General features: G+C 36.8%; 1 protein-coding gene across 2 annotated transcripts; it reads right to left on the reverse strand.

Annotated features, from left to right (window-relative positions):
* Window positions 1–21,194: 21,194 nt before the first annotated feature.
* On the reverse strand, window positions 21,195–45,993 carry LOC18430946 (adenine phosphoribosyltransferase 3). 2 transcript variants are annotated; one of them, XM_011623833.3, is made up of 7 exons: window positions 45,632–45,993; window positions 44,825–44,935; window positions 35,347–35,439; window positions 33,741–33,818; window positions 29,333–29,482; window positions 25,620–25,678; window positions 21,195–21,494 (listed from the first exon to the last, which is right to left on the reverse strand). In XM_011623833.3, exons 1-7 carry the CDS (start codon window positions 45,753–45,755, stop codon window positions 21,441–21,443), a joined length of 669 nt encoding a protein of 222 aa, XP_011622135.1. In that variant the 5' UTR covers window positions 45,756–45,993; the 3' UTR covers window positions 21,195–21,440. The 2 variants fall into 2 exon arrangements, with proteins under 2 accessions (XP_011622135.1, XP_011622136.1); XM_011623834.3 differs by lacking the exon at window positions 33,741–33,818.
* Between the last annotated feature and the right edge of the window lie 26,096 nt (window positions 45,994–72,089).

Genomic DNA, 72,089 nt, shown 5'->3' on the forward strand with positions numbered 1-72,089 from the left:
ATCGGGATGAATACTTAACTACGACTAACTATCCTCAAAACCCCATCCAAGATTGCCTTAGCCCTAGACAAGCTCGCAACAAAGAACAAGTCATCTCAAAAAGGTCTACGATGACCGTTGAAAATGGTGATCAACTAACGGACGCCACTGCTCTGATAACTAAGGACCTAGGGATAGAAGAACTAAGCCCAGTGATCTCCCATACCAGTGGCACAATCTTGTCAACCCCTCAAGTACCTCGAGAAGACCTCAAGATAATACAAGGACCATCTTCACCGTACATCACAGATGACCCACCTAAGTGGGATGAAGGCCTAATGAAGAGACCAATCCTAAGGATGGACGAACCCGAAACTTTCAATGTCTCAAATGACAATCTAATCCCTCAGGCGGTTCCCCCACAATAGGTTGATGAACCACACATGACCCTTCTAAGATAACTCAAAGAGTCAGCCCCACAATGCTTCATAAGACCCACCTCGACGAGATGAAGGTGTGTTGAAGAAACCAATCCTAGAAGTAGACAAACTTGGGGCTTCAAACACCTCGAGCAATGGTCTAGCCTCTCAAGTAATTCCCTCGCAGAGGGCTAAAGAACCCTCGCAGCACCTCATGCAAGACCCACCTAAGTGTGACATGGAATTTGAACCCCTAGAAACCCGCAGCGCTAGGGGCAGGAGGTGTAGGAAAAACCCCTATGACTGAGGTAATCCACCCATCATAATGGAAGATTGTATGCATATAATGGTGAAAAGTCTCATGATGGGGGCAATTGATGAGTTGGAAACCTTGTCCGACAACCCCTAGTACACTGATTTTCACTAAGGAACTATCAACCTAGCTTTCCTTGTCTAAAAGTTCCACCATGACCCAAAGTTCCACCAGGACCCAAAATATGAGAAGCAACCCATAAGTGAAACTATCCCATCATTACCTCCAAAGGTCCTATCCGAGAAAGACCCATGTAAGGGAATTGGGTGATTATTCACCTTCTCTCGAGCCAAGTGGCGCTTTCACACCCGCTTAGGCTCAACACCAGGGGCATCCAAAGCCCCATGCCACATGCTAAGCTTTATGCACCCATTCTTCCGAACACACGCACACATGTTTTGGGACCACATCATTTGGCACTCATCATACAAACACATCGGAATCAAAGGTCCATCTATCGATCCTATGTCATTGTCTCGTTGGTTCTATACTAATAGGCACCACAAAGTCGTGGAGCCAAAATGGGCACATGGGGCATCCCTAGGCACCTAATCCTCTCCTTTTGGTAGCGGGAGCAGCCTTCCTTGTTTTGTCAAAACCTCACATAATGAAATACACATACGAGGAATTAATTTTAAAATTAATAAAAGTCTTAACAAATCTAATGAAAATTCAGATTTCTTTAAGAAAGATAACTTTGAAAATGCAAAAGACTCAAAAAATCCTGGAAATCCTATAACTAAAAATTTAATTCAGAACAACAATTCAAACATTTTCCTCTCGGATCAAGCAGACCAAGACCGGGACTTCTCCATCACTCAATGAACAAGAAAAGATGATCACCTTCCTTTGAGAATACTGGGATGTCTTCACATGGTCATTCAGTGACATGCCCAGATTGGACCCTGCTCTAGTTGAGTACCACCTCAGCATACGCAATGAGGTGGTCCTGGTCAAACAAAAGGCTAGGCAATTAAAGACCCAACAGGAACAAGGAACAGTTATACCTGTCGATTATCCTAACTGGTTCGCCAATATTATAGTTCTCCCCAAGAAGGACAACTAAATCAGAATGTGTGTTGATTTTAGGGATCTAAATAAGGCACGTCCAAAAGATGACTTCCTGTTGCCTAATATAGATGCTCTAGTCGAAAATAACGCTGAGCACGAGTTACTATCCTTCATGGACGGCTTCTCAATCTATAACCAAATCCGTATGCCTGAGGACCAAATAAAAACGTCTTTCATTACGCTATGGAGAACATACTATTGCCATGTAACGCCCTTCGAACTCAAAAATACTGAAGCAACCTATCAAAGGGCCACGACTTCCATTTTCATGGCATAATGCACATCAACATGGAAGATTATGTGAATGACATTCTAGTCAAAGTTTGAAACTATGGATGACCACCAAGCCGACTACCGGGTCAACTCCGAAGACATCAACTTAAGATCGACCCTTAAAAATGTACTTTCGGAGTCGTTTCAGGAAAACTAGTAGGCTTCATCATTAGTCAGTGGGGCATCGAGGTAGACCCGCTCAAAATTCGAGCCATTACCAAGATGCCACCTTCAAGAAACATGAGAGAAATATGAAGCCTACTAGGAAGGTACAAGCTATAAGGCGATTTACGTGTCAATTAGCAGATAAATGTAAAACCCTTAAACCGATTAATGAATAAAGATATGTCGTTTGAATGGGATGAAAAGTGTCAAAAATCCTTCGAGCTCAACAAACAATACTTGTCCAATCCATTGGTGTTAAGCCCTCATGTTCCCAGCAAACCCATGTTCTTGTATCTTTCTATAAAAGGCAAGACCATGGGGGCTATGTTGGGGCAGTATGATGATCAAGGAAAGGAACGAACCATTTACAACATAAGTTGAACCTTGGTCGACCATGACACTAGATATATGGATGTTGAAAAACACTCCCTCGCTCTCGTTTGGGCAAGGCACTATGTTTTGTCACATTTTATCAAGCTCATCTCCCACTAGAGTACATCATCGGGAAGCTGGTCCTTAGCCAACTGGCTTATGCTCCTAAGTGAGTTCAAGATTGATTATGTGATCCAAAAGTCTATCAAGGGGCAAGCAAACGTAGACCACTTAATAGAATATGCGCTTCCTGACAACATGCCGGTCAAAATCGACTTACCAGATAAGGACCTCTTAAATATAGAGGATCCAACTTGGGAGCTCCACTTTGACGGTACTAATAATGAATATGGGGATAATGTAGGGGTTATCCTATGTTCCCCATAAATGGTCCTGATGCCCACGGCTATAAGGCTCAACTTTCCATGTACAAACAACACTGATAACAAGACTCAAAAATGTCATCGAACTCCGAATCGAAATATTAGGAGTCTTCGGTGACTTCGTCCTAGCGATAAACTAGATCCAAGGAGCATGGAAAGTACATGAAGAAAGGTTAGTGCCCTACCATGAAAAAGTAGGGCGCCTAATCAAAAATTCAAAGAAATCACCTTCCAGCACTTGGCCCGATCAAACAATCGATTTTGCGAATACTCTGGCAGCCCTGGCCTCAATGGTCAACATCACACCAGGAATAGATGTTAAGCCCGTCTACATCACACAGAAACATAGTCCCTCTTTCCCAGTAAGAAGAGAAATAGAAGAAGATGATGAGAAAGACGGAGAAGTGGGAGTGGAATAAACACACAAGGCCAAGTAGAAGGTAGACCCTAGGTTAATGACGTGTTAGTTCTCCTAAAAAATAATTAATATCCAGAAGGAGAAACCACAAAGGTTAAGAGGCCCTGAAAAGGTTCTCAGTGAACTTCATTATCTTGGGCAAACAACTTTACAAGAAATCCTTTGAAGGAGTCCTCCTAAGGTGCGTCAATCACCTTGAAATCGACCACATACACTAAGAAGCACACAATGAGGGAGGACATCTTGGGGCAGTTGCCCTCACCTAAAAGATTAAATGCCAAGGGTAATATTGGACCACAATAGTAGAAGACTATTGGAAACCCGCAAGGAGATGTCCGAAATGTCAAATCTATGGGGATCTTATTCATACAATGGCCATGCCTTTAGACTCGACGCGACTAATCTAGCCCTTCGCAAGGTGGGGGCTCGATGCCATAAGGATGATATCCCCTAAAGCATCAAATAACCATAGATACATCCTAACCGCCACTGAATATTTTAACAAGTGGGTCGAGGCTGCCGCCTTTACAAAATTAAAGGGTGGCATGTGGCAATGTTAATCAAGAACAATATAATATTCAGGTTCAGAGTCCCAGAAACAATTGTTTCTGATAATGGGATGAACTACAAAAAAATTGTGCCCATGACCGGATATGCAAATAAATTGGCATAACTCAGAAATCATCAACCCCCTTATTATCCACAAGGAAATGGCTAAGCTGAAACCACTAACAAGTCCCTTCTTAGGACCATTGACACAAACATAGAGAACGGGAAAGATTGGCATGAGAGGCTGCAAGAGGCCCTATGGGCTGACCGAGCCAATGAGAAAATTCCTACCGGTACGACCTCGTATACAGCACCAAGTTGGTAACGCCCGTGGAAATCGACATACCTTCGCTTAGGATACTCACTCACCATAAGAATTGTATGAAGCTCACCTGGCCTCCTTAATCGCTCTTGATGAAGAGGGGTTGGAGTTAAACGACCCCATCAACATCCATACCTTGAGAGATATTACTCGTAAGGGCGAAAAAAAAAAAAAAGTAGAGAGAGAAAAGAAAAAAAAAAAAAGAGGTGGACATGTTGAAAACCCAAGGAAAGGGCCCATAGGTAAGAATAACAAAATAATTGGACATGGTGAAAACCTAGAAGGGCTCCATAGGTAAAAAATGAAACAATGGACATAGTGAAAATACTATGGGCAAAAAAGTCATAATAAAAATCAAAAGAATAATGACAACCCGAAAAGGGCATTATTACCTCATGCCTCAGATGAAAACCTCTAAAAAGGTGACGCTCAATACATGCAATTAAGGGATCACATCATCCAAGGCCTGTGACAAATCTAAGGGCCAAAGCCTCCCCGATCTACAAGAAGGTCTAAGGGAAGTTTGAAGAGCTATGGGCAACACCTTTCGGCCTCTGAAACGTGAGTAGAAGAGAAGCCAAAGGAAATATGCCAATAAGTGAAGAGAGAGGTAGGGCCCCAAGGTAAGAGGTACTCGAGAATTCTGAGTCCCCTTGATTTACCTGAAATCGGCTTGACTTTACTAAAAACTTTCAACCTAATGAAAAATCTTCTTTTCTAAAAATTAATCATTTAAAAATCAACTCTTAAGAGTTTCAAAAATATTTTCAAAAATTTGGATTCCAAACTAAGTTTGGGATAATATTGAACCTCATAACCACACTTATTTTCTATCCCCACCAAGGGGGTCACAGGTGACTAAATTGTAACGCCCAACCTCCTGTTTTAGAAGAAAAATTTTGAAGACTCATCAATCATCTACTTTAAAATCATTTTCATGGCTATTTTTGAAAAATGGGATCTGATGTCTGTTTACCGCATGACTTTAAATTGAGTGGTAACGTCCACTAATCGAAAGACATTAAACGGCTTGGTAACGTCTACCAACCGAAAGACGTTAAACTGTTTGGTAACGTCCACCAACTGCAAGACGTTAAATTGCTTGGAACGTCCACCAACTGCAAGGCGTTAAACCTCTTGTTAACGTCCACCAACCGCAAGACGTTAAACTGCTTGGTAACGTCCACCCATCACAAGATGTTAAACTTCTTGGTAACGTCCACCAATCGCAAGATGTTAAACTTCTTGGTAACGTCCACCAACCGCAAGGCGTTAAACTGCTTGGTAACATTCACCAAACTGCAAGACGTTAAATTGCTTGGTAACTTTTACCAACAGCAAGATGTTAAATAGCTTGGAAAGGTCCATTGAACCGCACGACGTTAAACTACTATGTCCCATCCCTCGCTGCATGACATTAAACTGTTCGGTTGGCTCCTCGGTCGCTTGAGCTTAAACTTCGTGGCCACTCTTATTTCTAAAAATATTTTCTTCAAAACACTGCCCCACAATGGCGCATAGCCTCACGATGGTGCAAATTTCACCCTTCTTTTAAAAATCCTAATACTAGGGCAACTCGGTTCAAGGAATTTCACAAACTTTTCCTTTGTTTGGCATTTCAAAAACTTTAATTTCTTTAGTTCCAATCGTAACTTGGCTAGAGTATCTAATTCAAAAACCTCTTTGCTCTGTGATTTCAAAACATTCAAAAACCTCTTTGCTCTGTGATTTCAAAACATTCTCCTACAAAAAAAAAAAAAAACGTTTACGAAAACAAAGGAGTCGGAACGGTTCCCATAATGATGATTAGAGAACACATATGGTGATCCAGTCCAAAAATGCAAACACTACGGCAAGTGAATGATACACTACTCAGTTTTCCAATCAAAGCCAAAAAACAAAAAGAAAAACAACCAACTTGCAAAACCATCACAGCCTTTAAAGCCTAGGAACACACCTGAGGCACGAGGTTAGCTATGGCTTACTCAATCGAGATTTCTCCGCCTTTCTCATATAAAGCATTCCGCTCATATATATAAACTCGAACTTTCTCAGGATACTGGCACACCGATCGTCGACTTACACATGGAGGGCAACCTACTTGTGATGCCTCGGACGATGGGCTAATCTAACCTCCAGGTCCTTTGCAAGACTACCAGGCACTCTTAACTCCGAACCACTTTCACTCTATCTCAGGTGTCTACTTCTTTTCCACCTTGTGTCCCATCACTCGCTTGTGACACAGACGTCAAAGAGGGGCATCTGTAGACACCCCGATATCGGCTTAGTAAACCATGGCGGACCATAATACACCGAGCAAGCCACCTCGATACTTGAGCCACTCACATTCACCTTGTAAAAAGGCCCTCATGATTCCCAAATTGTGCAGCAAAGCTCGAACTATTGAAAAATGCCCCTAAAGAACGAAGTAGGGAGACCTGTCTGGAAGCAAGAAGTTTTGACCTAAAAGAAGGAAGTTCCATCCAGGAAGTCTCCACCCAAGGTGGCGCCAAAAATTCTAGCGACTACTCTGAATGGCGCCAGAGCCAATCATAGTGTCGCCACAAGAAAAACGACCCACGAAGAAATTCTAGTGACTACTCCGAATGGCGCCAAAGGTGCTCCCAATGGTGGCACAGAGGCAAACACAACATTAGAATGGGCTAGCAACCAGGAAGGAGGTTGAAGGGTCCGACACCATTCCTCGAACTAGCGTCAGACCGTATCGCCTCAAAACGACGACGGTCTGACGGAAGTGACATAAAGTTACACAATTATCGTTGTCGGTATGGACTGACATTTGACTTACCATACTGACGTATACTATAATGTCAGTACATATGGATGGTCGAGGCACTGTCACATTAGCCACCGACGTTACGATGCGCTGAAATAGTTGCCTAACACCATCTCCATTCAGAATGGCGTCGAAGGCACTCCAACTAGCTCCCAAATTTGGATGGCCCAGATTACCCCAAAAATGATCAAATTGTGATTCAAGGACTATTTTGCCTATAAATAAGGCATTCCAATCTCATTTCATGAGGACTTTTGGATTAAAAAAGATATGAAAGCTTTGCCAAAGTGAACCGCTACCAACCCGAACCCTATCTACCCTTGATACTATGACCTCTACAAACTAAAAGCTACACTTTATACTGAAGGCAACCCAGATAATCAGACCTCCCAGGTCTTATTTCTCCTATTTCACTTACTACGTCCAAACCCAAAGGATTGGAATCAACAGTGCAAACTCTTATTATGAATCGGCGCCAACCCTAGGTGTTGGGCCTAAAGCCCGGCCTAAGATTCCATATCTATTTTTCTTTCAATTTCATGCATGTTAATCATTGTTTTTTCTCTTGTAGTTTCTATTAATGAGCATTTACCATCATCATTACTCTCTCTCTCTCTCTCTCTCTCTCTCCATTAAAGCTCTCTTTATTTCCCCCATTAAAGCTCTATCTTCATAATTTCCATTAAAGTCTACATTCTCTTCTCCCCCTCTATATTTCAATCATTAGCATTTATAAGCTTTCATCTCCTTCTCTAACTGCTTTTATTGTTATTTACAAGCTAGATTTAAAGCTTCCTTAGAATAGTTTTAGTCGCTTTATTGTGTTTATTTGCTTTCTCTTCTTTTTCCATTTCAAAGTGATTTTCATTAAATCTCCTTCTATCTTTATTAAACCCTTTCCAAAATCTCTCTTGAACTCCAAGGTTTAGGTATACATAAAAACCGACATTGTCGACGGTCGAAGCGGAATACAACCTTGTGGCCAAACTCTCACCCGAAAGAGAATTTGACAGTGCCCTATCTCTATCATCTTCTTTTGACACGCTGGCACCCAAAATTAAGGCGTGAAACCGAGTTCCCCACTCGCATTTTCAAGCATAAGCAGAACCCATTAGTCACAAAAATCGGATGCAACCACAACTCTATAGTACAAAGGGATAATCTCTCATACATGTTGTCACACCCCGAGAATTTACAATACTGATATTCCTGAGATGTGACAGTCAAAACATATGTACATCTCTTGATAGGACAAATTTACACTGACGAATTCTTACAAAGTAACAAAAAAAAAGCTTAGACACAACTACAATATCTTCCAAAGTTGCCCTTGACGAGTACTCAAAATGAAGCCGCAATTATCCTGAAAAATGTTTACCATAGTTTGATGAGTTTGGCTACTCAGTAAGTGATCATCATAATCTTAAAAATAATCATGGTTGAAAGATATCAATATTTTCCAAAATGAGATCTATTAACAGAAATGCATCAACAGTTTCACTTTCACTAAATGCATAATTAAGTATAATTCGAATAATTGAAATGCATATAACACTTTAAAGGTAGTGCATAATTCAAAGGATTTCACAAAATACCCTACTGGCGTCCCAAGTAGATCACCTATATACCCCATCAGCGTCCTGATGGGTCCACTTAATCCATATCGACGTCTCAGATAGGTCCACTTAATCCCTGCAGGTCCACTTATACCTCACCGGCGTACCGGATGAGTCCACTTCATCCCTACCGGCGTCCCAGATAGGTCCACTTATACCTCACCGGCGAACCGGATGAGTCCACTTGCATACTTAAATTATTTCTAAATCTCTTTAAACATTCGAAAGCAGCAATATCATGTACTCAACATATCACTGAAATCATTAATATGAGGTTCACTTAAACCATTAATAACAGTCACTTTCTATAACATTTCAAAAATAACCAATCAAATATTTTGGGCTCAAATTTAGAAAGGTAGTAGTTTGTAAAGGCATTCTAGCATAATGGCCAATTTAATATGTATAGAAAATCTCTTATAAAAATTCAAGAATACAGAATTATCACAATTTATGGGATATCAATCCACAAATAAACATTTCACAACAATACTATAATCAATTGCAAAAATGTCAATTTTTTTAAATAATAAGGCAGTCATTTGCACATGAATTTTACAATGTCTAAATATTTAAAAACAGTAGAAAGAAATCTCACAATTTTACTAAAAGCAGAAATATCACATTTATTTCTAATAATTTTACAGTATCTAAAATTTTCTAACATAGATAAAATATCACAAGTTTTATTAAAAATGTTATGTTTCAAAATAATGAGGCCGAGTGCGCATAAAATTTATCGCGCCTGAAATTCATGATAATAAGCAGAAATAATTATTTCATTTAATTTTAAAAAGAATGGATTATTTTTTAAGATAATAATGTCACTTACACACAAAACTTATAAAATAAAAATTCTGGACGGAAATATCACTATTTATTAAAAACAGACTATTTTTCAAAAAGACGATGTCACTTACCTAAAATATTTGAGAGGGAGCTTCCGATAAAAATTCGGCTAGGGAGAGGAGCTCACTGTGTTTCGACCAGAAAGGGAAAGATTTCAAAAGTTTTCTAAGGTGGGAGTCCTCGCCTCTCGTATTTAAACTCTTACGACACCTTATTATAATATTTTATTAAGTGACACCTCATAAACGAGGTGTAACCGTTACAATACCCCTTATATGCTTAAAGCCCACGTCCACTTGACGTGGCAAGGCAAGAGCAAACAAAAGAAACTTAACCAAAAGATTTTGAAAATAGTGATGGTCCCTAAGGACCATCATGCTCATATAGACCATCACTTATTAAGAGTTTCTTTCCTTCTTTTTTATTTTTATTTTTTATTTTTTATTTTTTACTTTTTTTTTTTTTTTAATTTTAGAATTATTACACATGTGCACGCGGCACCTTCAATGGTGTCTTGCTTTCTAGATACGGTTATCATATGCACATATTGTGTGATGGTTCAATGATGAGGCTGTAGCCCTCGTCTCTAGAGGCTAACCATCACACACAAGGGTCGCATAGTCCTTTGGCTCACTCCCCTGGGCAACTCCGACCTCATCAAGGGATAACTCATAAAACCTCCTCGATTTTATTTTCATGCCCAGGTAATAGGTGTTTTCCAACTTGACTGGCTTAGCTCGTAAAGCCTAGTCGGAGTATTGGCAAATTGGATTTTCCTATCATGGTCCACATATGACCACACTCCCATTGAGTTTATGTTTCATTATATTAAATATTTACTTGCTCATAAGATCTTTAATGGCCATAGAAAACCCAACATTCTCCCACTTGGCCTTGGAAGGCCTTATCATCTCTCGTCCTCATTTTCTCTCAGCTTCATCTCTCTCACATGCATTTGCAGCAAGCCCCTTTGTATGCAGGTCGACAATCATTACTTCAGTAGGTATATAGTTGATCTCAATCTCTCCACAATGTACCTCAATGCACAAGTGATAATAGAAAGGCTTTATGTGCTTGGAATTTTTATGGAATCATGGCTCCTTGGATACACAACTGCTGGTTGTGTTGTCACAGAAGATTCTCACGCACTTACATTGTACGGGCTCAAATTCCTGCCGATTAAGAAACATCTTGATTTATACACGTTCCCTGGCTGTCATGCAGCATGTCACATACTCTGACTCCATAGTGGATAACGCTGTCATATCTTGTTTCTTCGACTTCCAAGAAACAGCTCCTCCAAGCATAAACACATATGCAGAAGTAGAATTCGCATCATCTAGGTCTCCTTGATAACTGGCATCGAAATATCATTGGTTACCGATTTCCAATCATCCCCCATATGTAAGTGTGTAGTTCTCAGTCCCTTTAAAATATCTTAGAGCTCTCTTAATTGCCTTTCAATGCTCAACCATAAGCTTGCATGGGAATCGGCTAATCATACTAATGAAAAAGGGCAAGTCTGATCTTGTTCTTATCATGGCATACATGAAGGACCCTACTGCACTTCTATATGGTACTCTTTCTATAGCTTTCTTTTCTTCTTCTTCATTTTCACCAGGGCATATGCTATTACTTAGCTTTGTCTTTTTATCTATTGGGGTTGACATGGGCTTATATTTATCCATTTCAAATTTTTCCAATATTCTCTCAAAGTAAGTTTCTTGATAAAGTTGAATGGTTCTCTCTTTTCTATTTCTTATTATTTTTATACTCAACATGTATGAGGTTTCCCCTAGATCTTTCATATCAAAATGTTGCACAATGAATTTTCTTTGTTTCCAATTCAAGGGCAGTTGTACTACTAACAATTAGCATACCTTCCACATATAAAGATATGAACACTATCGCTCCACTGTCTTTTTTATAGATGCAATAGTCTTCCTCATTTGAGGAGAACCATGCTAAAGATGATGTAACTTGAAATTTGGTGTACCATTGATGCGATGCTTGTTTTAGGCCATAAAAGGATTTGTTAAATTTGCATACTAAGTTTGTCTTTCTCTTTTCTTCAAACCCTTCAGGTTGTTTCATATAGATTTCATCTTCTAAATCCCCATTTAGAAAAGTTGTTTTTACATCTATTTGTTGAACCTCAAAATCGAAGTGGGCTACTATGGCTATTAGCATTCTAATAGATGGAAACTTTGTAACATTATAAAAGGTTTCCTCACAATCCCCTTCTTTTTCGGTGAATCCCTTGGCTATTAGCCTAGCTTTGTATTATTCTAATTTTCCTTCTGAATTAAGATTTTTCTTGAAGATCCATTTATTTCCTATTGCCTTATGATTTCGAGGTAGAAATACTAGTTCCCATACATGGTTTTGGTTTATGAAAAAGTATTAATCTTTCATGGCTTCTACCCAATGGTCCTTTTCATAACAGGTTATGGCTTCTTAGTAAGTTGAAGGCTCATGATCTGACTCATTTCTATTTGACTCATCCCTAATGTTCCCCCAGGTAGACAAAGTTTTCAAGGTACATTGATGGTCTTGAGACTCAGTCAGTTCTTCTAGGTTAGAGTTCAAGTTTAGGTTCTCGATTCTCAACCATGTCACTAACCTCCTAAAAAATGTCGGCTTGTTTGTGACCAACTTTTGCTTCAAGGAGCTTGTCCTCAATGAAATGGACATCGCAACTCTCAATAGCCACCCCATTATGAAGGTTGTAGAATCTAGACCCCTTACTATGGTCACAGTAGCCTATAAAAATGGTGTTAATGGTTTTGATATCTAGCTTTGTCCTATTTTGGTATGGGATAAAGATATGGGCCGAGGAACCCCATGATCGAGGGACGAAGTACGACCAGTGTATATTTCATGAGGAGTAAGAGAAGCAACTTTGGTGGGAGTTATATTCAAGATATAACCTGTCGTCAATACAACTTCTCCCCAAAACTCTAGGGAGAGCTTTACGTACCTCATCATACTTCTCATCATTTCTACCAAGGTCTTATTCCATCTCTCAACATCTCCATTTTGCTTCGGTGTATAAGGCATGGTGTATTAATGTATAATGTCATACTCTACACACAAGTTTCTAAAGAGTTTAGAGGAATAGTCCCCACCCCTATCAGTACTTAGGACTTTGATTTTCAGATTTGTTTGGTTTTCTACCTCAGCTTTGTATTCCGTGAATTTAACTAAGGCTTTGGATTTTGCATTCATCAAATATATGTGGTCATATCTCGAGTGGTCCATATCGCGAGTGGTTAAATACTTTTTGCGACTTTTAGTAGCCACATTCATAAGACCACAAATGTAATTGTAAATAATTTCTAATATGCTAGAAGCTCTTTGTGCCCCAATGGACTTTTTCCTTGTTATTTTTCCTTACACATATGATTCACATACTTTTGATAGGGCTCCTTTATAATTTTGAAGCCCATCTTTCGTTAATCTTTCCATTCTATTAAAACTTATGTTCCCTAGTCGCATATGCCATAGAAAAACATCCACATTATTCGAAGACTAAGACATAAGCAATATTTTCCTTTATTTCAATTGAGTAAAGGTCATTCATAAGTTGGCCGGTTATGATAATATCATTGCGGTTTTTTACGACAACTTTATCATCGGAGAAGATGGTCATAAGACCGGTTTTAGTAATTTTGATAATCGAAACCAAACACTTCCTCATGTCAGGAGCATAGAGTGCTTGCTTCAGGGTCACAACCTTTCCACTATTCATTTCATACACATAATGTCCAACCCCCAATACCTCAATCTTTTGATTTCCTCCCACAAATATATATTGTTCACCCGGCCCCACGTGAGCAAAACTGCGAAAGCCATTCTTGGTGTTTTTCATGTGAGCCGTAGCTCCAGAGTCTAAACAGCAAGATGCTTCCTTGGGGTGGGCTACAAATATTTTAAAGATAACATGCAATTTCCTAGTTGGCCCCAGGATTTTTGTTGAACCAACAATTTTTTGCTACGTAGTCAACTTTCTTGCGTACATAGCAAGTCCTTGTCTTCTTTTTCTTATTATCTCTCTCTTTATTCTTTCCTTCTCCTTTCTTCTTATTCTCATTATTGCCCTTCCCCTTATAAGGCTTAAAAGAGGGTTGAGAATGTACCATATGTATCGCGTCTTTTGGAGCGGGTACTTTGCGCACGCTCCTCCTTTCTTCTTCACTTTTGAGGAGTGTTATGAGCTCCTCCAATTTTGGAACCGTTTGTCGGGCCAAGAGCATTGTAACAAAAGTCTCCCATGAATTAGGGAGAGAGTTCACCATATGAACCACTTGCATTGGTTCCAAAGGTCGCATGCCGGTAGCCTCCATGTCTCGGATAAGTGCACGGAAGAGATGCACATGATCCGATATCTTTGCTCCTTTGTCCATCTTTAGTCCATTGTAGTTCTTCATGGCCATTACTTGCCTCATATGAGTTGGATCTGTGTATTCTTTTTTGAGCCTCTTGTGCATGCTTCTCGCAGTTTTCATTGACTCATACTCAAATGCATATGAGTCAATCATTAAGCATAGTAGGATATTCTTAGCACGCATATCTCTATGTTTCCATGAAGCATATGTATCGTTCATTTCTTGTCTTGAATTGCTTCTTGGATGTCGAGGGGGATCCTCTGATAGTACTCCATCGAATCTTTCGGCTTTTGTGATCTCAGAGATGAAGGTACGAGCAAACATATTTCTTTCTCCATAAGTTCAATACAATACTCAAAGAAAGAAATAAAAAATAAAAACTCCTATGGGCAGCAAGAAACCCTTGCTCTAATACCAATGAAAGTAGGACAAAGGTGATATAGCGTGATATATATAACTTTAAAAATTTTATTTCTTATACTGACTGGAACACTTACAACGGTCTAATTACAATAATTCAACTCAAAGAAAAAGACTAAATAAATAAATCAGTTCTCACTTGTTGCCTCTAAGTACAACTTCCTTTATTGAATAACAAAAGAAATATAAAGTTATGGAAAAAAGAAATTACAAGAAATATATGGACTACAAAAATATATATATATATAAAAGCTGGAAGATTGCATCAATCAGACTTAAAACACCCCACACTGAGACTTCTTCCTCCAATGACACATGGGATCAATTGAACTTTCTTAGATCTTCCAAATATCGGAAAGCACTTGCTAAATGCCTTCACAAAATATGAAAGCAAGAATATTATCAAGGGCTCAATACCTTAGATCTATCTCAAGGCCTCGATGCCTTAAATCTATATGTGGAGCGTGCCCACCTCGATGTTCTCTAACGGAGGCATACCCCCTATCTGCCCACCTCGATGTTCTCTTACGGAGGCGTACCCCCTATCTCTCTTTTTAGAAAGAGATCAGAAATTAAGATAGAGAGAGAGAATCTCCCTAAATGTGGCATGCCATCTTTTAGATAGTAGAGAGAGAAAAAACCACAGAAGAAACATCATAAACAAATCATAGGGAGATGAAAGGCATTATGAAAAGCAGTCAATGTTCAAAACAGATCAACTGAAGAAACTACCTAAGAAAGCAACCCAAAAGAACAAAAAAACAATTAATGACAGCTCAAACCAAACATTCACCAACCAAAACAATTAAAATGTCCTATTTCATCAAACCAAAAGAAGCTTTCAACCTTGCACAATATCCCAAATCAACTAACAAAGCAACCAATTGAGAGTGTATAAAAACCAAGTGTAAGTACTTACACTTTAAAATTGGTGACAAACTTGACAATATAACTCAATTTTTTGTAAAATTACAACTCTTATAGCATTACATACCTCAATTACAACCACGTAAAAGATATTACCGCCATCAAGCACTTTCCATACACTCGTTACAATGAGGATACAATTCAATTTGAGTCCCTCGTAAAAAACAACACTACACAATACTCTGGACCTCGAGATGAATAGAAATGAAGGCTAAAATAAAAAAGATCTGAAAGTCTAAATAATAGTGCATTTTGTAACAATTTATCTGGACCGTCTATTTTCAAGATTATGAAGTGTTTTTTTATCTGCTTGCTCTATATTATTTTTAATTTTATTAATAGGAATTAGACTAGATTTTCAATCAAAAATAAGGTTTCCGACACTGGAACAATATTTTTAAGCAAATTTTAGAGGTGTGCCTTACATCTACAGCATAAGAATGCAACCTTATACAAACTTAAAATGATTAGTTTTTTACTTCCATTTCATTTAGGTACATCAAAAATTATTTAAAAAAAATTAATCAAAGTGGCCCTAATTGTTCAAGTGGAAATTAGGGTTTCGAATGACAAAATTAATGAGGTATGTGTTGGTAAGCGTCATGTTGCTCAAGCTGCGTAATTCAAGAATAATTATAATAATTACCCTCTTTATTCATACTAAAGAACTTAGAGGGTTTCCAAAAGATAAAGTGAGTTTCATGTTGCTAACCCTGAGGGTTAAAATGTTATTTTGTTAAGGGTGTGGTTTGTATAAGGCTGAGGCCCAAAACAAATTAAGGCGCACCTTCAAATAGTGTCGAAAGATGTTGTTTCAGTATTAGAAATCGTTGTGATGGTGTGGAAATTTATTTTCATCTCTAATAATAAAATTTAAAACATCAAAGAAAGTGTAGATCAAGCAGATCTATAAACACTTGAAATTTTTGAAAATTGACGGTCTAGAAAATGCATTACAAAATGCACTATTTCCAATACTTGAAATTTATTTTTTCTCATGTCCATATATCTTGAGGTTGAGATGTCGATTTGACAATTTTTGGACATCGAACAAGCCTCTTCTTGTGAATTTTTGAGGTTCACCTTAATCTGATTGTTTAGGGCCTCACCCTTATATAAACTTTTACCTTTTGTTAATGCACCTTCAAAAAAAGACGATAACACTATTTTTTCTTCCAAATTAAGAAAACAAACAAATATCCTAAACCTAAACAAATGGGGATAGAACGATCAGACCAATTATTTCATGCATAAAAACATAAATTCCTGGATTGCTTCATTTTACCATGGAAATCATGTTCTGCATTCAAAACTTGAACAATCACAGGTATTACCAATATCTGGCTTAGGCCATTAAGCAGTAGTGGGGCAAAATTTCCTAAATACTCCTTAGTCAAGGTTTTCAATCCCGACCTAAGGCAACTTGATTGGTCTAGAACAGAACAAAGGTGCTTGAGTTGAATGAAACCCAAAATCATAACTCCTGTTAATTGTGATGATTTAACCACCTTGATGATAATTTTTGTGAAAGTAACTTAAATATTACTTATTCAAATGACATTTTGCATTCCTTTTTTTGGGGTAATACTTGTGGACTTCACTAGCCGGATTTGAAAGAGAAGCCCTCTAAATTTCTCGATGCAGTAAGTTATTTCTTTTTCTCTCAATCTCAATTCATTGGGCGTATTTTGCTCTATTTCTTTTTCTCTCAATCTCAATTCATTGGGCGTATTTTGCTCTATTACGTTAATAATTTTAAAAACGAGAACCGGCGATTTGCTACAGTAAAACGGTGTTTAGCTAAAGTAAAAACACCGATTCACCGATCCAGACCGTTTTTTGACCAGTTCACTATTTTTGCACCTTTTTTCCGCCAGATCACTTTTTTTTTTTTTTTTTTTTTTTTTTTCTGTAGTGTAAAACGGAGATCCAGACCGCTGATACACTGATTCGGACCGATTTTTGCAGAGCCCGTTCCTAGTCACCGATCCATTTTTTAAATCACTAATTAGGTTATATGTGTTGCCCCACCAACATGGCACAGTTTATCCGAGCCCAATGGTCCCCTTTTCATAGCCTCTGTATATGAACCCAAGTTTGGCGTGAAGTTTAGAGCCCAATGGCCCCACCTCTGTTTAACCGAGCCCAATGGTCCCCTTTTCATAGCCTCTGTATATGAATCCAATTTTTTTTTTTGGTACTACAGTGGGGATGTCGAGCCACTACCTATTTTTGAAATCGTTAGTGATTTTTTATAAGTGAGAATAAAAACCTAGACTTTAAGTAAGGCACGAGTGGTACCCAACCTCATTCTCATCCCCTTTTTATGTCGAAGCAATTCAAGAAGAGAAGTCGTTTGGTATTTTTTATAAAAAGGAGCTTGAGCAATAGGTAATCTCTCTCTGATTAATAAAAAGGAGCCCGAACCGGTGGTTGGTTCAAATTGTACTTGTATGTGCAGGATGAAGGGAGGTATCCTCAGGCGATATCCAGTGGATCTAAAGGGACCAATGAACTTGTGGGCTCTTCTTTAAACCTCCCATTTTTTCTTCCTCCTTCATGTTCTATCTCTTTCTTTCTTTCTTTTTTTCTTCTCTCTTCCTTTTCCTTTCACCTTGTCTGTTTCTCTTCATTTCTGTTCATTATCTTAATGACAGCTTATTGTTTCACAAAAAAAAGGACCTCCAACAATATGTAATCTCTCTCTCTTCTCTTAATGACAGCTTATTGTTTCACAAAAAAACGGACCTCCAACAATATGTAATCTCTCTCTCTTCTCTCATTAATAAAAGGAAAAATGTTATAATAAGGCCTAGATGTAATGAAAAAAAAAATTAAGGTTGTCTCAATTCTCTCTAAAAATTGAAGCTTTGGATATGAAAAACCTTCAACTCGACCATCTCGATCTTGGCCATGATAGATATGAAAGATTTCAAGCTCTAAAAGATATGTATATTGTAACATGTTATCTAGACTGTATATTTTTAAGTATTCATAGATCCGCAAGATCTTTATTATTTTTGGGCTACAAGCTACAAATTTTATAATCAGTGTAGAAATATATTTTAGAGCCATCATAAGGTATTCCATAAACAGTGTTTTAACGGATGAACTTTCGAAGTGAGGCTTTACTTTTTTTCAATAAAAGTAGGTCTTATAGAAAACATTAACAAAAAGGAGCTCGTGCAATATACAATAGATGCAGTTTCTTTAAGGCCTGGGCCTTGTAAAAGAAAAGAAATGTGGAACACTATACTGCATAACATGGTTTCAAGTAGAGCAAGCTTCTCACAAATTTAAAAGCACTGAATCATGGCCATGAAAGGTACAGTTGTACGCCACAGCTGGAAGCGTCCCGTTTATAGAAAATCTTGGGAAAACTATACTTTTATAAATGTACATGTATACAAATACCAGCCATTGTTTTGAATATAAAAGTCATTTTCTTTTTCTTTTTTTTATTTTAATTTCAAAACTTAAAATCAGTTGGAAGCATAGTTAGCAAGTGAAGAAACAATAATACATCGGCAAATCAAAATATCGGTGATGAATCGGTTTTGCTCTAAAAAGTTGGAGGCAAAAAAATTCAAATCAAAAATACAAATCGATAAAGACTAGTTAAATTAGAGAATCATGAATATTTCAGATTGGGCTAAGAAAACAGAGTGTAAAAATTGGATATATAAAAATAATATAGTATAAGATTATGAGTTGCAATTATCACATGTATACATTAAAACCATTGAACTATAATTTTTATATCCTTACCTAGTATCTTTAGAGTCATAGTCGACAAATTGCTTTCTAAACTTTCACTAAATACAATAACAATGCTTACTCTATTATCGCGAGTCGCGTCACAAAAAATATGATAGATTTATTGGGTATACAATAAAACAACATGAATACTAAACACAAAAACTACATTAACAAACGACAAGAGTGGGACTTACGGTATGAAATTATCGTTGGAAGAAAAAATTAAAAAAGACCTTCCATATAGGATTGCAGTTAACTAAAACCTAAAAAAGTAAATTAATGGTCCATCTAAATTGTTGTGTTGAATAAAATAATAAAAAGATGAAATTAATCAATTTTTTGCATGTAGAAAAAACAGCAACAAAATGCTTAAGTAAATATAAATATAGCAACCTAAATCTTTAGTTGACACTGAATCTCTCTCTTATTCTTTATAATGATGCTCTCTATTTGAAAAAAAAAAAAAGATTGTTTTTTTTCCAACCAATTGAAATCGACTACACGAATTCCAATTAGCCATTCTGCTATATTAAGAGTCATACCCTCAATGTGGCCATAAGTCCCTATCTTTTCTTACTACTTCCAACTATGTTCTTTTGAGCCTACCCCTTGCCATTTTTTAGCTGGAACTAGCTCACACCTCCTAACAGATATTGCATTGGGTTTGCGCTACACATGGCCAATCCGCCTAAACTCTCTACTCTCTCATCTTATTACCTATTAGTGTCACACTTAGATTTTCCCGAATATATCCATTTCAAATTCTATCCCTTCTTATCTTGTCAATCGTCCATCTCAACATCCTCCTCTTTGTTACACTCATTCTATCGGGATATTATCCCCTCCCACCGCCAAACATTCCACCTTATAGAGTAAAACCAGTCTCACAACTATATCCTACAAAACTTGTCCTTCAGCTTCATTAGTATGTAACATCACATAAAATCTCGGTTGCAAACCTCCACTTTGCCCCACCCAACTCTAATTCTATCCTTGTAACGCTAACTATTATTTTAAGATATATAGTTGTTTTGATAGATTATTTTTCGAAGAACATATTACACATTTTTAAAGGGAACATATTGAGGAAATTTTTATATAATTTCTTCTTAAATCAATATTCTTAATTTACTTCCACTTTTCGCATGCTTAGCTTTAAACCAAAATTCAAAGATATTAAATAATGAAGAGAGAAAGTTAGAGGGAAGACTTTTTTTGAAAAAATAATGAAGACAGAAACTTGGAAGAATTTTTTTGAAAAAATACAAAATGCAAATTTATATCGATTCTATTAAAAAACGTGAATTTTTGAAAATCATTTGAAAAACTTTGAGTTCTTAATGGATTTCAAAAAATCTGGAGATTTTTCAAAAAACTCATGTTTTAAACGGAGACTTGCTATGATTGGGAGAGGCTTAAGAAAATCATGAAACAACCACTGTTCCGAATGGATCACCAATTATATTCAAACAATAAGCATTCATATCCAATTTCTAGGATCTTGTTTTGGCACGGCCTCACTTCCTCACATGTTCAAATAATATGTTCAATAACCACCATTTTGCAACCCCCTCTAGGAATGCAATATATTTGGGGATTTCGGCCTCAAAAACCTTCCTAAACCCCTGCAATCTCATCAATCTGATTGGAAATGTTGGAAATCTGATCAATCTAGAGTCCGTAAGAAATTAACATTCCTGATCAGATGCTGAAATAGCACCGGATCAAGCATTGTTTTTGCTACAATTCCGATTTGCTCTATCTTGATCTTGCAGGTGAAGATGATAGATTATTTGTGAAGTCGAGTCCTCAACCCATCCTTTTGATGGATTTTGTAAGCGATGCATTAGCTCCAAGAATACCTTCAAATTTCCCGCTCGACCTTTCTGATAGCAGGTTATCAGCTTACAAAACTGACGTAGTATACGTAGGCCAAACGCCCAAATTAGCTGTAAGTCGATAGGGATTTCTCATACAGGCCATATGATTAAATATTTTCGATCCTTGATCCATAGGGGGGATGGGTTGTGGCCACCATTAATCAAATCGAAACTCACTCCCGAGATATGTATATCCAAAATGACAGAGAAGACGTGAGAGCCACGCCCAGTCGTATTGGTGCAGAGGCTTCCACCCTTCTCTTTGCTATGAAAGTTTAAAAAGTTCAAAGGTTATGCCTAAAACACAGAAGATAAACCATTTTCTCGTTCACAATGTTCCCCCAAATAAGGGCCAAACAAAAGTTTCAACAGTTCGAACAAAAACACACATACACAGAGATAGAGAAAGGGAGAGGCTCTGCATGTGCAAGTCCCGCAAAATAGAATCATCAATAACTCCTAATCATCAATAACTCCTAATGTACACATCCTCAATCCTCCATTCCTGCGATATGGCCTGTCTCTGCTCCACCACCACCATTAGCGAGACTCTACAAGTATGTAGAGTGGCTTCCCCTTCAACCTCTCTCTTCCCTGCATTATCAGAAATTGCCCAAAGCCCCAATCATATTATCCAACAATTAGTGCTGAATAAACCAAATGTATCCCAACTATCTCTAATCACCATAAGTTGAATCACGGAATCAATATTTGCTTACAGCCAAAATACACCACTGTGCAGCATTTCTCACCAACATTGTGCATCATCATGAGTTGAAAGAATATGTTAGGTTTTTGTCAGCAACCCTACTGCTCCCACTCACACTTGAGTGCACACAGACACACACTTAAGGATTTTAACATATAATCATGCATTTTACAGTCGTTATTTGAGGATATTAGGGTTTAGAGTTAAAAGAGTCCAACTTTCACAGTCTCCTGAAATGCATTCTCTGCAGCGATCATATTCCAAAAGACTTCCATCCGTGTCTAGAAAATGGTGGACATATGCAATTTCTTTGAGACTATATGCAGTCCGATTCTGGTTGTCATTAAATTGAAAACAAAGTGCCCGCAGCCACTTAACCGAATGTAGCTTCAACAACATATGGTACATTGTGGACTACGCAGCACTGATATGTGAACAAGCGCATGGGATCCTCGCAACATCCATCAAATCTTCCGAGGACCCTAATGAACCTCAGGTCTCAGACAAGCTCCATATGACATGTGAATAGTTGGTACATAATTGCACGGCACATATGCGGAAGTACTACTTAGAAGCGACTTAGAAAATTGCAGTGCATGTCCTTTCCAAAAAAAAAAAAAAAACGTTTTCCTTTTAAAACAAAAACAAACCAGAAGTTTAAAAATTAACCTATATTTTTTGGGTGAGAGCAGGGAGAGGGCCCCTACCCTTGGTAGGAATTGAGCCAAGGACGTAGAGTTGCAAATCATCAAGCGCTAACCAAACCTTGGCTCTTTTCCTAAATTTAACTCATATTTAGACATTAAAACATACACAACATTCTTTCAAATAACTACACAAGTTTATAGTCATATAATACGAGGTCCTCATAAACAATGTTTCTCATCACTAATAACATGGATACAGATTGCTACTATTGGAAGGAGTTTTGTTAAGTTGGTGCAAGCTGCTGATATGCATCCCTAGTATTGTTTAATAGCAGTAACGAGTACAAACATACTGGTACAAAAAACACACATCCTTAGGGAATTTCGGGGCAAAACATGATCTTAAAAGCCCAAGTCATCCCCAAAACATGGAGATTTTGAAAATTGTGCAGGGTTTTGTTCCAAGAACAAAACATCCAAGGCCACATTTTCCGAATCTTACATCCAATTTTTCCAATACATTGAAGAAGAGAATTTTTTTTTTTTTTTTTTTGGGGGGAAGGGGGATGTGGGATTTATCCAGTGCCTGAACATTGTCTGTATTTGGTATATTTGGGGACAACCCCCAGCCACCAGATTCATAAATCAAATTAGTACCAGAATAATGTTCTACAAGAAACATACCAAAATATAAGTGATCTTAGAGCTTGTAACAGGTTGGGCTTGAGCTGAGCTAGTCTTTGGTTGGGGGCACAGACCACTGGTGGCCCAGCACTGGCCCTGGCCCACCCGGGCCTTGACTAGGTGGGCCCAGCCCGGCTCTAGCCCAGTTCGGGCTGGGCCTCATGAAATTTACCAACAAAAGAAACATAGAAAAGAGAAACAAACAAAAATTTTGGACCAGGCCAGCCATGGCCTCTGGCCCTGCCCTTGGGCGGAGGTGACCCAGCCCTCGGGCCAACTCGTGTCCCAAACTAGGGTTTCCATGGCCCAAGTGACCGGGCCCATTGCTAGCCATCCATATTTATATTGCAGTTACCTGATTTTATTCAATCTAGACTACTTCAAAGAATAATCCCTCACATATAGAGAAAGCCAAAGTTCGGTTGAAAAGAGGTATCTCTATTTATTTATAATTTTGTTTCAAAATAGTAAAATGGGAAGGACATGTCTTAGAATTTGTTCCTGAAATGCCCTCTATCTAAATTCATTAATTCCACGTAAAATTCACATATCGTATAGTTACATAGACCTTTCAAGGGCATTTGGTAATATTCACTTTCAGTTTTTCAATTACTTTCTACAATATTTTGTAAGTGTTCAAGTTGTAATTTTTAAATCATCCAAAGGTTTTTCATGAAGAATAATCTTAAGAGCATTGAATGAGGTAATTAAAACGTGGGGCTCTTGTTCCTTTTTATTTTCTTTTTCTTTTTTTTTAGGAATTGAGCCAGTTCTTCCTTATTTCTCAACAAATAACATTAGAGCACTTTCCAAAGCACACGCTTACCAAAGTGGGAGGCAACAAGAGAGAGTCAGGCAGTGGCAAAGAGTGAGGGCAGCAGCGAGAGAGACAGGGCATAGAGAGATTGTGATTAGTGAGAGAGGGTGTCCTTAAAGATAAGGGCAGCAGCGAGAGAGACAGGGCATGGAGGGAGGGAGAAAGAGAGATTCAGAGACAGAGAAACAAAAGAGAGAGAGCGAGAGAGAGTAATCAAAGAGATTTTAAGAGTGAGAGAGATTGGGAGATTTTGAGAGAGAGGGCAGCACAACTGCACAAAATGAAATTATGGGAGCAAGATTGAGAGAGGTAGGAGAGCAGAGGGGGGGAGAACGAGAGATTGAGAGAGAGACGGAGAATGGAGAGAATGCCCTGCCAAACAAACTTGCGCATTTTTTTACATCACCACCGTTCATTTTTCTACTCTTGAATGGACAGACCATATAACTTAAAGAGCAAAGCTAGTTCTCCGGTATTTCGAACATCAGAAATCTTTTTGTTTAAACGTAAAAACCCCACCTATCAGGTGTTCGGTTTCCGGACAGGGGGGTAACTTGGAAAAAAAAATGCTGGGGCAAGGGGGGGTGCCCCCCGTAATTTGGGAACAATGTGTTCTCATATGTAATTGACCCACACCCCCCCCCCCTTTCAAGGGCATTTGGTAATATTCAGTTTCAGTTTTTCAATTACTTTCTACAGTATTTTGTAAGTGTTCAAGTTGTAATTTTTAAATCATCCAAAGGTTTTTCATGAAGAATAATCTTAAGAGCATTGAATGAGGTAATTAAAACATGGGGCTCTTGTTCCTTTTTATTTTCTTTTTCTTTTTTTTTTAGGAATTGAGCCAGTTCTTCCTTATTTCTCAACAAATAACATTAGAGCACTTTCCAAAGCACACGCTTACCAAAGTGGGAGGCAACAAGAGAGAGTCAGGCAGTGGCAAAGAGTGAGGGCAGCAGCGAGAGAGACAGGGCATAGAGAGATTGTGATTAGTGAGAGAGGGTGTCCTTAAAGATAAGGGCAGCAGCGAGAGAGACAGGGCATGGAGGGAGGGAGAAAGAGAGATTCAGAGACAGAGAAACAAAAGAGAGAGAGCGAGAGAGAGTAATCAAAGAGATTTTAAGAGCGAGAGAGATTGGGAGATTTTGAGAGAGAGGGCAGCACAACTGCACAAAATGAAATTCTGGGAGCGAGATTGAGAGAGGTAGGGCAGCAGAGGGGGGGAGAACGAGAGATTGAGAGAGAGACGGAGAATGGAGAGAATGCCCTGCCAAACAAACTTGCGCATTTTTTTACATCACCACCGTTCATTTTTCTACTCTTTAATGGTCGGACCATATAACTTAAAGAGCAAAGCTAGTTGTCCTGTATTTTGAACACCAGAAATCTTTTTGTTTAAACGTAAAAACCCCACCTATCCGGTGTTCGATTTCCGGACAGGGGGGTAACTTGGGAAAAAAAATGCTGGGGCGAGGGGGGGTGCCCCCCGTAATTTGGGAACAATACTCATTGATTATTGATTGGGGCATAGGATAAACGATACTCATTGATTATTGATTAGTGTCAGCAGTGTTCACTTTACAGCTTCACAGAAGACATACACAAATAAATCCAAGCACATTCAAACCTAGGTATGAACGCCTTCAGACAAAACTAAACACTAATTACGATCTTTAATTAGCGAAACAGTCAATAAAAGGAAAGCATGAAAATAATGCACAAAAATGAAATTCTGGACCACATCAATATCAGCACCAAAAAATGCATCATCCATCCAGTGCTGACTAACCAGGAGTGAGACGAATTAACCTACTATAAATAGAAAAGGAAACGAACAACAATCATCAAAAATTTCAACCAACCTTAAGTTCAGGCAGCCCAATGACACATGCACATTCCACCACATCTGCTCCAACGCGCTCTGCAGACAAGCATTTCAATTTCATCATCCTGAATTTGGGAGCATGTATGTTTACAAGGACAAAAATTCCCAAAACATTTCAAAGAACTAGAATACATGTGGACCGACATATTCTTGTAAGGAAGACAAAATTTGCACATTTGACAAAATAGCAACACGAGAAATAAAAACCGCAGTCTACACCACAATGATTCTACCATTGCGAAGGTGTCAAAGGCCTATCACTGAAAAGTGCAGAATTCAGTTTCTCGCTTTTTAGTTAGTTCAACCAATATTTATCAAGGAATGCACACACCAACCAATAAATGAGATTTTAACTAGCTCATGCAAAACATAAAAGGCCGAATCATCATGGTCCAGGTATTTTAACCCTTTAATCATAGTTATTGGGAGCAGGAGGCAGGATGAGTGGGGGATTATTCCCTGACAAATGTTCCCTACCTCAGAAAGGCATGGGATCATTTATCTGGGGGCACCCCTATAATATATATATATATATATATATATATATATATATATATATATATATAGATAGATAGTATATGTACCTGGGAATGCATTCCAGGGAATGCCACTAGAAAAATTTCCATTTTATACAACAAGCACCATAGAAAGTTGGAAACTCCATAAAGCAAGAGTCCCATAAAAAAGAAACAATTGACATCGTAAGGCTAAACAAGAAACGGAACTAAAATTTATCTCCATCAATAAAAGGACTGATTGGCAGCCTAGGATGAAGGCCCCAAAAGACCTAATCTCCAGGTCAATTGCATCGGAAATAGGAAAGCAAGGTAGGTACTACCAAAATCAACCTCATAAAAACCATATATTGTCACCATCATGCGATCCCTACCTAATTAACAATATAAAAAAGCAAGTTTAGATATTCTCTTATTTTACCATTGTGCACTGAAGTATTCCAAACCATAATTATTGGAGGCGAGAGCGGGATCTGTTCAGGGAATGCCAAACCACCATGCGGTGGAAGTTCGCACCAGTAGTTCAATTAATAGCATAGCTCCTCTCCTTGGAGGGATCCTACAAGCATGTAGACTGAGATGCCATTTCATAGGGAGCGAGATCCCTATTTTCTAAACCCAACTCCCTTTAAGATCCCTTAGAGGAGCCATCAGGATCGAGTTCCTAAGGTGGGACCATGGCCTTTACCCCCAAGGTTCTCGAAACTATGTTCCAAAGTTCTCAAGAATATGGGGATATTTCTCTACTTAAAATTTCTAAGCCCAGAGAAAGAAACCTATGATCCTCTGAGGTGGTAAATTAATTCTAGTGTGAGCACTCGAAAATCGCTGATATAGCCTTAGCAGCACATATAAGGCTTGAAATGTGGGAAAATGAGTGGTTAGCGCAGGGCAGAAGTGTACACATGGCTTCCAAAACAAAAATTTAGGAATCCGAGGTTCCTTTCACAAGAGGCTGGTAGACTCATCTCTCAATACACTTGCACAGGCAAACCACAAAGGGAGGACAACTGAGTGGTTAGTGCAGGGCAGAACTGTACACATGGCTTCCAAAACAAAAATTTATGAGTCTGAGGTTCCTTTCACAAGAGGCTGGTAGACTCATCTCTCAATACACTAGCACAGGCAAACCACAAAGGGAGGACAAGTGACGACTCTGACGGAATGACAAATTTCACCATGCCCTTGAATGACTTCGTAAAAGGACATGACGGTCTCAGTTTGTGATTATCTGAAAGCTAGTGTGACCTCCATAACCAACAAAGGCATGATGCATAACCAACATTCAGAATGTGATACATGAACAAAATTCACAGATTTTGAGACCCCAACACAAGTCACAAGGGTAATGGATTTCATAACATGCCTAAAAGCATACAAAGATAACCATCACAGTTGTCTAAGTGCCTGATAGTTGTCCAAACCAAAATTAAATACATGGACAAATCCAAACAGTCAATAATGCCACAGTGGGAAAAATCTTTGCAACAGGTGTGAAGATCCCCATCAAGACCAAAAAAAAGGCATGTTGGGTACAGTCTTATTGATGACACGGGGACAAATCCATGCAATCTCAATTCAAGAAGTGACGGGAAGGACATTGTGCCAAGCTAAATGATACGAAACCGAGTCCAATGCAGCTGAATGGCAGCACATTAGGTGATCAGCTCTCAGTCCAAGTATGGGTATGACATCGCAACCCAAATGAAGGGTGTGAATGTGATTATTAATCATGAAGGCACAATGGGTGTCTCATGCTTGTGTTGAGACAGGAACAAATCCATGACCCCTCACTACAAAGCACGATGCTAAGGATAAGATGCACAGAAAAATTCACGCAAAGTTAACATACGGACGAGGAGAAAAAAAAAATTGTACAAAATGAGTAGATGTAGAGAAAATTGTTATGACTAAGTAAAGATACAATAGCTGTACAAAATAGAATTCCCTCACACTCATATGATGGACAATTAAGAGGGGACACCGCTGTGATACTCCAAAAGGGAGATCAGATGTGGCAAATTTGAAGGTTCATCAGATTTGAGTAAAAGTCAAGAAGGATCACTCATTTTTGGAGTATAAAATGCCTAACATGTTTATAACATGTTTAAACATAAAGTTTTGTTTTAATGATATAAGATCCAGAGCGTACAAGAAGGAAGCCAAGTTTAGTTTAGACACTATTACTAAGTCAATCCAGAATGTCAGAATTAGAGTTTGGAAACTTCAGAACCCCTTCTCAACTTTTTGAACAGCATCAAACGGCCAAGGGAAATTCAATACGGGGTCCCACAAACAGAGAAAATTAGATTTAAAGGACGAAATAAGTTGTGTTTTGGGTTGGAAAATATAACACAAGGACTCTACTCCTTTTAAAGTCTTTTAAAAAGAGAAAGCAAGGTTGCACTAATGGGACTTGTTTACGGGAGAGAGGAAGCCACTTCCATTAGTCAACCTGTGGAAATTTGCATTCTCCTAATAACTTTTGGGAATCACCTTCAACATGAGCATAGGTAAAGAGCCGCATGCAAGTTTCCTCTTCCAATCAAAGAAATTTCAGATCCATCATTAGTTCTTTGATTTTTGACAGAGAGCCTCCTCACAAGAAAAAACAGAAAAGTATTGTATTCATAGTTACTGGAAAAGGAAGAAATTCCCTGTGTTGATTTGGATAAATATGGTCAGTCCATTGACGTTATGACATTCAGTGACTGAAATTCATCACAGGTGTCAGATACTTTGGGCCAAAAACCTATCATGGCCAGAAATGACAGAGTATGCAGTCACGATAATACGCATTTATTAGCTACAAGTTGACCTACAACATGACATAGACTAAACAGTCGTGATAATAGAAATACATCACAAACAGCACTTTGCGTGCATAAAGCAACAGATTTCATAAAAAACAGAAGAATGGCAATCCTTATAATTATTAATTTATAAAAGTAATGATAGTCAGATGGTCCCATACCATACACCATGCCTTGAGCAAACAGTACATAAAGAGTTTTAGCTATACAATGTGAGAAGAATTAAAACACAAGACCACCATAAATGAAAGCATATCAGAAATTACATAATATCAAAGAAAGTTCCCACAATAGACTACTTACGAATCAATTGCAGTAACTTCTAAATCACTTCCATATAGACTAATTTCCAAGAGACATACCTAATAGGTTTATAGCTGCACAAAGAGTACCCCCAGTAGCAACCAAATCATCAACAACCAAGGCCCTGTCACCTTGTTGAACAGCGCCAATGTGCATTTCAAGACAATCTCTCCCATATTCAAGGACATACTCTTCAGAAATAACCTCACCTAAAATATTCACAAAAAAACGGATTCAAACCAAAGAGGGAAACATAAAATAGGACGTTCAAACTTTTATTCCAACAATTTCCTTAACTTGAGATAATAGAAAAATCTAAAAACAAATCAAATGCAATAAAAGGAAATCCAATAACAGACATCCAACAGACTTTCATCAATCAATGCACATCCAAAATAAAATCCTACAAGTAGCATGTCAACCTCATCAACAATGATCCACATTTACCAATCTGCTGAAATTCAGACATAAATAAAACAATTAATAATAAGAAAATAGCATACCACAAAGAGCATCCTAATTAAGTATTTGTATCATAAATATGATTGCTACAACTTAAACAATTTTGTGAGGGGGAAATATTTGCAAAGTATGCAGGAAACATTGCTATGAAATAGTTGAAACTCAGCAGATATATGAACCTTATACGAAAAGAAATGTAGAAAGGACAATAAGAAGGCAAGTCTAATGGTAGGATTATGGAACTTTGGAAGGAAAGGTATTTCCCTTGTTCAACATACTCCACACATTTGCCCTAGATAAGTATATAAAGCAAGCTACACCTAACTAGGGCTGAGAATTTACTCGGTCCGGATCGGAAACCCAAATTTCGGATCCAGATATGGATCCAAAATCCGGATTCATGATCCAAAATTTGGATCCAATTAGTAAAATTCGGATCACATCGGGGTACAGGTGGATCCGATCTAAATCCAACCCGGTTTTAAAAATATATTAGTTTATATAATATATATTATATATTTATGAATTAATATATAATATATATAATTTTTTAAGTTTTTAGAAGACCTAATCCCTACCGTACTTTTATAGAAAATGATGAGGATTGGATCTCACTTCTCTCTCTCTCTCTAAACAGTAAACTCGTGGATTGAATTAGGGTTTCCCCGTAAACCCATTCTCACTCCCATTTATTATTGCCCATCCTCACTCCTGCCGTTTATTATTGCGTTGAAAAGAGAAAGCAGCAGAGTTCTTTGATTCCCTTTGCCCCCTCCTTATTCAAGCGAAGCCCTCTCTCCTTATTCAAACGGAGAGAAAGAGAGAGAGAGGCTCCCATGGGGCAACAACCCTTAAAGAGAGAAAAAGTGGATCCCATGGAGCGACAGCCCTTGAAGCATTGCAGCTTCTCCGATCAGCAGAAGCAAAACGAGCTGGCTTCCAGTCACCAACCACCAGGATTCTCAGCTCCATGCCCAAAGAGGAATACAGAACAAGTAGTTAAAACCAGGTTAAGGATCGCTTACTGTTATTGGCCAGAAAACCAGTGAATGACTGGAAACTGTCAAACGTCGCCCGCAAAAAGTATTTAATGGCCAGAAAATTGACCACGACAGTCAGAATAACGACATACAATAGAGTTCAAAACACAGCTAAGAAACAAGAGACACATAAGGGAAAATGGCCATCATTATTTGCTGGGAAAACCCGTAACACGCCGAAAATCTTACAAAATAAAAAAATCCAGATCAGAAATAACAACTTTTTGCTGGAATAGCCATTAAAAGACCTAAAAACAAGGGCTAGAGTACGAGAAACTATGGCACAACAAAAACAAGGGCTAGAGTACGAGAAACTATGGCACAACACGAGTTGAAAACCCAACAAAACAAAGCCAAATCACACCAGAAAAAGCCACTAATCAAAGAAAACAAACATAGAAAGCTCACGAGAAAGAGAGAGAGTAAACTGAAATAAAAGAGCAGCGAGACTCCTCACCTCAAAAAAACCAATCTTTTTTGGTTCCGGATCCTATTATGTAGTTTCGGATCCATATCCACATCTTAACATTTTAAATCCGATTGAATCCAGATCTGGATCCAAAATCCTTATATACTTTTTGGATCCGGATCTGGATCCACATAGATCCGGACCCAATCCAACCCATTCTCAGCCTACTCTGATCAAGAGACACCTCCATATTTTGATAAGAAAGCAATCTATTAAATAATTTCTAGTGCATTGCTACGAGAAGAATGAGATTGTGCCACATATGAGTTGCCTTGGCTGCCTATACAATTGAATCCACAATGCTTTTTCTCTACAAGAACAAAACTTTTATATGATGATATGATATATGGCCATTTAGCCCCAAGGTCACAATACGTAGAAGAACATGAGGCAAGGGTTTTGGCCATAAACTGCACCAACTTCTGTATATACATTGAAAGATGACTATGGAAGGCATTAGGTGTATATAGAAGAAGAGGCTAGGAGGTTCATAGAATTTTGAGTCATAATGAAAATGCCAATAATGACAAATTTGCATCAACTCTTCTCCAAGGGTAGAACAAGTAAACAACAATTCTGCTTTCCATAAAGTAAATAACATACTTATTGTCTGCTGGTTTCTCTTTGTTGTTTTTTCTCTTTTTTATGATACGTCCTATGGTTTCTTCATACAAGAACAATAACATTTTATGCCACTATGATTACAATAAAATAGCCATTTAGTCACCCAGGTGAGAATTCATATTATATCATGAGCCAAGGGCAGTTTTGGTTATAATCTGAATCAGATTTCTGTACGTACACTGCCAGATTCCTGGGAAAGGCACCAGGTACGTATAGAAGAAGCTAGAAGGTCAAAGAAACATGTAGGTGAACCAGAATTAGACAGGCCAATCCGTGTAAATGCACATGCAAAATATAGATTTTCTTATAGAAGCTCTGGAAGGGATTCCAATCCTGTTAGATCATGGCTACTTGCTCGGGGAGAGAGTAACCAAGAAAGGGCAATCCCTTCATTTTACATACAGGAGCTCACTTTTCGAAAGGAATTGAACTTAGCTTGTAAATAGGTAACACCTGACTTTTGAGGAAGTGACTGTCGTGTTAGAATCATCACATTGCTCAGTTTTTACAGAACTAGACCAGGTTAAGAGAAAAATCGATGGAAGTACCTGGTATCGCTTCACTTGACTTGCAGAAGATTTACTCAAGTCATTGCAATAATCCATGATATGTTTTGCTGATTCACCTAAATTCCTCACGTCACAATTTTGCCATTTAGACAGGAGTTTATTTTTTTTTATTTTTTTTTAAAGTTATCAGGAGTTTATGACTATTTTATATAGGACATGAGTTCTTTGAGTCTATGTAGAAATGAATCGACTCTTAACAATCTATTTTTGAGATGGAATCTTCGGACCCCATTTTTAAGGACATGTAATCTCTAACACAAAGATCATGAATATAAAAAATGAATAAAATTTTAAGAAATAAAAATAATGATTTTATGAAAAAAAACATTTGGACAGTTCATTTCAATTGTTTTTAGATGGACCACCTATTTGCATCCATCTTTAAGATGGATGCTCTATACCTTGTGACCGCATATTGTAGAAATGCAGTCCAGCCCGCATGAAACAATTTTCCTTTTATATATTCTTTAATAGACAGGAAATTAGTTAATGATGGATCCTTCGATTTCCAAAATCATAGCCATAAGTCATCTTATTCTGAGATTGGCTCTCCCCCCACCTCAAACTTACCTTCAAAACAACGGAATAAACCAAACATGCAAACTGAAGTGTCCCAATACATGGTTATGACTCTTTCTGTTGCTCTTCCCCTTCTTATTGTGGGACTAAAATGCTAAGAGCCCTAAACTCTTCTAAGTTCTCACCTAGTCATTTGTGGATAATCCCTTCTCCACTCGTATCTTTCAATCTTTTTCCACCTCTCAATTTCCTCTTTCAATTTCTATGATAGTATCTCTCACCACTTATTCTCTTATTATTAATATTGTTGTCAGATTTTTTCATTTATAATTGATTTTCTAATGAATCATTATTCCTTTTGTTATATTTTACACTTGAATATTTACTTAATTTTTAAAAATTCCAAAAAATCTATCCTTCCAAGCCAAGCACATGGCTTGCCAAACCCTAGTCAAATCCTACATTAACAAACACTAACCGGAACCAAGGCCATTTGACACTAGAACACAACATATACTGGGAATAAAGCATTTCAAAAACACGTTCGGAACTTTTGATACTTCCACTAAGTTTTGTATTTGTATCCCACTATTTAAGCATCGTCTTGAATATTTCACAAATGTTTTTTTGCTCCCTAAACTTGAAACTGATGGGTAAACTTTCTGTATATCCCTGGTACAATAAACAACAATGTTCCCCAAATGTTTGAAAACTACAGGGATCCACTCAAACCCATGCTCAGTAAATGGCCAAAGCAGGCAGATGCATAATATTATATAAATACCTTCTTTAGGATGTTTGCCATGAAGAATGGGTAAATGTGTGAAGATTGAGAAGATCAAAGCTTGAAAGGGTAAAACACCTGCCAAAGGTCCATTTTAACGAACTAGTAATAATAATAATAATAATAATATTAAGTTTTTAAAAGGGGGCTCACCTGCTGACCACACTTTACAATTTTGCCACATGGCAAAAGCTAATAAATGTCAGATTGAAATGTCAGCAAGATTGCAGCATTATAGAAAAATAATATTTAAATAAATTCCGGGCAGGAAATAAATATGGAGCACTTTTGTAACTCCAAGCCACCTTTAGTTTGAGGAGATCTTTTTCTAATGACTTTCCCAAATAACATTTTATTTGGAGCTCTAGAAACTCTCGAAAATCCTTTGATTCATTGCCCAATCAAATAGACAGCCTAGATCTGCATTTCACGGTGACAACAGACTTGGAGCATTATTGACGCTCAATCTTTTTCTTTTTTTTTTTCCTTTTTTTCAAGACAACTATTTTTGGAGAGGATGAGTCTGATATAAACATTTAGGGTATCTCACCCACCTCAAAGAGGCTTTTGAAGGGGGTCACATTCTAACATAACGATCCTATGGACAACAAGTTTTCCCCTAATTGATTACCACTTTGTGCCTTGTCTCTTCTCCACCCTCAGTAGATTCTTTTCAGAATGAGGATTAAGTAGTAGCCCTTACAAATAGACCATAGCATTCCAAATCATAGAGACTGCCAAAATATTTTAAGTTGTACATTGTACAATACAAGGTACAAAGAGCAATCGGATCATCCTGCCAACTTGACAATTTATCATCATCATCAAAGCCTTTTCCAAACTAATTGGGGTTAGCTCAACTTGACAATTATCCATACTAAAGATTTGATCAAGAATCAAAAGTAATTTGAAATCTCTCTAATTGACTAAACAAGAAATCATGGTCCTTTGTCAATGAAGAAATTGGAAATCAAAATCAGAAAGAAAAGATAACTTCTGAAATTCATACAGATTTGAAAAATCGAAGGGTGCTTTTAACAATATACATAGAAAATGCACATTTTCCCGAGTACCCCTTACAAAACATCTGTTTTTCTTTTGGTTCATCAAGTGTGGCATATGAATCTGGAATATAAGTTTGCATTCATCAGCACTGTAATCAGCTAAATAACAAGATGTTCATCATCAGCACTGTAATCAGCTAAATAACAAGATGCTCATCATCAGCACTGTAATCAGCTAAATAACAAGTTGTTCATCAAATATGGACTAGTTCTCATTCTAGTCAATCAAATTACACCAAGAAAATGGAATCCCCCAAAAATCAAGGTTAGAAATTTTATCAGACAAATTAAGCAATAAGAATTACTGGAAAAAGACATAGAATGATGCAAATTACAATTCAATTAACTCACAGAACACCCGATGCATACTGGATGTGTAAAAGGGCCTATCAACCAGCCAAGAATGCTTTGTCAAAAATAATAAGAAAAATACCTTCTGAAAAAAAGTTGTCAATACACATTCTATTGTTAAGTACAAAATGCAAAAAGTCAACCACAAAGAAACAAAATCATAAAACAATATTATGTACGTTAAGCTATACCTGGTAATTTTCTTGGTTTCCTCAAAGGAACAAATTTTGCCCCAATCTCCAATGCAATGGGAGGACCAAATATAAAACCCCTTGCTTCAATTCCTGGAAATGCATACTATATCTCCAAATTAGTTCCATTCAACAAGTTATTAAATGGTAAGAAAACAGCACTAATCACAAACACATAGCCTAAGATCACAACAAAAATTACATCATTTAGGAGCTAGTTGACTCAGTTTTTATGGGGAACAAGCTTCATGGTTCAAAACCATGACCTCCCTTATAATAACAAAGAGATGGCCTAAAGGCATGCAACACACAGCAAAGATGGTTACATTATTCATCAAAGTAAAAAGATGAATGGGAAAAACGAACGGTGTACTATCTCAGCATGTCAATACCAATGCTGAACCTACAGAATACAAAGTGGCACATTTTCAACCACAATGATTATCTAAAACACAGAAATGAAAACCAAGAAGTATTTTACATGAGAAGAAACCAATAACAACAACTTTTAGTAGAATACAGGGACCAACAGTACATGGAAATAAACTAGAAGGGAAAATTTGTCATTTCATGTAGTTCACAAATGCTTGACAAAAAAAATCATTTCAAATAAGTAAACATATGTACTGTGCCAAGGCATTGCATTTGAAACTAGTTATTTCCTTTCACATAATATAGAACTTCAAAATCAAGTAAATCTTTAAACCTCGACAAGAGCAATAAAAATAGCATAAGAAAGTTATTAAGTATATTTTAATCCTAAGACACAAGGTGTGAGAAAGTAAGGACTGTTCACACTTCCAATTACTAGTCATACTGGTCCCTTGTATCAATAAAACAGGATATGGTGAAAAAAAGAAAAAAAAAAGACAAAAATGAATTAAAAAGAAAAAATAACAGAACAATGCTATAAAAGATGAATTTGGAAAATAAAAGATTTCACAAAAAATGTTATTTAACTTTAAAAAATCCTTATTAAAAAAAGGCCATTCTACTTATTTTGAAAAGTTGAGTTGTTTCACGTTAGCGTCCATTTTCATTTTAGAATTTAAACCACAAACCCAGTATGACCATTGTGCCATTTTGTAACAGCTCTCGCTCTAAATAGAAAACATGTTACCTTCATATAATGGCTGATTTATGACCCTACTGCTTACCATTACAGGCCGGGTCCATTACCAATATGGCTGCAGTTATTATTACATAAAGGCCCATTTCTTTAACCTTGTCTTTTAAATAGGAGACAGAAGAAAGAAAATTTGCAGCATCATGAACTTTGAAGCAACACTAATGGTATATTTCCAAGATTTCACAGGGGGCAGAAATAACACAAACCTGAAACACAAGATTCAATGGTCTAAAAAGCATAAAAGACACAATAAGATAAAAGTAGGATCAATAAATATCACTTTCATCTAGTTCTTTCATTGTTCAAGCATTGATATATAATTCTTTCATTTTCCATTAGCACAATGTACTTTTCAAGATTGTCACTTCTATCTTGGTCATCTACTATACTCAACTAGGATGATAAATTGCACCAGACCATATGAAATGTGAACTTCGCATTTGAATCCACAGTACAAGACTACATAAAACTTGGCACTAGTCTAGGATTTGCATCCTAAGTCAAGCACAACATCAGAGCAGTGGCACAACCATTACACACTACAAGCATAGTGAGAGGGACCACCAATGTTTCTAATTCCGCAACAAATATACACCTTGGAAAAGCCCTCGCAGGCTCTATATCCAAATATGGCTGCCTGGGACCGCAGGAGGCAGCTTCCCCAACGTGAGGCGGTCCCTTCACAAGAAGGAAGTCCTAAGCATTGTCGCCCACATAAAAAAAATTTCAACACTTACAGAAAACAGCCCAATAGTGAGGACAGTATTGTTATTTTTTTCAACAAATATTGAGGATAAATCAATGTTATAGGTGACCAACCCGGTGAGGGCACTGGTACAGCAGGAACAGCCAGTCAAGAGTTTCACCAGTCATACCATTCAGTCAATTTAAAAAAAAAAATTTGGAAAAAGGAGAAATGGGAAAATTAAGGAAAAGTACAAAAAAAAGGAAAAAAATTGAAAATTTATTAGAAACAAAAATAACCCAGCAACATCAAGCAATAAGTCAATAGACTCCACTAATAAACAATGAGACAATAATAAACAAGACAGAAGAAAACAGCCCACTAGTGAGGGCGGTATTGTTATTTTCTCCACAGATCATCATCATCACCTGAGCCTTATCCCAATATTTCTGCTACGAATATTGAAGATAAATCGATGTTTTTTACATCAGACCAGTGATTGAACAGGTAACAACACAGGCCCAGCTGGAGGCCAGTCCAGGCGGTTCACTAATCAGAACAGTCAGTCAACTTAAAAATTAAAAAATGGAAGAAGGAAGAAAAGAGAAATCAAGGAAAATAAGAAAAATAGAAAAAAATGGAAAAGTCCATAAGAAACAAAAATAAACCATCAACATCAAGTAACATGTCCATAGACTCAATACTCAACTCATTAACAATGAAAAACAACAGATATGTAACAAACAAGTTAAATGACTATTGAAGGCCTTAAAAAAGATCCACAACCAACAATTGCACAAATTGTAAAAGCCCTTAAAATTTAAACACAGAAAATGCAAAAAAAAAAACAAAAACACAAAATAATTTCTTTTCTTTTTTTTTTGTCATTGCATTTGCAGTTTTACTTTTAAAGGGCATTTACAAATTAAAAAGCCCTTCAAAAATCAAAACAGAAATAAACAAAAACAACTCTCAGTTTTCCTTTTTCTTCATATTTTCAGCTATGATTATTTAAGGGTGTCTACAAAATTATAAAATCCCATCAAAAATCAAAACCAAAAATATAAAAGAAATTCACAACTAAATTTTCAGCAAGAATCCTAAACCCAAAACCTGAAATTCTTTTCATTATTTGCCTTCCTAAATCCAGAAGAAATTAAATAAAAAAAAAAGTCATACTTATTTGTGTGTTGAATATTTCGTCCTTAGAAGCGATTGTACTTATATCCCGAGTTTGATTTAAGGATTGATGAATGAATCTTTTTTGTGTGATTGGGAGTCCCCAACAAATGTCATAGGACCCTACCCATAATTAGCAAATGCAAAATATAATGCACCACTTAGGAAAGTGAGATTTTATTCCTCTTAGATTTAAAACAATTTGGAGTTTGGGAGATGTTCGTATTCGTGACTTGAATTGGGCACTTTGCTGCATCAAGTTCAAAAGGTTCTTTGATAAACCAAGATAAAAGATGTACATATAGCTAATGTTTGATTTAAGGGCAACAACAAATGAATCTTGTATGTGTGAAATCTCCCTCCCTCCCTCCCTCCCTCCCTCCCTCCCTCTCTCTCTCTCTCTCTCTCTCTCTCTCTCTCTCTCAAATTGTTCTCTATAGCAAAAAAAAAAAAAAAACTTTCATTTTACCAAAACACCCCAATAGAAAACCAAAGGACGAAAATATAGCTCCTTAAATACCTCATTTTATTAAAAAACCAAAAAAAAAATTTGGGTAAGTTCAAAAAAACCGAAAAACTAAAGGTCAAAAATGACCTTTTCCCACCTGTCAGGACCAACCATATCAGCTATAGACCGGTGGAGTAGGCGGTTCACTAGTCCAGGCCGGGTCGATGGACCAACCATTGCAGAGGGCTAAACCAGACCAAACAGGACAGGTCCCAAGTCGCTAGTTCCTGATCCAAACAGGTCGGTCTGGTCTGGTTTGGTCTAAATAACATTTGGACAAATGGATAGGAGTTTGTAACCCCCAAATTTGTCTTTACATTCATCCTCACTTTAATACAAACAGTTTTTTATTGAATTTGCAAATTGTGCAAGAGGCATGTCTAGGATCTATGGAGTTTGTTAAGGACTCAGTAACACATACAAGACTCATTTGTTGTCGCCCTTAAATCAAACATTGGCTATGTACAAATTTTATCCCAGTTTTTATCAACGAACCTTCTCAAACTGATGTAGCAGAGTGCCCAGTGAAAGTCATGAACACATACATCTCCCAAACTCCAAATTGTTTTAAATGTAAGAGGAATAAAGGCCCGATTTCCTACGAAGTGCATTATATTTTGAATTTGCTAATTGTGGGCAAGGTCCAATCACACAAATAAGACTCATTCACCAATCCTTAAATCAAACCTAAGATATGAGTATTTGTTTCCTCTTGCTTAAGCAAAATACCTTCTTCTAAACTTCCCAATTCAAAATGGAATTTCAGACTTCTTCTCCCAATGCAAAGATTAAAATATTGAGTACTCACCCAAAACATTTCCAAAATCCAAAAGCAAAACTCATTTACATTAGGGATTGTACACAATGAGACAATTTACCTTTGATACAAGGTGGTCACAATTACTTACAACCATCCGATGTGAAATTTGATAGCTTGGATGTGTCACAAAGTTCGAGAAAATTTATTTTGAAGTTTGAGCTTGGTCAATGTAATAATTGCAGCCACCCAATTTCACATCCAATGGTCAAGATTAATGTGACTAACTTGTACCAAAGGTAAATGGTCTCATTCTATACTTTCCCTTTACATTAGCAATTGTCGTACTCGCCAAGATAATCTATTGAAAAAAATGGATATGAGCCTTTAATTGCTTCAGCTCGAATGCCATCTCGAAATCTAATCTAAAATGTCAATTTTAAAGAACAGTAGATACAACCAACTTGGAGCTTTTCGAAGCTCCTAATCCAATCTTCTTGTGATGTTAACAAAATGTAGGTTTTGAAGTGCTTTGAGCCCTCAATACATGAAAGAAAGTAGAGCTTGAGGTGTAGCAACAAGGACATATGTTGTGCTTCAGTTACACCACAGACCGACCATACTTGAACCTTTAATAAAGATTTGCACAAACAAAAATTAGTAATGCTGCCTGTATAGTAATCGCTTTTATGCATGCTCCACACACCATCCACAAGGATGTCATGGTCAAATATTGTACACTATCTGAATATCATCTTCCCTAGAAAAGGAATCCTTATGTCAAACAAATAAAAGTGTCAACATTTAGGTGTGAGTTTAACATAGACAACTATAGCCTACCAAAACATGATTGGGGACAAAGACAATAATGAAGTGTAACAACAGGGGGAACATGAGATATCTTGCATGTTAGTTTGTTTTTGCAAAATATTTCAATATATGATGAGTAACTAAGCCAAAGACAACGCATGCTAAAACTCCATATCAGTCTTAGTCCTAGCGCTACAAATCTCATTTCAAGGTCCATATGCTATTTGGGGTTTGTGGCCTTTAGAGCCTGTATGAGCATGTAAATAAAGACTTATAGTGGAATGTACACTTTAGTGGGAATGTCTGTGTTGGACTTCAAGTTGGGCAGTCTATGGCGCTGGTCATGCTCAAGACCTTACCCTTAGGCATATGGCACTACTGAAGAGGGTTTTATGTGGGTCATCCCGTGTTGAGGTTGGAAAAATTCCTAGTGATGGTTTGTAAGACATGAGAGCTTTGTAAGGGGTGGCAATAGGTCGGTCAGGTTCCAGTTGACCCCAAAACGACTAGCTTTCACATGGACCCAGACCTTGATGGGTCCAAGTGACTTGGAGCCGGACCCAAGTCAAGTCCAAGTCATTTGGACCCAAACCCAAGTCTATAAACTTTATATCGTCAGGTTGGTTCTCGTCAACCCCGACTCAACCTAAACCCAACTCGACTCAATAGAGGTCCATGTTGGACCCGAACCCGGAATCCAACCAAAACACAAAACCAAACCCGACCTAGGTAAGGTCCACGTCATTTGAAGCTGGACCAGACCCACCGGGTCGAAAACATTGACCAGACCCAAACCCAGTTCAGGTCAACCAGCTGACCCGACTCGATTGCCACCCCTAAGCTTTGCGGTGTCCTATGTGTTGATGTAAATCTGTGAGAGCGAGGACTAAAACCTCAATAAACTTTCACACGACACGTACACATGAAAGCTGCATACCAAGAAGTGACTCTGTAAAGGGATACATGTACATGTGCCTAAAGAGAGTCACCCTTGCACTATAGTGGTATGTGCGTGTGACTTGCTCTTAAGGGGGCAACCTATAATCCACATTCTAGGACTCTAGTTCCCACTATTTATTGTCTAATTTTGACAAGCCAATAATGACATGAGACTGTAGTTCATGGATCTTGTTAGATTGGTTTGAAAAGATGGTCAAGAATCACGGTTAGTGGGGTGGGTGGAGTGCCCTAACAATTACTTTTTCTTGACCCATTGGTAACAATCCACTAATAGAAATTTTTCTTTTAAACCAAATAAATGTCTCTGTGATTTTTAGAAATTCTTTAGAATTTTTAAAATCATTTTCAGCAGTGAAATACACTTATAAAGGGCATTTCAGAAATTTCCAGAATTGTAGAGGGACTAGGAGGAACACATGGGTTTGGATCCAACCCACACGTCCACCACAACCACATGTCACACAAGTGGTGGGATGCTCCCAGCCTCTCTTCTTGATTTTCTAAAGATAAAAGAAGTTTTATTGAGGAGGAAATCTTTGAAAAGATTGTGACTTTATTTTGTGGGAGTGTAGAAGATTTGGTGTTCAGAATGTATTTTTAAATCTTTGAATTTGAACAAATCTTTGACTTTTACTAGCTACAATCTCTTTTTGAGAGAAGAAGAAATTCTAGTAAAAAATAGAAGATGAATTTTGATTGGTCTTATCTCAGGCTGACTAGAAGTGGATGTAGGTCAAAGAATCAAGGGATAAGGTACCTAGATTCCTCCCTAAATCATGATGGCTGATTTTTTAGATGGGTGGCTCAGATTGATTTGTCTCTCCAACCTCATAGATTACCTAAAATCCTATTAGGCAAGATGACTCATAACTAGATATGGCAAACCTAGGCCCCATTGGAAGCTATATAAAGGGCAAGAGTCTCTCCCATTCTAAACGCCAAGCATCTAGCCCCTCTCCATCTCTCTATTCCGCACCAATCCTCCCTATCTACTCTCTCTCCTCCCTAGTCTCTAAGAGGTGGCACACACCACCCTAGGAAACTTAGGGTGGTATAGCATTGAGGGACACAACCAACCTTAATAGACCAAGGGAGGTGCCACTTGTGCCCTAGAAAGGTCTTAAAAGGGATCTGAAAAGGGAATTCACTCAATTGCTTTCTAACTCATAGAATTGAGCAAGCCAAAAGGATTGCGTCATAGATCAGGTAATCGGGTGTGGGGTTTACCAAGTCGTAAAAGGGTGACCCTAGGCAAAGTCAAGTCTTCTCGGTTGTTCTAAGCAATGTAGGAAAAATCGAACCGGAACGGTTAACCGGACATGGGCCCAAAAGCAGTTCAACCAGCCTATCCCGTAAACTAGCCGGTTCAACCGTTCTAATCGGGCAAGTCCCAAGCGGTCAAAAAAGTATTAAAAAATACAAAAACTACAAAAGATATGAAAACTATATTTAAAGAACGATTAAACAAAGCGCCAAATGAAGTTGAAAATTAATGAAAAAAATGGACTTTAAAGAATCGATTTGTGCCCAAGGGTATATTTGAAATTTTCCAAAAAAGATGGGAAAATGTAAACCTAAGTATTAATGGGCAAAATAATTTCCAATATTTGTCATAATGATGAAAAACATTAAAAAATGCATTACAAATAAAATCTCCCATTTTGGGATTTTATGTAATTTTTTTAATTTTTTCTTTTAAATACCGAGACGGTCACGAAAACCGGCCGAATTCCGATCTAGCCGGGAGGTTACCGGTTAGACCGCCAGATTTTTCCTTCAATGGTTCTAAGTTTACATTAAATCATTATTGTTCAATTTATTGCAATTTTCATGAACATTGTTTGTATCAAAATTCATAGTTTAAGGTTGAATTCAGCCCATGTAATGAGTTATTTCTATTTGGCAGTAAGAAGAAAAAAAGATCCAAGGTTGTATTTAGGGTTTTCTTTCCGATTTACAGCATTGTTTTGTGGCATTTGTAAGTGGAATTTAGATATACTAATAAAAAAAAAGGAGATTTTCTAATTTTACTCCCTGGAATTCCACACATGCCTCACGCACATGGAGGCATGTTGTTAACGTAATCTGAAGTAAGAAAATCTGAAAGCAAAAGCTTTAATAATTCATAAGTAATTCCCTCTTCATTCAAGAACCATAAATAAAATGAAGTTGTGACACTAAAATAAATAGAGAAGCAAAAACTTCAAATTATCACAACTGAAGTGCTTATGTTTACCAATTATCTACTCCCAGAGCTTACTAAGCTGAGATTATGGTCAATTTAAAAAGCCAACCAGCAGACAGAAAAGAAAAGAGCTACACAACCAAGGTAGACAAGGCATCAAATGCCTAATCATGACTGCAATTCCGGGACAAGTTATTCACTGTCAAGACAATTACTCACTTTCAAGATGCATCTAAAAACCGTCACCCAGTTTCTCAAAATATCAAATCAACTATCAAATCCTGACTCATTTGAACCACAAAAGACTTTGTACTATTGCATATAAAAATGATTCCAATAAAAAGACGCGAGAAATGCAAAGCAGAGTTTATTTCATTCTCTTTCTTATAAGCGAGATATACCACAATTAAGAAATATCATTCTTCAAACTCAAAGTTCATTTAACAAAATAACTGCCAGAATTAAAAGGTAAAATGGGGCAAAGAAAGGGCAACTACCCAACAGCACATGAGATTCTGAGAAACCTTCAAAAACAGGATAAAAGAATGAAGAAATACCCAATGGAGACTACAACCCCTTAAGTTTCTGAAGCACCAACAAAACCATATAACTAAAGTACGATAAAATGTATAGTTCACCATTTGCGAAAACGCTAAGATGCGTAGGTTAAGTTCTTTATTACCAGCCACCTGTCCATGATTTTCATTGGATGAATAAGATTGTCAGTGGTACAAATACATCATAGATTTTTTTATTATGATCAATAAATTATAGATTCTGTATCATTTCCCAGTAGGTGAGAAGTTATAGCCAAATATAAAATAAATTTTGAAAGAAACATTTTGGACCAAGTCTACTCATTATCTCTAAGATGCAAGATTCCCAGTTCTTTCAAATAAAATAAAGCCACTATGTTCAAACGTTAAATCTTACTTTATAGATTAGCAAGGCAAGTTCAATGCATGACCACTGACAACAATCAAGCATATTAAATAAAAGTGGAACTGAAATATTATAAAAACCATGCCATGCATAAGAAGACTTCCTAAAAGTTCAAAATCAAATTGCAAAACTAGCATAAACCACCAAAGCTCGCAAGTCCACCATAAGATTTTTAAGGGAAAAGAAAGACAGCATACATATAGGTGATAGGCTGCAAGTCAACCCATAAATGTAGTAGCCATTAATTTCTTTCTTTTTTGTAATAATTAAATATGAAGAACGGCATCAAAATGAGTCCCAAAAAAAAATAAGCAGATACAAACCTGCCACAACAGAGATGTTTTTGCCCTTGTACCTCTCGACAAACAAGTCTACGGTGTTCTTAAATGCCTGGGGATCAAGTAGCAGTGTCGTTATGTCCTGGAACATGATACCTGTCACAAACATGAAATCCTTAAAAAACATTTATATAAAGCAGTTTCATGAACATTGGATAAAATTAGTCCAAAATATTCAAATGGAGTAAAAAAGAAAACCATAGTGCCAGTAAAGACTTCCCCCTTTTTTTCTTTTCTTTTTTTCTTTTTTGTAACTACTGAGAGCTTTACAGATAAGCTTATACTTATCAAAAGGGAATCTTCTCTCTCAAACGTCTCAATTACTGAATATAAGATTATTAAAAGAGCTTAAAAGTGAGATTGAACTCATAACAAATGCTTACGAAGAAAAGAGCCCTGAGAATTAACTGTCAGAGAGAGAGAAAGAGACATAGAGAGATTAACTTAGAGATCATACTTTATGATCCATAACCAGATAAAAAAATTTAAAAGAAGAAGAGGAACCTATGGAGAGAGCAACCGAGTAATTGAAAACTTTGTATCCATCGACACAGAGAAACAGTTTCAAACGAAAAGCACATTGGAGATCCCAACACAAGAACTCCACAACGAACCCTGGCCGTTTTGGGAGAGAAGATTGTAAGAAGAAAGGCATGAAACGCAGTTTAGAGAGAAAATCAGCAGCAAAATTAGAGCACGACCAGAACGCACAGATTGAGAAATGACCAAACCAGACGATTTAAACGGAGAAATACAAGACCATTCGAGATGAAAAACAGTAGAGACTGAAACCTGGCTTGGGGAAGTTCGGCACGACTCGAATAGAAGAGGCGATGCCATGGATTCGAGGATCTTCATTGTTGCAGGTCGACATTGTAGAAACTACAAATACAGCTTCTAAGCAACCAACAAACATACACACACACACTCTCTCTCTCTCTCTATCACTGCTCCGAAACAGGGGAAGCCAATAAAAAAGGGCCAAAACAGGGAATGGCAATGACTGTGAATTAGGGCTTCGGGAGATGGATTTATAGTGCAAATAGCAGAGAAGCTCTCTGCACGAGACGAAACTGAGGAAGGAGAGAGACAGATTTTAGAGAGAGAAAGAGAGGTTGGAATTGTTAGAGAGAGAAAGAATCGCCTCGGGAAATAACAGGATCCTACTCCCCGGGCAGACAAAAGGAATCACGAGAGAGATAGAGAGAGCAAGGGAGGAGGGGGATTTTTGTTTTCCCTATATTTGACTAAAATGCCCTCCATTTCTTGTTCAAAGTTCAGAGAGTGCTCGTGCCTGGAAGTGAAAATACCCTCGTGGTTTTATTAATTAACGACTATGCCCTTTATGTCTATCTCTTTTCCGGCCTTTGATTGCATTTATCCCAAATTGGACTAACTTATTATTGCGCAATCAAATTTCCAATTCATCTAAATTGAATATCTGCCTAAATGCAGAAAAGATGATGAGGTTTCTAACTGCAGCCTTAGCAAATAATTTTCTAGAAAAGATTCTATGTTTCTGTTCGAGTATTTCCTCTGTTCAATCCACCCAGCAAAACTCAATCTGAGAATATCTGTAAGTATTGCAGATAGCTTGGCGAAGAAAGGGATGAATTTGAATTCAATTGGTATTTTCGTCTGATTTATTTTGATGTATGTATTGTTTTTTTTTCCATTATTAATAAAAAAGTAAGTACTATTGTCAAAAAAAAATATCTATAATGATTTCTAGATCTCTGAATTTTGGTATGTAATCTCTTTAATTTAATAACCGACATAAAAATAATAATGATAAAAATATAATAAAATAGATGCGTTGATGTTGGCTTAAGAAAATAACATCCTAAAACTTAAAATAGACCCCTCCAATGTTTGGATGATAAAATCTTAGAATTTAATTTTTTTACACGAGTTTTAATTTAATTTGTGGAGGTACATTAATACATTTTCTTCCAATGTCAAATGAACAAATGGTGTACATTCGCATATTCCATCGCAGCAGAGCATAGGGTTTATTTTCTACTTCTTCATTAAGGTTTATTTTCTACTTCTTCATCAACTCATCTTTTAAATCCATGTTGTGGGTAATGTGTCATATTGCATTACTTCGTCAAAAAAAAAAAGTGTCACATTGCATTAGGACAAGAAAGGACACAAAGCAGGAATAAAAGGCTTAGAAAAAAAAAAGTTAAAACCTTGCCGAAAATTGTACTTTCATGTTAGAAAACCTTCAATTCTTGACCCTGACTATTATCGTTGTGAAAAAATAAAATAGTTTTTCAAACCCTAAAAATAGTGTACATTGTAACTCATTATATAAACTGTATATTTTCAAAGTGTTCACAGATCTAAAAGATCTATACCATTTTTTTAGCTATAAATTTAATAATCGATAGTGGAAATTGATTTTAAAACCATTATAGAGATCTTCCATGTCCAAAATATTTCCTAGATAGAGTTTTGAGCAGTTTTAGGAAGTGTCACTAAAGTCGAGTAATCAGTCCTGGCCCGAGCCCATTAGTCAAACCGAGTCCGAGTAACTTGGCCGATTAGTGCCGAGTACTGTAGCAACAAAAAGAAAAGGATAAAAATTATAAATAAATAAATAAAAACGAAGGAAAACACTTCAAAATGATGCTAAAATAGTTGTAACAAAATAGATTTAAAAAAAAGGAACTTGTGATTGGGGGTATTTTTTAAATATTTTAAAAAATAAAAAAATGTAAAAATAAGTATTATGGCCAAACACTTTTTAGTCTTTGCCAAAATGATAAACTAAAAAAAAAGAAACATATCTCAAATAAATTTCTTATTTTTTCAAATTTTTATTTTTTTTAATTGATTTTAATATCCCCAAATTGGCCATCCAATTCAGGACAAGTCGGGCTCGACGAGGGCCCGAGCCCAAGTAAGACCTACTCGGCCAGTTTTTCAATCATTGGTTTTGAGACTTCACCTGTTTCTTTGCATGAGGCGGCCTAGGCCTTGAAAAAAACTAAGATTTAAATCCCAGATTAATTTAGTGATGAGGGGTATTTCGGTCTTTCGACTAAGTGCCCTTCTTTGTAAACCACAAAGCGATGGGGCCTTTGTTGGTAATTTTACCCGAGGCAGAGGAGTCCCCTTTCATGCGATCAGGAAAAAACAAAGCAAAATCCTTTCTCGTTCGAATAAAATCTGTCAGTGACAATTACCTAAGCCCCTCCTTATATTTTCCTGACAAAATTATCTTTATCTGCTGTCTTTTGCAGTCAACCCTTAAAAATCTTTCCCTTTCTGAAAAATACCCTTTTAGTTCCAAGCGCCACGCCACCCAACAAATGCCAAAACCCTAATCGTCCTTTCATCGTTAATCAATTTTACAAGGGGGTAAAAACAATTTGCATGGGGCCTCAGTTTTTCAATAATTTCACGTGGAAATTTTAAAGTAAAGCCGATTTTAAGGATTTACATATAGGCGAACCACTTACGTACTAAAAGTAAAACTGGGTACTGCGTGCATGCATGTCCATATTTATGCAAATTTTATATATTGTTTTTTTTTAAAAAAAAAAAAAACTCTATGGTCAGATGTTCTAAACATCGGACTATTTATTTCTTTTATTTTAAATTTTTTTTGGAGTGTAGGGATTTTTTTTTATTGGGGGGCTTTCAATTTCGGGTACTTAAGGTGGGCAATTTGATGTGGTAACAAGGAACTAAAGACTAGTCTGATGTTGCAAATATCGTACATTCTTCGAAGTGAAACACATGATTAATGTGTGGTCTTATATTTTGAACATCAAATCGTGAAAAGAACAATAATAAGTCATCTGACTTCTCTGACTTAAGACTAAACAAAAACGCGCAACGACAATTGCTATTGGTTGTGTGAAGTCTACGGCATTCACCTGACAATATTAAGAGCAGTCTGACATTGGAAACGTCAAATGGACTTGAAATTGTTATCCCCTTCCCCCTAATCCCTACACTAACAAAAAAAGCTAAAAAAATGAAAAATCAAACCTTAGGAAAAAGTTGAAAGAAAAAAAAAAAATTGCCGGCCTCCGTATAAAATTTGCATAGATGTGGACCTATACTCCTTTTTATTTATAATACAAACATAATTTTTCCATATAAATACTTGAAAATAGATAGTCTAAATAATGAGTTATAATAGTTACACATAAAATTTGGTATTTCATAGTGGGTCATCAATTTTTCTCTCCACTCACTCTAACAAGTTACCAATGGAGAATTTAGCAATATGAGAGGTAACCAATGATGAAGATTTAGAAATACGACAACAATAAAGTAGTACTAGTTAGCAACCTGAAATTTCTAATATAGTTAGATGCCCCAACATAATATCTCACCCTCTATTCCTACTATTAATGTATGAAATAAATAAATTTGTAGTGGGGTGGCCATTGGGAGGGGTCAACTCGACATGAGTCTAGGTTTGGACCCAAATATTATACTAGGCGTGTTGGGTTTGAATTTGGATCCTAATGAGCAAAATCTAACCTGATTCAATTTGTGACTGGGTCCATCATGGACCTTGTTGGGTCGCATTAGGTTTGGATCAAGGTTAAACCTCAAACCTAATGTGTATGTTTACATATATACCCCATGCAAGTCGTGGTTGTCTAGTGTTAAGATTGGTCATAATCAAATCACCATACCTTTGTTTTCTTCAAAATATTAATGGTATATGTTAAAGTAAATATGGAGTTCTATTGATAAGCAACAAAGCCTATTGATCATGGAACACATAATAATACCCACCCCTTTTAGGTTGCACCCTTTTAGGGTCATGAGAAGGGATCTCCAAAAAAAAAAATGGGTCTCCAAAAGAGAGAAACATGGCCTCTTAGATATTTTAGGTTGGTTAAACTTCCACTCCTGCAGATAAAGTCTTTGGTTGCTCATAAGGTCCTCTTTCTGGTAACGTTTTTTGTACCTGTTTAGAGAGAGATATATCTTATAACCTAAAATTATACTCTTCATTGTGATAATGGATTTTTTACTTGACAAGGCTCTTATGAGTGAACCATAATATAACTTTTGTATTCATTAGGATGTGATCTTGTTTATTTTGTTTTATTCTTTGTACTCGATTTATGGTTGTTTTCATCTGTTTATATTTAGCGAACTACGTATATGATCTTGGATGGGTTGGTATTTGAGATTCCTACTTCTGCAAACCCCAGGCCTACCCCTCATATGATCACTAGAGATGAAGAACGAAATAAAGAAAAACCTTCATGCCAGTGGAGACGGAAGAATGGATCTTAATTTGAGAGATAAGGCTCTTCACCTTTCTGATGGTCCCAGCCCTAAAAGGAGGTTGAGGTGGACAGTGGAAATCCTAAAAAAAAAGGCCTCGTAAAAGCAAATAACAACTCTTATAGAGGGAAATATATATATATATATATATATATATAACCATTCAAATTACAAAGGTTAAAGAGAGAAAGTTGTGAAGGGTAGATTTACTAATTTTGTAGTCTATATTTTTTTTTTAAAAAAGTTACTTTTTATGATATTTTCATCCTTAATTAAAGGCAATTTTGTAAATATTACTACGAGGCAATAGGTACTTTTGTCTTCTCCATAAATGGTAAAGTTGAAATTTTTACTAAAAGACAATTGTACTCTACAAATAAAACTTCAGGACACTAATTTTCAAAATGCCATTGTAATTTTGTAAAAATTTCAAATTTACTCTTGCTTAATGGTTAAGTTACCTATTAAAATACTTTTCGAAAATCGAACTACTCATTTATTTTATTTTTAATTTTTTTTGGAGTGTAGGGATTTCTTTTATTGGGGGGCTTTCAATTTCGGGTCCTTAAGGTGGGCAATTTGATGTGGTAACAAGGAACTAAAGACTTGTCCGATGTTGCAGGCATCATACATTTTTTAAAGTGAAACACATGACTAATGTGTGATCATATATTTCAAACATCAGACCGTGGAAAGCACAATAATAAATCATCGGGCATCTCTGACTTAAGACTAAACAAAAATGCACAACGACAATTGCTATTGGTTGTGTGAAGTTTACGGCATTCAACTACCAATGTTAAGAGCAGTCCGACGTTGAAAACATCAAATAGACTTGAAATTGTTACCTCCCTCCTCCTAATCCCTATAGGCATCCCTACACTAACCAAAAAAAAAAACCAAACCTAACCAAAAAAAAAAAAAAGAAAAACCAAACCTTAAGGCAAATTTGGAAAAAAATAAAATGTGTGGACCTCCATATAAAATTTGCATAGATATGGACCTGTACCCCTTTTTATTTAAAATACAGACATTTTTTTTCCTTATAAATACTTGAAAATAGATAGTCTAAATAATGAGTTATAATAGTTACACATAAAAATGGGTATTTCATAGTGGGCCGTCAGTTTTGCTCTCCACTCTCTCTAGCAATAAACTAGTGGAGAATTTAGCAATATGAGAGGTAACCAATAATGAAGATTTAGCGATACGAGGACAATAAAGTAGGAGTGCTAGTTAGCAACCTGAAATTTCTAATAACTTGTGGGAATGGGGTTGGGGTATCCATAGTTAGATGCCCCAACATAATAGCTCACCCTCTATTCCCACTATTAACCTATAAAATAAAGAAATCTATAGTAACATCATATGTAGAGTGGAAATTGGGAGGGGTCGACTTGACATGAGTTTAGGTTTGGACCCAAATATTGTACTAGGCATGTTGGGTTTGAATTTGGATCCTAATGAGCAAAATCTAACCTGATTCGATTTGTGTCAGGGTCCATCATGGACCTTGTTGGGTCGCATTAAGTTTGGATCAAGGTTAAACCTCAAACCTAATGTGTATGTGTACATATATACCCCATGCAAGTGTCTAGTGTTTAGTTTGGTCATAGTCCATACACCTATGTTTTCTTCAAAATATTAATGGTATATGTTAAAGTAAATATGGAGTTCTATTGATGAGCAACAAAGCCTATTGATCATGGAACATATAATAATGCCTACCCCTTTTAGGTTCCACCTTTTTACGGTCATGAGAAGGGATTTCCAAAAAAAGATGGGTCTCCAAACGAGAGAAACATGGCCTCTTAGAGATTTTAGGATGGTTAAACTTCCACTCCTGCAAATAAAGTCTTTGGTTGTTCATAAGGTTCTCTTTTCGGTACCGATATAGTAGTGGAAATGATGAAATTGATTGACAATGTTACTCTGTCAGGAGAACGAATTTAAACGTAAAGCTTTTTTGTCCATGTTTAGAGAGAGATAAATCTTATAACCTAAAATTATACTTTTCATTGTGATAGTGGATTTTTTACTTGATCAGGCTATGAATATAGCCTCTTACGGGTGAACCATAATATAACTCTAGGATTCATTGGGATGTGATCTTGTTTATTTTGCTTTATTCCTTGCACTCGACTTATAGTTGTTTTTATCTATTTTATATTTAGCAAACTAAGTATATGATCTTGGATGGGCTACTATTTGAGATTCCTACTACTGTAAGCCCCACGCCTACCCCTCATATGATCACTAGAGATGAAGGACGGAATAAAACAAAACCTTCATGCAAGTGGAGACAGAAGAATCGATCTCAATTTGAGACGTAAGGCCCTTTACCTTTCTTGGTGGTCCCAGCCCGAAAAGGACGTTGAGGTGGAGAGTGGAAATCCTAAAAAAAGAGGTCGCGTAAAAGCAAATAACAACTCCTATAAAAGAAATTATATATATATATATATATATATATATATATATATATATATATATATATATATATATATATATATATATATATATATATATATATATATATATATGGAAAAGTCTTCCCAACCCTTATAAGTGAAAATGAACAACGATTTCGTCTACCTTTATCACCGTCCAAAGTTCATTGCATTGCCACGATTATCTGATAGTGTTTCATTTTTTTTTTTTTACAAATCAGAATGACCTAAAATTTAGAGCTTGTGTACATCTTAGTGAGGCGCATCTAGTAAAAATATAAAAAAATATTTTGTGAAAAATAAATTGACCAAAATACCCTCAAAAGTTTTTATGGGTACTTTGGTCAAATTTTTCATGTAAAATATTATTTTGATATTTTTTTTTTAGATTCGTCTATTTTTTATGAACACAAGCTGCAAATTTCAGGTCATTCCGCTTTGTAGAAAAAAAATAAAAAATAAAACACTATCAAACAATCGTGACCGTGCGATGAACGTTTAACGGTAATGAGAGTGGGCAAAATCACTATTTATTTTTCCTTATAAGCGTTTTGTAGTATCTTCCTATATATATATATATATATATATATATATATATATATATATAGGGGGATAATCTAAATTTCGCAACCCTTCAAATTACGAAGGTTAAGCATAAGGAGAGTTGTGGAGGGTAGATTTACTAATTTTGTAGTCTATATATTTTTATCATTAATTAAAGGCAATTTTGTAAATATTACTACAAGACAATGGGTACTTTTGTCTTCTCCATAAAGGATTAAGTTGAAATTTTTACTAAAAGACAATTGCACTCTACAAATAAAATTTCAAGTCATCAATTTTCAAAATGGCACTGTAATTTTGTAAAAATTTCAAATTTGTCATTTCTTAATGGATAAGTTACTTAGTAAAATGTTTTTCTAAACAACTTTTTGATAAATCCCATCACAACCCTTTATAATTTTAAAATGTTTATATTTTGAGAGGTGTTAACTCTAGATAAACCCATATATAGCTAGGGGAAGTACTTGAAGGTGGGTCTTTGCTAGTAAAACACAAGTAATAATAAAGACGAGGCAAAAGTAGGCTGGAAGACGAGGCAAAGTAGGGGAAATGAGATTTGGAGTGGAATTTCATTTTTGTTCACCAACATTGCTGTGGAGAGAGAGAGCGAGAGGACGGACCACTGATTGGTGGAAAGGACGTCATACGTGCTAACGACACTCACAGCCCCGCTTGCACCAAACATGGAGCAGATAAAAGCCGATGGTGTGTATTGTCCCGGCCGTGCATCCAACGGATAGAAGTACTCCGCGGTGTGGAGACTGGAATTGTGAGGGTGCCCCTAATTATTTAGGACATGTCATTTTACCTCTTTGAAACTTTAGGAGTTGTTAGGGTGCCCCTAATTATTTAAGAATTGTGAGGGGCCCCTAATTGTGAGGGTGCCCCTAATTGTGAAGCCGCTTACCGGTATAATTTTTTTAATATGTGGGTTGGCCTATTGAAACTAAACTAATCCGGATAGAGAATCAAAATAATTAATAAGAAAAGAAAGTGATTGCTCACCAATTGGTTCTATTACAGATGGGGTGATTCTAATTTGAATGGACATTTTTTTCCAAACCCTATTTGTTCTTATTATATTACACCAAATAAGTTTCTCCCATCAAATATTGTTTCAAATGCCATTTGGAATCTCGTTATGATAAAGTTGACTCGATGGTTCATAAGATATCAAATTTTTTAAGTGTAATAACTAGTGATTTAAAAAACAAATTGATGACTTGGATCAGACACCCAAAACATCGATTTAGATTGTTGAATTGGTGGTCTAAATTTTCGCTTTATTATGCAAAAAAACAGTGAAACGGCAAAAGCAATACGTGAAAAAACAGTAGATCGGCCAAAAACCAGTTCGGACCATTATTTTAACGTAAAGAATCACCGTTTTACTATGTAGAACCGGCTGTTTCCTTCTAAACTCGACCATTTTGCTATATGTACGCAGCATGACCCGGTGTTTTTTAAATCGTTGCTAATAACACTTGTTTCCTAGGTAAGGGTTACATGGTAAAGTTTTGAAAAATGTCTAGTCCACCCAATGGAGGCAGGCCCCGTTTGCACTCCCATATTATGGCTTTACAATGTTTTTTTTTTGGGCTAAATTAGCGAGGAAGTGATCTCACATCCATTTTAATTAATAAAATTATGGTATATTAATTAAAAAACACTACATAGCAGAATGAGGAGCTTCGTTGCATCAAAAAAACAAGCGCAATAAAGTTAGAAGGCATGATGTGCCATAATGTTGCATTTATTTTGGCTAAAATTGGCATTCAGATTCTCCAAGACTTGGTGAAAGTAGGCCATGGAATTCTTTAAAAAAAAATTATTTTTAAAAAAGTTAAAAAATTGTTTTTTTGTGCACAAGTGGCCCATTCTAATTTAAACTTAGCCCCCTTCAAAATACTCAAAATCAATTTTTTCTTTAAATCCAAATTTCTAGATTGTTTAGGATTTTTCTCTAATTTTCCTATCTTATATCTTTTGAAAAGAGTCATTATTCTATAGCTCTTTTCGAATTTTGATTTTCACAATTTTCTTAGCCGATTCCAAGAGAATGTGGGTGAAACAAATGCCTTAAGAACCCAAAAATGGGGAATGGGAGATACTAAAGATGTATACCCTCCGAAGGAAAGAAATGCTTCCCTTGTAGTATTGTTACTTGGATTACATGTAGTCTCCACCATCCACTCTCAATCATAGTGGCAAACAATATGTCGACCATCTACATTATCCATCATTAGGTAGCCACTATGAAGACTACATGTAGTTTATTATACTTTTTCCTTTAAAAAACTAATCTTTCTATAATTTTCAAAATATCTCTCTCCATATTTATATAACACTTTCATAAGGCCATATCCTCACCCCAAAGGGTAAGGCTGCAACATTTAAATTGAAACAAAGGATGCAGACTTCAAACCATTTTTTATGAAGAAAACTGGATCATTTGGGAGCCTTCTTTTGTTTCTCATATCTAACTTCTCTTTCTAACCCTCATAGCTTTTGTCATATATGCAATTTTCATTTAAGTATCAAAGATTAGATTTTAGTTGTTCAAATAGTGGCTGGAATCTTAATATTTCATATCAAGAGGCGCCTCTAAAGCTCCAAATCATATTGTAATTCTAAATTCAAACAAATAATTTTTAAAAGTAAATATTAGATATGAGATTCATCTGAGTCACTCTAAAACCTAACTCATCTCAACCCTTATATACTTCTATATGAAAGTTTTTTCTTTCACTTTTATTAATCTTCAGCCATTATAGCTCCATTTCCATATAAAACCGTTGTGTTGCACAACAAATCATCAAAAACCACATCAAACCTCATATTTCACATTATTTGATCTATTTATGCCACAGATCTCCATGAAAGTGTTGCTTCATAAATATGAACTCAAGCAAAAAAATAATTTGAAAACCAAATTTAAACCTAAAATATACACAAAAGCCTCAAACCTTGAAAACTTCCAAAAATCCTAGTTTTCTTCTAAAGTAATGTGAGCTAAACCAACTAAAAAGAAGGAGATAAAACTCCATTTATTTGGGATCTATACCATCTAGCCTCAATAGACGTAAATGAATGCGGTTAAAAATGACAATCTACCAATAGAACTTGAAATGAACTTGCATTACACACACATATGTAGAGAGAGAGATGCAGAAAATGAGTGATAGGCAATTGATGCTTTCATGTTTCCCTCAAAAAAATAGTGTGAAATATGCATTGTTCATTTCTTTAGACTATGTAGCTGCAACCTTGCTTGCTAGTGTAAGGTCGTAGCCTCATGAAAACCGACCCTTATTATGTACTTTATCTTCCTTTTCTTTTTCAAATATAGAAGTCTGCTCTATATTTATTCCACTAAATGCTCTTATTCATATATCTAGAGGCCCCATTTAAACATCTTACCAGTCATATCGAATAAAGAAATAGTTCTAGTTACATTTACGGGCATTGGTGAAACCTTGTGCTTTCCAAGTAATCATAATAATATCATTCCCCATTTTATGGGGAACGGAGATAAAATAATATTTCATTAGTCTTATGTATGCTTTAACATCATTTTTGTCACTTAAAGGGTCTAAGGAGAAATAGTTCCATTAATATAAAAAATGTCTGCCCAAACAAGGCCCAAACCAAACTTTTGTAATAGTATTTTAGTAATTTTAAATAATACTTTGCCTTTGTTTGGGAGTGAGATAAGTTGAGGGAGGTGGAGTACAAGTACCATTTATTGCATTAGTACCAAAATGATGGAAAAGGACTAGAACCCTTTACATATAAGGAAAAGTTTACATAGAGCCTAGGCTCTAAACAATCAAATTAGAGCCTACCTCAAAAATTTCATTAGAAGTGGTTGTTTTGATGCCTAAATATCCTCAAATTGATCGTCTCTACAACAAGATGCATGTACTTGAGAAAAAAATATTTTTTTAAAATTTGAAAATAGTGAATCTTGTAATGCATTTTTTTACCGTCAATTTTTAAGTTATTCAAGTTTTCATAGATCTACTCGATCTATTTGAAGCTTTAAATTTTATATTTAAATAGGAAAATATATTTTAAGGCTAGTCAGAAATAATATTGAAACCACATTTTTTGACACTATTTAAAGGTGGGTTCTAATTTGATTGTTTAGACCCATTGATCTGTACAATCCGCACCCTTATATATATATATATATATATGATGCAAATTATGCATTTTAACCTCACACATATGAAAGTTTGTGGGAGGTTGCACATCATGGAGCATTGATCAACAACTTAATGCATTTAGGGCCCATTTCGGTATATGAAAATATATTACTTGGAGAAGCATCTGCTTTTGCTCTTAAAACAAGCCGGAGATAAATATCATGGAGAGAGGAATATCTCTATTTGGGCCCAAAACAGAGAGACTGGTCTTCCATGAAAAGGTGGAATTAGATCTCCATGACATTGGTTTCTCACCCGAACTTGATCTTAATTTTCAAGTCCTCTAAAGATGCTTGAGGCCTGATAAAAAAGCCTTTACACTCTCATTTTGTTCTCCATTTAGGAAAGAAAGCGCTCTCTCCACCATTAAAGGCCTCATCAAATATATCTCTCCTCATATCAAAACTCTTCCTTATTTTCTAAAACCTCATCAAGTCTCTCCACTATGTTTATTAATAGAGCTACATCTGTCCCTATCGCTTCTCTCTCACAATAGAACTCTCTCTCTCTCCTACTAGTTTCTCTCTCATAACAGAACACATTCTCCAGCTTACTATAGAGTACTTTCTCCCCGCCCCATATGCTTCTATTCCTTGCTCTCTCTCTTCAACTCACTTCCCTCTCCAAAAATAGAGCACTATTCTATCATCAAAGCACTGGTTTTATCTCTCCCTCTCTCTCTAAAACCAAGTCAAGGTTTTTAGACCTAGTTCATCACCATCATCATAACATTAGATTTCTCTCCAATAACAACATCTAGGAATTTAAAAGGGAGGAAAAACAAATCTTCAAGCAGCAAAGTAAGGTTTGTTGATACGGTCTTGTGGTGTTCTCCTTTTTTATCTAGCTGGGTTTTTACTTAGTCGTTTGTTTTTTTAAAATTATTTTCTAGCGGTTTTTGTTTTTACTTACTGTTTGGATATGTTTGTGCATTACTATTTGAAGACGAAACATTCTTGAGGGACTTGAGATCAATGAAAGCATATAATCTCAAATAATAAGATGAATGAAACTAAATGGTCATTAAGTATTTATAAGCTTGATTCACGTTCACTTTGAAACTAGTAGTGTTGATAGTTGATAAAATCCTCTCTGATTTTATGTTCTAAATCAGATAAATTTATGAATCAGTAGAGATATGTGGGAGCAGTTGAATTGCAATTCGAAGACGAATTAATCACGATGGACCACTTCCTCTATAGATTGTCGGCAACATCGGCTAATGTTTCGCACAAAAACTAAAGCAATTAAATGAAGTAAATAGAAAAGAAAAATTAAATGAAGTAAATAGAAAAGGAAATGTATGAAATTTTTAGTAGAAATTTATTCTTATTGCTTCTTCCTCTTCTTTCTTGAGGAAGTTTCTAAGTTTGGTTGTTGAAACTGGTTTTTTAATTGGTTTAGGAAAGAATATGTTTTTTAGGGTTTTTTTTGGTTCCTAGACCTAAGGTTTAGGGTTTGAATACACCTAAGGTTTTTAGGGCATTCGAATGTTGTGGAGGATGGAGGTTTTAAGCCTCTAAGCTAGGGTTCTTATATCTAGTTTCTCTGTTTGAGGTGTTTACAGCTAAATTCGGGCCATCCTGACAATAGATCAAACTCTTACTTGCTCCACACTTAGTTAACCTAGTAGGATATGTGGGCTTGCCGAATTCCGATCCAAAGAAAATCCAATCTCATAGAGTGATCAAACTTTCGACGGATCGTGGGCAGCACGGCTGTGAGTAACATCAAAATCAAAGGAAAAACAAGAAATAGCAATACTAAACTAAAATACAAAAATAAACAAAAAGATAAAATAAATAATGAACAAAAAAATGCTTCCTTAAACTTCATACTTAATATGAAAGGAAGAATCCCATGAACTGAGGTTTAAGCCATGAAAATGGAGCAAAATATTTATGACTTAATGGTTATTGATAATCATGGTTCCAAGGAGATGAGGAACAACCGTTAGTGCTTCTAGAGCTGCTATGGAAATTGGGGTTTATGAACTCTAATGCCTAATGCCTAAATAAAGTTGTGGATGTCTAACCACTAAAGAAGTCAAAGAAAAGGTCGATTGATAGGCAAAAAAATGTATTCAAAATGAGAAGACGGTTAATCTAGACCAATTTCAAGATGACATGTGGCAATGGTTAATCTAGACCAATTTCAAGTTGACATGTGGCAATAATGCATCTCGTGGAGTAGAACATGCTTTTTTTTGCAATGCATTATGCGTAGCTGACAACTAATCAGACTGGTTGAGACATATTTTCTTGGCATTTTGATTTACCAAATCTTATTATGATGGGGTTTAACTAATCAGGCTGACAACTGATTTTTTTTGTGATTTAACAAATCTTATGAATTTTCTCTCCAATTCAGCATGATTGGGTTTCCCAAGCTAGGGATTTAAGTATGGCTCATGCTAACTAGGCACTAGTGTAGAGTAGGGTGTAATAAACTAATGTGGACTTTGTGGGTGAATTAGTGATGGAGATCAAAGCACAAGTAGCCACAAGTATCTTTTACGAGAGTGACAGATTCCTCATAATTTTCAATCATATTTGGAGGATGAAAACTCTAGGAGGGCTTCCAAAAAGAACAAGAAATAGTTTTGGTATTTTTTTTAGTTTTTAAGGCTACTTTAGATTTATTTATTTATTTTATTGCTGTACCAGTTAGGGACTTTTTAAATATTTTAATTAAAGTTAGAGAATTTAGTTTCAAGTTATATTTAAGTTAGGACCTTTTGGTTAAAAGTTAAATTGTATTGACAAATATTGTCCAAAACAATAAGTTCTCAATATAAATAAGGGCATGGATGGGCTGGAGAGTCATTCATGTATTACTATTTGAGAAAAGAAAGACTTCGTCGTTTAAAAGAAGCCTAAGGATTGAACCCTAGGTGGGAGAAATACCTAGGGTTTTTTTAAAATTGTGTGCTTATTGAATTTTTTTTTTTTGTTTCTTCACGTTCTCCTACATCAGGTAGTATCAGAGAGCATGATCTACAAAAAAGTTATTGTAGTAGTGTACGGAATCACAGTAGCAGTGTACGGACGTCACTGTAGCGTGGATCTTTTGTGCCCTATATCAACCACAAAGAGGGGAAGTCACAAGTGGGGCCTAGGGTTTGCTGATTTGGCTAAAGATCTACCATAAATAACCTAGTCTTGCTGATTTCAGCGCTTTTTGTTGATAAAGTGCATAGGGTTTGTGATTTTGGTGAACCCATGGCAGAAAGAAGGGGCCGTAGAAGGATATATTCATAGATTCGCTCCATGATCCTAGAGATGAGAGAATTGAGGAACTTGAAAGACAAGTTCAGCAGCTGACGCAACAATTCGCGACCTCAATAATGGGCAAGACGGTGATCTTTTAGCCCAGGAGGATCTCAAATACAACCCTTTGCACCATTACACTCTGCTTGTTAAGTGGAGTGATGATGATAGTGATCGGGGACCTAGACGTATGGTACGTCACTCTAAGGATGTTGATTTGAAGGTGGATATACTTGATTTTGGCGGTAAGCCTCAACCCGAAGAGTTTATAGATTGGTTAAATACAGTATATAGGCTTTTTATTATAAGGAGGTACCTGAAAATAAAAAGGTAAAAATTCTTGCCATAAAATTGAAAAAAGGTGCTTCAACATGGTGGGAACAACTTAGGACTAGAAGAGAGAAAATGAGAAAGGCCAAAATTAATACATAAGAGAAGATGAAAAAGAAATTAAAAGAAAAATAACTGCCTAAAAATTATTTACAATCCCTATATCACAAGATGAATAATCTTCATCAAAGTGAAAAGAGTGTAGAGAAGTATATCGATGAATTTTATGAGTTAATGGCTTGCAGTGATGTGGTTGAAGGGAAGAACAGTCATTAGGTCAATATGTTAGTGAGCAAAGATCGTCTATACAAGATATAGTAGTTTTATAATGATATTGGACCTTAGATGAGGTTTACAACCTCGCAGTTAAGGTTGAATCTTAGCTGAAGCATCCCTCATCAAGGTGGGCTGCAAGTCGGGGTAGCTCAAGAGGTCGTGGAAGCGAATTTAGGGGAAAAGGTGGAAATTTTGTGGGTGGAAAGACCTCACAGCCTGCTGGTCTGACAAAACAGCAGGAAACTATGGGTGTTGGGGCTGGTTCTAGTCACCCAAATCACCCAAACAACAGCACCATAAAATGCTTTAAGTGTTCGGGGATTGGACATGTCTCTTTTCAGTGCCCGAAGAGAAAATTTGTGGCCCTTATCGAGGAGGTTTTCGCAGAGGACAACAAACCATCTTTTGATGGGGACCCTATTTATTATGAAGAGCCCGAGGAAGAAAGAGCCTGAAGTAACCTTTAGTGATCATGGGGAGGCTTTGATGATCCGGCGCAGCATGGTGACACTCAAGGTAGTAGATGAGGCAGATTGGTTGCACACTAATTTTTTCCACACTCGATGCACGGCCAACAGGAAGGTTTGGAATCTTATCATTGATGGGGGCTGCTGTGAATCAAGTAATGAAAAAGGTGTTCAAGCCTTTTATTGAAAAATTCGTGGTGGTATACTTTGACGATATTTTAGTGTACAACATTGGTGACCAGGCGCATATGGAGCACTTACAGTTGGTGTTTGATTTGTTACGGGAACAACAATTGTATTTGAATCATAAAAAGTGTGAATTCATGAGCCTCATCATTCTTGGCTATGTTATTTTAGCTGAGGGAATTAATGTTGACCAAAGGAAGGTAGCAGTTATCAAGGATAGGTCTACTCCTACTAAAGTCCATGATTTTCGCAGTTTTCGTGGGTTGGCTACTTTTTATAGGAGGTTTATCAAAGGCTTTAGTTTGATCACAGCACCTATCACAGATTGTTTGAAGAATGGGGGATTTATATGAACTGCTGAAGCCGATTTAGTTAGTGAAGCAGACAATGACTGAGGCACTCGTGTTGGCTCTTCTAGACTTTGATAGAGTCTTCGAGTTGGATTGTGATGCTTCACATATTGGAATTGGCGTTGTGCTGAGCGAAGAAGGTCGTCCTATTGCCTTCTTCAGTGAGAAGTTAAATGACACCCGTCGACGCTATTTATGATGTGGAGTTTTATGTTATTATTCAAGCCTTAAGGCATTGGCGGCATTACCTAATTCAAAGGTAATTTATTTTGTTCTAAGATCATGAAGCATTGAAGTATATTAATGGGCAATATAAACTAAATCAGTGACATTCTCGATGGGTAGCCTGTTTGCAAGAGTTCACTTTTGTCATTCGGTATTAGGTAGACAGTCAAAATAGAGTGGTAGATGCTTTGAGTAGAAGGTCAATTCTATTAACTACCATGGTGACTACTGTTATTGGGTTCGAATTTATAAAGGATCTTTATGCAGATGATGACGACTTCCGGGAGATATGGGACCAGTGTTGCAGTGGAGTTTTTGGAGATTTTCTTATTCAAGATGGATTTCTCTTCAAATAAAATTGTCTTTGTATTCCTACAGGTTCCCTTAGGGAAACCCTAATAGCAGAGCTTCATGAGGGAGGTCTTGGTGGACATTTTGGTCGAGATAAAACCATAATATTAGTGGAGTCTAAGTACTAATGGCCAAAATTGAAGAGAGATATCATGTGGTTTGTTGAGACGTGTCGTATGTGTCAATTGGGAAAAGGGCAACGACAGAATACCGGGCTTTATTCTCTACTTCCTATTCCTAATGCACCTTGGGAGGATGTTAGCATGGATTTTGTTCTGGGACGTCCAAGGACTCAAAGAGGTATGGATTCTATATTCGCGATGGTGGATTGATTCTTAAAGATGGCTCATTTTATACCTTGCAAGAAGACTCTGGATGCCACACATGTTGCTAACTTGTACTTCAAAGAGGTGGTGAAGTTGCATGGTGTTCATAAGACGATAACTTCATATCATGATACGAAGTTTCTCAGCCATTTTTGGGGAACTTTGTGGAAGAAATTGAGCAGTCAGTTATAGTTTATTATCGCTTATCATCTATAGACAGACGGTCAGACTGAAGTGGTAAACCGTACTCTTGGCAATCTTTTGAAAAGTATTATGAGGGAAAAGAAGAAACAGTGGGACCTGACACTATGTCAAGCTGAGTTTGCCTATAATAGTGTTTGCAATAGATCTACAGGTAATAGTCCTTTCAAGGTGGTATATGGGAAAAACCCTACTCATTCGTTTGACTTGGTTCCTGTCCAGTCCAATGGGGAGAGGTCATGTTATTGTTGAAGAATTGGTTGAACAAATGAAAGGAGTGCATAAACAAGTGTGTGCTAGTATAGAAGCTAATACAACAAAATAGAAGGAAGTAACTGACAAGCATTGTCGTCTCAACGAGTTTAATGTGGGAGACTAGGTAATGGTGTATCTCAAGAAGGAACGACATCCAATGGGAAAATATAGCAAGCTGAATGTTCACAACGTAGGACCATTCAAGATTTTGAACAAGATGGGTTGCAATGCTTACAAAGCTGCTTTGCCTTCACATAGGGAGACTTCAAACATCTTCAACATTGCAGATCTGTTAGAGTATCATGGTATGGAGGTGCATGAAGATGAAGAGGTGAACTCGAGGGTGAGTTCTCCTCAACCCGGGGAGAATGATGGAGATCAGAGCACAAATAGCCACAGTATCTTCTATGGGAGTGACAAATTCCTCTTAATTTTCAATCATATTTGGAGGATGAAAACACTAGGAGGGCTTCCAAGAAGAACAAGAAGAGCAAAAAATAGTTTTGATGTTTTTCTTTTTAGTTTTTAGGGTTATTTTAGATGTTATTTATTTATTTATTTTATTACTGGGTCAGTTAGGTACTTTTTAGAAATTTTAATTAAAGTTAGGGAGTTTAGTTTCAAGTTATGACATTTCGGTCAAAAGTTAAAATATATGGACAATATTGTCCAAAACGATATGTTCTCAATACAAATAAGGGCATGGATGGGCTGGAGAGTCATTCATGTATTCCTCTTTAAGAACAGAAAGACTTTACCTTGTAAAAGAATCCTAAGGATTGAACCCTAGGTGGAAGAAAACCGTAGGGTTTCTCCAAAATTGTGTGCTTCTTGCTGATTTTTTCTTGGTTTCTTCAAGCTCTCCTACATCAATTAGGCATTGTTTCATTTGATTTTGGCTTATTTTTTAGACCTTAAGATTCAAGGATTCAAGAATAAAGTCTATATCGAAATGGGTGTTTACAATTGCCCTATTTGGCACTCTTTGTTCTTTGAGGAAGATTTGGGAAATAAATAAGTAGACACATTAAATTGAGGGACAACTTGAAACTTAATAAGTAGTGGTTAGAGGATGGTCATCCAATTAGGTTCGTCGGCATAATGACTACCTCCTATCACATCCTACCTTATTGGTTTAGGTCTCAGGAAAATGATCAAACAATATATGTTAGAGTCGCTATATGGATTCCATTATGCCATTAATTATGTGTTTGAAGTTGATTGAGAGTGATAGAAATGATTTTTTACTTTTTCCCTGAATTCTTTTCTCCTTTGGCTTTTCCTAATATAGGAAAATGATTCCTACGAAATTTCTAAGGACTTCGGGTTTCTATGGTTTTGGTTTTCTTAAGTTCTTGGAATCTTTCTTATTAAAATCAAGGAGTTTTTAGCATGGGACAAGGATCATCATTTCAAGGCTTGTTTCATACTCATTCATTTTCAAAAATATTTTTAGCAAATTTTGAAAAACAAGGAGGAATTTTAGAAATAGACGCTAGTGTTGTGTTACTATTTAAACCAAAATTATTAAAATTTTTGAAAACCACAAAGACATAAAATTGAAATTATTTAAATCAGAACTACTCTTGGATATAGTTTTTGAAATGAAAATTAAGAAAAGACAATCAAGAAATGATAAATTAAGAAAGCAAAGATGAAGAAATGTAAATAAAGGATGACCAATTAAGAAATATGAAATTTTAAAATTATGAAATTAAGAAAATGCACCTTACCTTTTGTATCATACAGGGCTAGATGCAAAATATCTGACTTTTCACGTCATACAGGGCTAGACATTTTTATGCTTGAAAAGAGATACTCCCCACATTTAACATCATAAGCGGTGAGCGGTTTTGAAATTAGATACACTTGTCCTTTAATGTCATATTGGTAGACATTTTTTTGAAATGATATACACCCAACCTTTAACTTTTAGAGTTGAGTGACAAAGACGGTTTTGAAATGGTTTTGGAATGATTTTAAAATGACGATGAAAACAATGATAGATTGAGGATGAAATGATTTTAAAATGGCTTGAAATGGTTTTAAAATGGCTTGACATGGTTTTAAAATGGCTTGAAATTGTTTTAAAATGGCTTGAGGGATGGTTAGCAATTTAGGTCCTTGCAACGATGGGGTAGATTTTGAAGAAGTTTAATTTTTTGAAATTTTGAAATAAAATGAATGGTCATGCAATTTAGGCTATTGGGATTAGAGAGCAGATTTGAAGAATTTGTAAAAATGGATTTTTTTTTTTTGACAAATATTCTTTACTTTATTTATAAAATCTATTCAAAAGAAATTACATAAGAGGAGATAGCTAGAGCGCACAAAGAGACCCCCATTTTAGCCAGAAAGTCAGCTATGGAATTTGCCTCGCGAAAGACATGACAAAAAGAAATTGAAAGTGGAGCCACCAGATCCATAATCTGCAACCAGCTAGACCTTAGTTCCCATGGAATACGCTGCCCTCATTAAATCTCATACGATAATGCATTTATTCCTGATGTCTCTAGAGATAAAAAATTTTAACCCTTGCAACAAAGCCAATAACTCCGATTGGTTAGCCGTGGCTAACCAATAGGGCCATCATATGAGAAGATGACATCTTCGAAACAGTCTCGCACCACACCCCTAATGCCTACCAAACCTGGATTGCCCAGAGAGCTCCCATCAAATTTAACTTAAATCCCCCACTCTGGTGCCACCCAAATACTCATTGGTCTCATCTTTACTCTGCACATCAAAAACAAATTTGGCAAATTCAACAGAACATTTGGTTGTGAAATCCCCCAACCCTCCTTAGTAACTGAGAGCCAAGACCAAATAGAGAGTTTGACTTTACTTAACAGTCTATCAAAAGATAAACTATCTCCTTCAAAAGTCTGTCTATTTCTTTTTTTCCATAGTTCCCATAGAGTAGCCCCTCTCGCTATTTACCACACCAAAATACCCCCGAAAGGTAAATGATTAAAGGATAACTTTGACACTAAACCCATCATAGATTGGAGCAGTGAAGCATGATCCCCAAGTAGCCCAAATAACCAGTACCAATTCTTGAGGCAATGTGACAGTGAATGAGAAGATGCTCCCCAGATTCCTCATCCGCTTTACACATCAAACATATGTTAGGTAAAATTTTACCCCTCTTAGTCAAATTATCTATCGTCATTATCTTATTTTGGATAGCTAACCATAAAAATGCCTGCACCTTATGGGGAGCAGGTCATTTCCATACTTTGGTTGTGGCAGTTAAAGACCATCTCCATCGATCGTGAAAAATGAGCCTATAACAAGACTTGACCAAAAATACCCCATTGCACTCAAGTTCCCAAATCACTTCATCTATTACCCCTTGGGAAACATAAACCGAATCCAAGATACCCACCAAATTGTTCAATTGAAGATAAATATCTTCACTCAGCTTATTATATGGGAAATTAATACTCCAAGCAACACGATTATCTCTCATTGCAACCATATCAAAAACCTCAACATTAGATTGCGAAACCTTTGCAAAAAGTTTTGGATAAGTAAGCGTCATAGGGGCATCACCTATCCACTTATGATGCCAGAAAGAGATGTTGTCACCACAATCAATATTCCAATGAAAATAACTCGCAATCATCGGCCTACATCTGTAAATAAAAGTTCACAGAGAAGACATCTCTCTATTTCTACCCCTTCTTAACCACATTTCTTGCCTATTCAGGACATATTTCGAAGACAAAACCTGAAACCAACGCTGATCTGTATACTGAAAACTTCTCCACCACCACTTACAAAGCAATGCCTCATTCATATATTTTATTTTTCTAATGCCATGACCACATTCACTCTTAGGGGTACAAACACGATCCCACCTAAGTAAGGGATACTTCCTTTCTTCCCCAAAAGACCCTTATAGAAAATTACCCATCATTCTTTCAATTTTCTTTATCACTGAGGCTGATATTTGAATAAGAGACATCAAGTAGATCAGTAAATTAGCTAAACAAGAACTTAGCAACGTAACCCTACCACCCATAGACAGGTATTTCAGTTTTCAAAGATCCAACTTCACTTGGACTCTCTCTAACACCTTATCCCAAACAGCTATAGAGTGCCTAGAATTTGATATTGGCATTCCTAGATAAGTAAAAGGGGAAAGAGCCCACCAAGCAACCGAAACGATTTGCCAAATATTGAATCAAGGTCAGAGAACAATTAATACTTATCATTGAGGTCTTATAAAAATTGACCTTCAAACCCAAAGCTACCTCACAACAATCTAAAAATCGAGCAATGTTTTTCACTTACGTCTCATCTGCTTCACAAAAATAAGCGTACTATCCGCATATTGCAAATGAGAAACTCTTGGACCCATCTCAGCCACTTTAAAACCAGAGAAATTCCCACAACCTTCTAATTTATGAATCATCAGGCTAAAGCATTCTGTATAGATTAAAAAAAAGGAATGGTGACATGGGGTCCCCTTGGCGAAGATCCCTGGAAGCCTTAAAGAAACCATTCGGGCTTCCCTTAAAAAGTATTGAAAAATGGGCAGATGATAAACATCCAAATATCCAATTTCTCCATTTAGCTCCAAAACCCATATTCTTAAGAATCTTTATAAGCACCCCCCATTGAACTCAGTCATAAGCCTTTTCCATATCAAGTTTGATAATGACTCCAGAAATTTGACTTCTCACTCTAGAATCAATACACTCTTGAGCCACCAAAATACTATCAGTTCTTGAGCCACCAAAATACTATCAGTGACTTGATGATTTTGAATGAAAGCAGATTGAGTGTTAGAGATAAGAAAATGTAAAACTGATTTCAATCTTTCAGCCAAGACTTTTGCTATAATATTATAAAGACTGGTCAGAAGAATGATGGGCCTAATATCTGATAACTCTACAATCTTATAAAGACTGGTCAGAAGACTGATGGGCCTAATATCTGATAACTCTAACTATCTCTAATAATTTAGACTTAATCAAGTTCCAAAATCTATGCAAAAAAGAGAGAGGAAAACCATCTGAGCCTGGAGCCTTATCACCAGGTAGAGCAAAAATGATCCCCTTTAATTCTTCCATAGAGATATTACACTCCAAATTAGAACTCATATCTACTGTCAAAACTTTAAAAGTTACCCTTTCCAGTTTTGGAGTGAACTTCACCTCCGTCTAAAAAGCCTTTTTAAAATGGTCAACAGCCCCTTCCATTGCCATACTATCATTTGGCTCAATCCCAAGAATAGTCAAACCAGAAATATCATTTTGCCTTCTTCTTATACGCGCAATAGAATGAAAGAACTTAGTATTCAGATCACTCTCCTTTAAACATTTTATCATTGATCTTTACTTCCAATATACCTCCTCAGCTCTACGGATATCATTAAGAGATTTAAACTTTGAACTCCTTTCACCCATCAACTCCTCGGTTAACACACCTATAGACATAACGTGCTGGTCCAAAGCTTCAATTTCATATAAGACCTCATCGATTTTGAACTAAACATTGAAATTATTCTCTTTCTTCAAGACGATGAGCTTATGTTTAATATTGAGTAGCATTTTGTGCAATTGAAATTCCAAGGAACCAATAGAAATTGTGTTTTTCCATGTGGTTTTAATGACTTCTACCACTTCCTTCTCTTCCAACCACCCAATATCTAGCCTAAAAGGCTTCGACCCACCTCTCTCCATATTAGTGTTTAACAAAATGAGGATATGATCAGAAGATAGACATGGAAGAGCTCTAACAAAGACAAGAGGAAAGACATCCACCCAATTTGCAGATATAAAAAATCTACCTAATTTCGACATTAAAAGACTAATGGTACTATTATTCGACCAGTTAAATTTAGCCCTAACAATCGGTATATCAAAGAAAGAATTACTTTCTATAAATCTATTAAACAACCTCATCAAAGAACTAATAGAAGTTCTTGCAGAATATTCATCTGGCCACTTGATAAGATTAAAATCCCCCCATGCACAAAGGGAAATGAAATTGCAGAATCACTCCATCCATATCATTGATAAAACTTTCCTTATGAGCAGGGTCATTAGGACCATAAACATTCATAATTCCCCAAGAGAACCTCGAGATAGGACCATGAAAGCCAAGAAGTAACAATCAGTTTCGAATAACAGTCTCAAAATTTTATAGAATAAGAGGGTCCCATAATACCCACAAGCCACTAGATGCTCCAACAACATCAATACTGCAAAAAGAAACAGCCCTTGAGCCCCAGACCTCCCTAGCCCCAGAAACACTAGGACTAGTAAGTTTGGTCTCTTGAAGAATTAAAATCCAAAGCTTAAATTTAGAAACAAAAAATAAAACATCCCTCTTACTTTTAGGGTTACCAAGACCCCTAACATTCTATGAGAGAATATGCATTAACGAGGAGGGCTAGAGGAGGAACCTGGCCCATCAAGACTTGCTCCGAAATAGAGCTCATCTGGCATCAATGCTTCATTGAATGCAGCAGAATCCGACAACTCCGAAGAGTCTAAAACAGGAGAAGTAGAGGAGACCTCCGAGAGATCAATGAGTTTTGGTTCCTTACCCAAAGATGTTTTCGACTTCGCAGTGCTCTTGATGATGCCACGGGCCTCCAGCTGAGCCGAAGAACTCAACTCCAAAGAAGAAAATTTCTTATGCTTAGATGCCTTGCTGACGATTGGGGTTTTCTCAGACCTCCCCACAATACTCTGACCAATATCCTCCCATGAAACCACATACCTTTTAGCCTTCTTAATTTGTTTCACCTCATCAAAGAACACCCTAATGGGGATATTGAAATCCATAGCCATATCAGGTACCATAGTTGCAACCTTTGGTTCTTCAGTGTCAACATTAACAAAATCAGACTAAAAAACCTCAACTTCTGATACAGAGTCATCAGTTATAGATGGTCCCCTCAAAAGCCGCAGAGGGAACGCCTCCCAATGGGGAAACTCTCTCAAAGGGTCTACAACATCAGAAAAAGCCAAAGCAGTATTTGGGTCAAAAGAACCATCCTCTTCTTGGTCCCCCTCAATTTACGCAGGCAACTTCTGGTCTCCAAAAGCCAAAGCCAGATCCTCTTCGTCAGAAACCACCACCTTCACAGGACAGGCAGATCAAACCTCGCTCTAGCCTTAAGAGGTTGACATTTAATAGCAGCACATCGATAAGGCAGGGGGTACTTGGTTTTCTTTTTCCAAAAAACCACCTGACAACCTAGACTTTGAGAACCAGATCCAGTAGCACTCATTTCTTTGCCAAGAAGAGAAAAATGAGACTCCAACCAAAAAACCTTTTATCCTCCACCGGCTGCCAACAAGACTCCTTGTTAAATTTGGAAAAATGTAGTTGCAGAAAATCCAATGCAAAAATCTCGCGAACACTTTCTAAAGGCAGGTCATCATAGAGATTTACCTTGGGACTCGGGAAAAGTGCCACGTGCAAAGAGGTGCCGCCTTCCATGGTATCCCCACCCATCTCATCTAACAGAACAACACCATCATCAAGCCTTTAGATTTACAAATAACAACCCATGGAATTGGTGAACCCGCGAGACCACCAAAATTTGTAAACCCAGATTTCATAATATCCAAATTTGAATTTTGCATGGGAACTGCCTTACCCATAACGTCAGCTGGTTCCTCCCCAAGAAGTGGTTCATCAATCATCCTGGAAATGGTACCAGCTACCTGATAGGCGGACTCGAGGCAGGTACCACTCCCGAAGTATTAACACCCATAGTCCCAATGCATGGCAACTCACTAGAATAATCAGCAGTAAAATCTGGAAAAAATTCAACTGTACCCATTTTCTTTTCAAATTTGAAATAGGCAAATTCAAAATCTTGCCGCTCTTCTTCTTCTTTTTGAAGCGCCGCCTCTGGCATTGATTCCGACGATGGCCATCGAGATTCGTAGCAACATGCAGATTTTGAGTAGTTTCTTTGTTCTGAGCATCTCCATCATTACAGCTCAATCCTAACTTCACAACTTTCACCATTAACCCTGTCTTCAATCCCTCCACCACGATCTCTAAAGGCAACGCCTCTTTCAGGCTAAGACCGAACCAACCCATCATCAGCCATCGCTTCCCCACCTGGAGCTAAAGAGATAGTGGTAGAGGCTGACCCAACAGCATCCAAACCTTAACCCTAATAGAGCGTCTGTCAGCCCCTACAAAGGATGTCTAATCCAAATCACAGTATTCACCACAACTATGAGTAATACCCTTGATGACAGTCAGTTTCCACACATTAAAAGGAATACCCCAAAGTCTCACCCATGTACAAACTGTCTTAGCAAAGGACGAATGATTAGAAGGTTTCCACATATCCAAAGAAACAAGTTTACCTCGAACTCTGGGAAATCTAGCACAGAAAGCTTGACAAACGTCCCCCTCAGAATGAAGCATGAAAACCACTCTATTCTCACCAATGATCTTTACCTCCGGAACATAGTTGATAGACCATCCTCTTTTGGCCCAATCTCCAAGATCAAAAATGTCATTGGAAGGAGGCGAGAAAGAA

Source organism: Amborella trichopoda, chromosome 12 (genome assembly GCF_054954075.1).
Source record: "Amborella trichopoda isolate Santa Cruz 75 chromosome 12, AtrichopodaSantaCruz75HAP2 v2.0, whole genome shotgun sequence".
Taxonomy (NCBI): Eukaryota; Viridiplantae; Streptophyta; class Magnoliopsida; order Amborellales; family Amborellaceae; genus Amborella; species Amborella trichopoda.

What these genes read in the sequence shown, in the direction of transcription:
- LOC18430946 (XM_011623833.3), bottom strand. Translation starts at nt 45,755, where the DNA reads ATGTTTGTTGGTTGCTTAGAAGCTGTATTTGTAGTTTCTACAATGTCG. An exon ending in TGGCAAACATCCTAAAGAAG is followed by an intron (nt 29,483 to 33,740) that starts GTATTTATATAA and finishes TGAATATTTTAG; the next exon opens with GTGAGGTTATTTCTGAAGAG. An exon ending in TTGGGCTGCCTGAACTTAAG is followed by an intron (nt 21,495 to 25,619) that starts GTTGGTTGAAAT and finishes CTGATAATGCAG; the next exon opens with GGAAGAGAGAGGTTGAAGGG.